Below are 72,089 nucleotides of genomic sequence, written 5' to 3' on the forward strand. Positions count from 1 at the left end.
TAGGTCCGTCATTTGCGGCCACCAACCCCCAGAGAGAAATCCTAAGAGATCTAGAGCGTTTGTGAGGAAGAAGAGGCCATTCTTGATCCTTTTGTGGGTGTTTTTGCAAGACGGAGGTGACCAAGGCAAGAGGAGGCTGAAGGTGGAGCGATTGTGGTGATTTCTGAGTTCTTAGAGATCATATTGAGGTATTTTTCACTGACCTTCTTCAGTTTTGATGTTGATTCTTAGTGTTAGGGTTTCTAACCCTTTTAGAGGATGAATAAGTGGAGCATTTGGTCCCTTCTCAAGTCTATGTTCTGGATCTGGACCCAAAGAGGTCCAGAGACCTTAACCCTTGGAGCTTTATGAGTTATTTTGGGAGCCATGAGCTTGGGATGTCATTTTTGGGGCTAAATCACCAAGTTAGACCATTTAAATGATATATGAGTGTCAAGGTATGAACTTTACATGATTATCATGCTTGGGAAGGCCAGATCTATGAATGTATGGAACAGATCTGACCTTAGGAGGCCTATGGAGTTTGTGCATGGCATGAACTCATCGAGTCCGAAGAACAGACTCGACGAGTAGGATGAGGGTTTCCCGTAAATCACTCAGTGAGTGGACTTGCCGAGTTGGGGAATAACTCGGTGAGTCAGGGAGAGTCGGGGGGGACTGGAGTTCAAGGCGGAACTCGTCAAGTTGTTCTTGAGACTCGACGAGTTGAGTCGGGGTGGCCCCGCGATTCATGCCAGGTGGAACTCGTCGAGTCAGGGGAAGTACTCGACGTGCCAAGAGAGGGACTAAGAGAGTCAGTGGACACATGTAGACTCGCCGAGTCGCCCTAGTGCACTCGACGAGTCGGGTCAAAGTTTGACCATGGACCTTGTTGACTTTTAGGGTTGAGTACAGTTGTATTTATGAGAGTATTACTTTATGTGATTAGGCGGAGGCTAGATCACATTTCTTCCGAGTCAAATATTTACCGAGACACCGAGGTGAGTCTTCTCACTATACGTTACCTAGAGTGGTATTATGCGATGACCAGAGGGTCTTATGTGTTATGTATGAGATTATGTGCTATGTGATATATGTATGTTGTATGATGATATAGACCGGACCGGAGGGTCCAACGAGCTATGACCGGACCAGAGGGTCCAACGAGCTACGGGACTGGAGGGTCCCGCTGAGACACATCGACTGGAGGGTTGCATTATAGCCTCGAGTGGCGTATGTGTTGTATGCGGTATTTTGGGGAACTCACTAAGCAATTATGCTTACAGTTGTTGCGTTATGTGTTTCAGGTACCAGTGATGAGTGCGGGAAGGCGCCGACATGATTCGTACACACGCATTGGAGTTTATATATATTCTGATCTTGGGGTTTTGTACTGATACAATGTTGATACAATGTTTTTAAAATGAATGTGAATGATATTTTATGGTTTTCAAAGTGAAAAATTGTTTCAAATTTTTATGGTGTTACAAGTTGGTATTAGAGCCTTGGTTTGAGGGATTCGGATGCACCTTCGGGCATATCTGAACTCAAATTGAGGATTTGAGGAAAATTTTGATAATGAAGTACAATTTTAGAAAAGAGTAAAAAGAGTTTTGAGACAAACAGAGCAGAGCCGTGTGTACAATTAGCCAGCGCCCGAACGGTGAATCCCCAAAAGTACCCTTAAATTATGTGTTATGAGATATGTTATGTTACATTATGCATGCTAGAGTAGGCTAGGTATACATATTAGGACTAGAGTGGCCTGATTTGTGATGCCTTAGCCTAGGAGATTTCTGCTGCTGAGATGCTTTAAGAGCGAGTAGATAGCAGTTAGGAGCTCATGAGAGTAGAGTACTCGTAATCCAGGATCCAAGGAGGAGGACTTGGAGTGAATGCTGATGCGGTGTGGTCAGTAGTATTGGGCCCGTACTACTGAAGACACCAAATCAGTGGGCATTCCAAGTAAGAATCTTTTGGTCAACGGAGGACGAGTAGGGTTGCGTTATCGAGTATGAGTATGCTCAATCGGGTCTCTGATAATTATTGTTGTATTTCAGAGGCATCATGGTTGGGACTCGACACACACCTGAGAGCAGTGGTGTCAGCGACGAGGAGATCCGTCGATTGATTCACGAGGAGGTGGTTGCTGCCATCCGGGCTGAGATTCCTGAGATGTTTGGGGACATCAAGACCACATTGATCGAGAATTTTGAGTGGTATGCAGCGCTGACTGAGGCTGCTGCAGCTGCAGCTATTGCTGCTGTTGCTGCTGCCAGACCTCAGGGAGGTGACTCATTGTTGTTTTGGGAGTTCAGCAACACGAATCCACCAGATTTCGATGGGACGCAGGACCTGATTGCCGCTATGAGATGGATCTCTGACATCGAGGGATGTTTCTATACGTGTTCTTGTCTAGAGCACTTGAGGGTTCGGTTCACTCTGAACCAGCTCCGCTTGGGAGCGAAGGATTGGTGGAAGTTCGTGACGGCGGACTTCACTTTGGCTGAGATTTCCGAGGTGACCTAGGAGAGGTTCACCGCTATGTTCAGAGAGGAGTATGTTCCCTCGATGGAGAGGGAATGGTTGATTCAGGAGTTCTTGACCCTCAAACAGGGTACTGATTCTATGGCAGTGATCATCAGGAAGTTTCATGAGAGGGTGATGTTTTGCCCTGAGCATGTGTCATCTGACCAGGCTCGTATGAGCCGTTATCTGAGTGTGCTGAGGAGAGACATTCGGGAGTTCGTGGCGAACTCGACTTTCCGGACATTTGCTGAGCTCCAGGCAAATGCTCGGAAGAAGGAGATTGAGTTGGAGACTCAGGCCAGGGAGGAAGCCGAGTCACAGAGGGCGGATCGGCAACCGGCTCAGTCTCAGCCGGTAGCCAAGCGGGCTAGACCCGCTGATTCAAGATCTAGGGGCGCGAAGGGCCACACTTGTGGGAAGTGCGGTAAGAGTCATGAGGGGTCATGCAGGGCTAGAGTATGCTACAAGTGTGGGAAGGAGGGGCATATCGCGAGGGATTACCCCAAGGGGTTTTCGGTTTGCTTCCATTGCAACCAGACCGGCCATCGGAAGGCCGAGTGCCCTCAGCGTCTTCAGGGGTCAGCTCAGGGATCTGCACCTGCTGCTAGGGCTACCGAGGTTCGGCCGGTGAAGGCCGAGGCCCCGAAGGCTCGTGGGAAAGCATTTCAGTTGACTGCCGAGGAGGTCCGCGTGGCGCCCGATGTTGTGGCTGGTATGTATTCTCTTTTCATCTTTTATTTGAGTTGAGTTTTTATGCTTATATGATGATGTGTGTAGGTACTTTTCTTGTGAGTTCTGTGCCTGCTTTGGTATTATTTGACTCGGGTGCGAGTCGGTCGTTCGTTTCAGTAGCTTTTAGTCGGCACATTAGTATCTGTCGAGAGGCGTTGGATCAACCTCTGCGAGTTTCTATAGCTGATGAGCGAGCAGTGTATGCTTCAGATGTGATTCAAGGATGTGTCCTTGAGAACTTCGGTGTGGAGTTTCCGATAGATCTGGTTCCGATCGCGATGGGGGACGTGTGTGTTATAGTGGGTATGGATTGGTTGAGCCGATATAGAGCTGTGATAGACTGCGAGCGTCAACTGTTGACGATTCGAGACCCTAGTGGGGGAGTTCTTACGGTGTACGGTGAGAGTACATGTACGGGTTCAGCATTTTGCTCAGCCGCCAGAGCGAGACAGAGTCTACAGCAGGGTTGTAAGGGATTTGTGGCGTATGTGATGGATGCGAGGGTTGATTCAGAGAGACCGAAGTCAGTTGATGAGGTCCCGATAGTGCGTGAGTTTCCGGATGTGTTTCCAGAGGAATTGCCGGGTATGCCTCTGGAGAGGCAGGTAGAGTTCGGTATTGAATTGGTTCCGGGAGCTGCACCTATCGCCAAGGCGCCTTATCGCCTTGCGCCTCCGGAGATGCAAGAGTTATCCTCGCAGCTCCAGGAGCTGCTGGGGAAGGGGTTTATCAGGACGAGCAGTTCGCCGTGGGGGCGCCTATTCTTTTGTCAAAAAGAAGGATGGTTCGCACCGGATGTGCATTGATTATTGGGAATTGAACAAGTTAACGGTCAAGAACCGTTACCCATTGCCGAGGATCGATGATTTGTTCGATCAGTTGCAGGGGGCATCTTGGTTCTCCAAGATCGATTTGAGGTTTGGGTATCATCAGGTGAGGGTGCGGGAGGAGGACGTCCAGAAGAGAACATTCCAGACTCGTTATGGGCATTACAAGTTCGTGGTGATGCCTTTCGGACTCACCAACGCACCGGCGGTGTTCATGGATCTCATGAACCGGGTGTGCAGACCGATGGTGGATCGCTTAGTGATCGTGTTCATTGACGACATATTGGTGTATTCGAGATCCATAGAGCAGCATGAGGAGCATTTGAGGGAGATCCTCGGAGTTCTGAGAGCGGAAAGGCTTTATGCCAAGTTCTCCAAATGTGAGTTCTGGCTACGAGAGGTTCAATTTTTGGGGCATCTCGTTAACTAGAGTGGGATATTGGTTGATCCGACCAAGATTGAGGCGATTATGAGGTGGGAGGTGTCGAGATCACCCACCGAGATCAGGAGCTTTCTGGGATTGGCCGGCTATTATCGGAGATTTATTAAGGATTTCTCCAAGATCGCTGTGCCACCCACCAAGTTGACCCGGAAGGGTGCTGCGTTTTCTTGGGGTCCGGAGCAGCAGACCTCGTTTGAGACACTTCGCCAGAAATTATGTGAGGCCCCAGTATTAGCCCTTCCGGAAGGGATGGAGGATTTTGTGGTATATTGTGATGCATCGATATCCGGATTGGGAGCGGTGCTTATGCAGAGGGGGAATGTGATAGCGTATGCATCGAGGCAACTTAAGCCTCATGAGTCGAGATATCCCACTCATGATTTGGAACTAGGAGCGGTAGTGTTCGCCCTCAAGATCTGGCGACATTATCTGTATGGGGTTCGGTGTATGATATACACGGACCACAAGAGCTTGAAGTATTCGATGGATCAGCCCAACCTGAATATGCGCCAGAGGAGGTGGTTGGACGTGGTCAAGGATTATGATTGTGAGATCCTGTACCACCCGGGTAAGGCAAATGTTGTAGCCGATGCACTGAGCCGAAGGGCGGAGGGCGCCCCATTGCGGGATGTTTGTTTGATATTGACAGTGATGACCCCGGTGTTGGATGCTATCCATGGGGCCCAGGCTGAGGCTGTGAGGCCAGAAAGCCAGAAGAGAGAGCGATTTGTCGGGCTGGTATCAGAATTCGTTACCGATAGCCGGGGGCTTATGACATTTCAGGGTCGGATATGGGTACCGTCCGTGGGCGGAACGCATACCATTTTGATGGAAGAGGCTCATCGATCGAAGTTCTCGATCCATCCCGGGGCCACTAAGATGTATTTGGATCTGAAAAAGGAATATTGGTGGCCCTGTATGAAGAGAGATGTCGCATGGTTTGTAGAGAGATGCTTGACCTGCCGCAGGGTTAAGGCCGAGCACCAGCGTCCACATGGTAAGCTGCAGCCATTAGAGATTCCCGAGTGGAAATTGGAAAAAATTACCTTGGATTTCATCACCAAATTGCCAAGGACCACGAGGGGTGTCGATGCAATTTGGGTGATTGTGGACAGGTTGACAAAGAGTGCTCACTTCCTGGCCATCAGTGAGAGCTCTTCCGCGGAAAGGTTGGCAGAATTGTACGCGAGAGAGGTGGTATCGCGGCATGGAGTGCCGATCTCGATTGTCTCAGATCGAGATGTACGTTTCACTTCCAGGTTCTGGAAGAAGTTTCACGAGGAATTGGGTACGAAGCTGCATTTTAGTACCGCATACCACCCACGGACTGACGGGCAGAGTGAGCGGACGATTCAGACGCTCGAGGACATGCTCCGAGCATGTGTGTTGGATTTCGGCGGGAGTTGGGACACGTATTTTCCCTTGGCGGAGTTTTCTTATAACAACAGCCACCATTTGAGCATTGGCATGCCGCCCTTTGAGCTATTGTATGGGAGGAGATGTCGGACCCTCATTTGCTGGGGAGAAGTAGGGCAGCATGTGAAGGGTAGTATCGAGATTGTGCTTCAGACTATAGAGCAGATCCAACAGGTCAGACAGAGGTTGTTGACCGCTCAGAGTCGTCAGAAGAGTTATGCGGACAGACGCCGGTCTGAGCTCGAGTTTCAGGTCGGCGACTTCGTGCTCCTGAAGGTCTCTCCTTGGAAAGGAGTGATTCGCTTCAGGAAGAGGGGAAAGTTGGGGCCCCAATATATTGGTCCTTTCAGGGTGATCGCGAGGGTAGGCAGGGTAGCCTACCGTTTGGAGTTACCAGCAGAGTTGGGTCAGATTCATGACACTTTCCACATGTCGCAGCTGCGAAAGTGTATAGCCGACGAGGCGACAGTGGTGCCATTAGAAGATATTCAGGTGGATGCGAGCCTGAATTATGTTGAGAGACCGGTAGCGATTTGGGATCGGAAGGTCAAGGTTTTGAGGAACAAAGAGGTGCCTCTGGCTCAGGTCCAGTAACAGCATCGGAAAGGGTCAGAGTTGAATTGGGAACCGGAGCGTGAGATGCGGGAGCAGCATCCAGAGTAGTTCGCAGAGTGAGACTTCGAGGGCGAAGTCTGATTCTAGTGGGGGAGAATTGTAACATCCAGATACCCAGGTATCCTATTTTGTTCTTTTATTTTTGGGGATTGTGAGGAGACTCGGCGAGTTGGCGTCTAAACTCGCCGAGTATGGTCGCGGATTCGTATGTGAGTTCACAGTTAGACTCGGCGAGTTCATGAGTGGACTCGGCGAGTCCACGCTGTTTAATGAAACCCTAATTTCCAGGGTTTGAGACCTATTTAAAGGCCCTTAGGGTCGTCATTTGCGGCCACCAACCCCCAGAGAGAAATCCTAAGAGATCTAGAGCGTTTGTGAGGAGGAAGAGGCCATTCTTGATCCTTTTGTGGGTGTTTTTGCAAGAAGGAGGTGACCAAGGCAAGAGGAGGCTGAAGGAGGAGCGATTGTGGTGATTTCTGAGTTCTTAGAGATCATATTGAGGTATTTTGCTCTGACCTTCTTCAGTTTTGATGTTGATTCTTAGTGTTAGGGTTTTCTAACCATTTTAGAGGATGAATAAGTGGAGCATTTGGTCCCTTCTCGAGTCTATGTTCTGGATCTGGACCCAAAGAGGTCCAGAGACCTTAACCCTTGGAGCTTTATGAGTTATTTTGGGAGCCATGAGCTTGGGATGTCATTTTTGGGGCTAAATCACCAAGTAAGGCCATTTAGATGATACATGAGTCTCAAGGTATGAACTTTACGTGATTATCATGCTTGGGAAGGCCAGATCTATGAATGTATGGAATAGATCTGACCTCAGGAGGCCTATGGAGTTTGTGCATGGCATGAACTCGACGAGTCCGAAGAACAGACTCGATGAGTAGGATGAGGGTTTCCCGTAAATCACTCAGTGAGTGGACTTGCCGAGTTGGGGAATAACTCGGTGAGTCAGGGAGAGTCAGGGGGACTGGAGTTCAAGGCGGAACTCGCCGAGTTGTTCTTGAGACTCGGCGAGTTGAGTCGGGGTGGCCCCGCGATTCTTGTCAGGTGGAACTTGTCGAGTCAGGGGAAGTACTCGACGTGCCAAGAGAGGGACTAAGAGAGTCAGTGGACACGTGTAGACTCGCCGAGTCGCCCTAGTGCACTCGACGAGTCGGGTCAAAGTTTGACCATGGACCTTGTTGACTTTTAGGGTTGAGTACAGTTGTATTTATGAGAGTATTACTTTATGTGATTAGGCGGAGGCTAGATCACATTTCTTCCGAGTCAGATATTTACCGAGACACCGAGGTGAGTCTTCTCACTATACGTTACCTAGAGTGGTATTATGCGATGACCAGGGGGTCTTATGTGTTATGTATGAGATTATGTGCTATGTGATATATGTATGTTGTATGATGATATAGACCGGACCGGAGGGTCCAACGAGCTATGACCGGACCAGAGGGTCCAACGAGCTACGGGACTGGAGGGTCCCGCTGAGACACATCGACCGGAGGGTCATATTATAGCCTCGAGTGGCGCCGGCATGATTCGTACACACACATTGGAGTTTATATATATTATGATCTTGGGGTTTTGTACTGATACAATGTTGATACAATGTTTTTAAAATGAATGTGAATGATATTTTATGGTTTTCAAAGTGAAAAATTGTTTCAGATTTTTATGGTGTTACACACACATTCAAGAAAGAAGGAAGGGTGTAACTGTCATGTCTAGTACCCAAATCAGAATTTCAAGTGCCAAAACGAAGAAATCTCAAGAAATTCCAAAAATAAAGATTGAAGAATCCACGTTCAAAACAAAGTACAAATCAAAGTTCAATCAAATCAAAAGCCAATTCAAAGTCAAATATGGCGAATGAAGAACTGTGTGATATGATACTTGTGGCTCTCGAAAAAGTGAAAGCATAGGAGCTGGGCCCCTTCGGGTGGGCTCACTGTTTTAGCGAAAGCTGATTCGCCATGACGGTTTCTTAAGGATGCGTCGATTCTGATTCTTGGCCATCTAGTATTAAGGTCATGAGATCCGGACTATGTTATTTTCGCCCATAAAGCTTAGTAAGGTATAACGTTTTAATAAAACTAGGGTTGGATTATTGGGTTGCACCGTTTCGGGTCTTCCTCACTTTGGGAGTCTGTGATACATGGATGTAAGCAGTATGGTTGCCTAGGTATTAATGATTGGAGCAATATTGATGTAAAGTCTGATCGTACTTGTATAGATTATTTACTTATGCCTTAAATTTTTTTTGATACATTTTGTTTCTTTAAGTGCTTCTGTACATAATTTTTCTTTCCCTTTTTCATTGTTTTCATTGCATGCATTCATCCCTAGTCCTTAGAACCTTTCTGTCCCCTTTTGTTTTAAGTTTCTTTCTGTCATCTAGAAATCGTCCTGTTTTGTCTGTTTCTTGTTCTTTCTTGAGGACAAGAAAGGTATAAGCTTGGGGAGATTTGTTAGGTGCATTTTGTGCACCTTTTTGCACAACCTTTAGCCCTTTGTATGTATGTTTTTAGCCTAATTGTTCTTTGCTTTTATTGCATTTCATCATATTTAGGTTAATTTCTGGAACAACCTTATTTGCACTCTTTAATGACATTTTCAGGTAAACCGGAGGTTGGAGCGCGCTTTTGGAGGTGTCGGGGGGAATTGGTGAAGATTGCGGGATAATTGGGCCTAAAACAGAAGAACTGAGAAAATCAAGTTTGGGCTCGGAGTCAGAGGGCAACATGGGGTGTGTTGGGTTTGGACCAGAAATCCAACACGGGGCGTGTTTGACCATCCCAGGCAGTTTGACCTCACTGAACACGCCCGTGTTCATTTACTCTATATTGACACGGGGCGTGTTGGTTCAGTTGAACATTTTTAGCATCATACTTTTGAGTTGAAATCGAAGTTGAAGGGTGTGTTTTCACTTAACACGACCCGTGTTGATTTACTCTATATCGACACGGGCCGTGTTCGACTTAAAAACTGCTTTTTAGCAGTTTTTCCCTTTTTCCTTATGTCGAGATTTGGGTCATTTTTAGAGGTAGGAGAACACATCAGAGCACCATTGGAGAGGAGAATTCGAAGGTTTTTGCAAGGGTTTGTCCGTTAATAATTTGGAAACATTAATTCTCGTTTTTGTAAGTTGTAATTACACTTAATTTCATCTTTTAGACTTGTGATCTTGTTCTAGCCATGTGTGGCTAGAACCCTAGTTTCTCCAATTTCATGTTTTGACTTTTTGGTTGTGAATCAAATCATATGACTTGATGTTTGTGTTCAATTTATATCTAGTGAAACTGATTTTACTTCAATCGAATGTTTGATTCTAATAATGATTCTTATTGGCCATTTGAATTAGGGTTAGGTCCTTCAAGTTATTCATTTTGCAAAATCCGTAATTGTTTTGTGAATTGAACTAAGTAACAAGCATTAAATTGGTTTTTTTTTATGAATGAATTTAGTGTAAATCTTGTCACACATTCTTACGCTCCCGAGCTTGTGAGGAGTATTGGGTGTTGTTACATTCACAATAAGCTTAATGCAATCTTTTAATCTACTTCTAAGAGCTTGTTTAGATTAGGTTAGTAAAGTTAGGATTAATCAAAGAGCTTGTTTTGATTGATTAATGTGGTGAATGGAAAGTGTTAGAGCTTGTTAAAACTTTCAAGTACCAACCTAGATAAAATAAAACAAATGTCTTGTCATCTTTGATTCACATTGCTAGATTGTCATACATGGAATTGGAGTCCTTACAAAATCTGAACTTAATTTATTAGTTTAGTTGTTTACTCATGTTTTAAATTGGTTTGTTACATCATTACACTCACCCCCCCCCCTATTTAATCTTTTGTGAACAAATACCTTACGCAAAACAGGTATAGACTGAGTGTCTCTGTGGATCGACCTTACTTGCCTTGTACTACCTTTCTAGTGCAATATAGTGGGATTATTTTGGAGTATATCGTACCCCTATTATTGGTTGGGTCTAACACGCCTAACACTTACAATAACAATAGTTAAAAATAACTCAATATAAATGATTATATTGTTACCTTTAAAATTAAAAAATATTGTTTAATGTTTTAAATAATTATAATGATAGAAATTAAAACATTATGCAAATAAATTTTTAAAAAATAATTAAAAACAACAACAATAAATAACATTAAACCATATATTATATTTAATTTTATTCATGTGTAACTTGAGGGTGGAAGTCATTCAAACGATTGAGATTATGAAGTTATAATAGATGTATATATTATCATATAATTCAAAATAATCAATATATTATATCAATTTAGTATACAAATTATTATATCAAATTTAACAACGATGTTATTGTTATATTTAAAAAAAAACATATTTTTGTAAAGACTTTAACTATATAGGTGTTTATGCACATTATAATGTCAAATTAAATATAAATTTCAGTTCCACTTAAAAAACCAAAGAATAATTTGTAAATAGCTCAAAGCAGGGATGAGATTTAAAACCGGAAAACCGGACTGGAACCGGAATCGGAACAGTTAAAACCAGAATATATAGAACCGGTTCCGGTTTCGGGTTTAAAAAATGGCTTTATCCGGGTTCCGGGTAATCTAGGTTTGGGTCCATTAGGTCCGGGCAAACTGGGTCTAAGAACCGGAATCGGTGTTAGGAACCGGAACCACTTTTAGGGGCTGAAACCGGTTTTTGTGAAACGTTTAAAACATGTATATCTCATTTGTTTCAAGTCGGATTGACATGTGGTTTTTTTTCCAACGTGTAGTTTAGAGTTTGTACATTATTTTAGAGTATATGTTTGTCATTTTTAGTTTTATATTCATTGACTTACAGTCCCCCAAAGTTGAGATATCAAAGCTAAAAACTTTTACTTTTTTAGTTTTTTTGTATTCTGTGAAAGTTTTTAAAACATGCATATCTAATTCGTTTGAAGTCGGATTGACACGAAGTTTTTTCCAACTAGTAGTTTAGAGTTTGTACTTGATTTTAGACTATGTTTTTTTCATTTTTGGTTTAATATTCAAGGACTTATCGCCCCCTAAAGTCGGGATATCAAAGCTGAAAATTTTCAACTTTTCAACTATTTATTTTTGTACTTTGAATTCTGTGAAAATGTTAACACATGCATATCTCATTCGTTTAAATTCGGATTGACATGTGGTTTTTTCCAGAGTGTAGTTTAGAGTTTGTACAAGATTTTAGACTATAATTTTGTCAATTTTGGTTTCATATTCAATGACTTACAGTCCCCCAAAGTCGGGATGTTAATATGAAAATTTTTAAAGTTCAACCCACTAAATATTGAGTAATTACCAAAAATTTCCGGGTTTTTCGAGTTTTCCGGTTCTAGACCCACTTTACCTGGTACCGTACCCGAAACCGAACCAGAATCAGTTCTTATATATCCGTCCGGTTTTCGGTTCTATAAAATCCCGTTAACCGGTTCCGGGTTCATCTGGTCCGGATTTGGATCCACTTTCATCCCTAGTTCAAAGTGATAAATTATAGTGATAAATGCAAAAACTAAATTGTAATCTCAATTTAACTAAAATATTTCTTAAATATATTTTTATAATTGTTAAAAGTTTTCAAATAAGTAGCTTAAAGTAACTTACAACAAGGTTGTAAAAATCGTTTGACGGTAGCTCGACGGTCGACTGGTGTTAAGGGATTAATCGGTCTTGGTGGGAATTAATCGAGGATTGATCGGGAACCATAGATTATTAATAAAATATTAAAATTAATTAAATATTAATATATCTTAAGAAAAATAAGTACTTCAAAATTAGAAAATAAGACAAATTGTAATTTGAAAATTTGAAAATACGAAAATATGAACATTTTGGTATAATATTTGAAATTTTGAAAATTTTAAAATTTCAAAAAAAGAAAGTTGGTTTTTTGAATTTTTTTTAAATTTTTTGACCTTCTTTTGACTTTTTTCGACTTTTTTGACTTTTGTTGACCGGTTAATCCCGCCAAGGCCGATTAATCCTGTCAAACCCGATTAATCCTCAATTTCCGATTAATGCCCTAATCATCGACGGTTGGAGAACGCCAAACGATTAATCCACGATTAATCCCGATTTCTGCAACCATGACTTACAATAACAATAGTTAAAAATAACTTTATATAAATGATTATATTGTTACTTTTAATATCAAAAAGTAATGTTTGATATTTTAAATAATAATAATGTTAGAAATTAAAACATTAAACAAATAAATTTTAAAAAACTAATTAAAAATAACAACAACTATAAATGGCAATAAACCATTTTTTATATTTAATTTTACTCACGTGTAACTCGCAGGTAGAAGTCATTCAAAAGATTGAGATTATGTAGTTATAGTAGATGTACATATTATTATATAATTCAAAATAATCAATATATTATATCAATCCAGTATATAAATTATTATATCAAATTTAACAACAACGTTATTCTTATATTTAAAAAAACATATATTTATACAGACTTCAACTATATAGATGTTTCTGCGCAACGCGTGAGCATTCGCCTTGTCTAATATATATATATATATATATATATATATATATATATATATATATATATATATATATATATATATATATATATATCAAGGTTGTAAAAAGCACTTGACGGTAGCTCGACGGTCGACTGGTGTTAAGGGATTAATCGATCTTGGTGGGGATTAATCGACGATTAATCGGGGACCATAGATTATGAATAAAATATTAATTTATCTTAAGAAAAATAAGTACTTCAAAATTAGAAAATAAGAAAAATTGTAATTTGGAAATACGAAAATATGAATATTTTGGTATAATATTTGAAATTTTGTAAATTTGAAAATTTTGAAGTAAAAAAAGAAAGTTAGTTTTTTGAATTTTTAAAATTTTTTTGACATTTTTTTGACTTTTTTCGACTTTTGTTGACTTTTGTTGACCGGTTAATCCCACCAAGGCCGATTAATCCCGTCAAACCCGATTAATCCTAAATTTCCGATTAATGCCCTAATCCTCGACGGTTGGAGAACGCCAAACGATTAATCGCCGATTAATCCCGATTTCTGCAACCATGATATATATATATATATATATATATATATATATATATATATATATATATATATATATATATATATATATATAATAGACATCTTTTGGCGCTAAGCTTAAGTAATATTTAATAGCAACTAGGTGGGGAACCCCTGCGTTGTAGAGGTCGGATGCAACCCACATATTTAATATCAATATTAAGTGGTAATACATAAATACACGTGTTTGGTTAGATAAAACTTTGTTTGATGATTTCGCAAGCAATCCATTTCATCTATATCAGCAACTTCAACTTTTGATCCACATGTTAATCTCACCTGTTGAGAAAATATGATATGTTGAAAGGGGCAATTTTTTAATTTTGTAATTAATTAAAAAAGATTAAAATATTGAGGTATGTCAAGGTAAGCTTCTTTGAGGTCCATTTCAGCATTTGTCACCATTTGAGAAGAGCATGACTCTCTATGACTCATCAAAACATTTGAGAAATTTAATACACAAGTTTCAGTGAAAATCAATAAATAAAAAAAATAAAAAAACACATACCCTAAAGTAGTTGTGGTATGACCCTCCAGTTGACTGACATCCTAAAAGGGACAAACTTTGTAAACATACCTCAAGTTGTTTAAAAAAAATTCCAAATTTAAACAAAGATAAATATAAGCTTTACAATAATAATAAAAAGAGTAAAGTTAATAACCTATTCTCTTTGATCTCAAAACAGCGACCATATAATGAGTAAAACTCCTTCTTTGGTCCTGTAATGTCAAAGAAAGATAGAATGAAACCTACATGAATCAAGAAAGAAATTTGAAAGTCTGTATTACGAATCAGTGACCAATCAACCAATAGGAACCTGCAATGTAAAGTGATTTCCCGTTTGTTCTGAATGGTTAATTAGAGTCTAAACCCTATAAAATGAATAAAAAAAATTGAGAAACATACGAATTCCAGAGTCATAAGTTGCTTACAATTTGTTAACACTCGTCCTATATTCGTGGTTCACCGTCTTGATCTCCACATCTGTTTATGACCATATGCAGGGGCATTTTTAACAAAAACTGTTAAAATCATTATTTCTTTTATAAAAATAAAAGTATGTAGGGAAATAGAAAGGAGACTAACTTGGTTTTAATATCTATAACTACCATTTCGTCAATAGAAATAGCCTTTTTTCAGATGTTCCTGCATTAAACAATTTTATAAAAAAAAACCAAGTATTAGCCTTTTGTTGATAAATTTTTTTTATAATATACGAAAATGATGTCCCAGGAACTTCCAATCTGCCTGTAAGCAACACATTCTAACGTGAACATCCCAAGAACTCCCAATCTTCCTGGATTGAGCCTAATAAAAGGAATGGAAGTCACTAATCTATAATTCATCAAAAATTAGAAAGTGCAGATAACATATTTGATTCTAGAATCAACAAATATGCATATGAATGATTATGCTGATGACATACCATGTGTGTATGAGGTAATTTGATGTGCAAGAACCCAAATTTCCACATGTAGACAACAAAACCCAAGTAATTTTAGAATTTATACTTAGGGTTTACAACTTACCTGTCAAAAGCTTGTCCAGCAGAACGACAGACTTGAAGGAATTAGGGCTGAACAATACTGAGACAGCGACACAGGGCTGCTGGCTACCTGATGGTCGTACCTATTTAAACAACAGATGCATTTATACCACCGAAAGCAGTTCTTACACAAGGAAAGCGCACTTGGTCTGGATGATGCGTCTGCCATAGTCAAGAAAAATAAAAGTTCATTCTAAAACCCAAAAGAATGATATTGTCGAAATTACAAAATTACCTTTTTGAGAGGAGTAAGTGACGAAAAGGTCTGAATAGGGTTCCGAATTGGGATAGAAGGGTGCCATCAATGGCGTTTCGATGAGGAAAGCGTCTGGTGGCAGCGTTTGAGAAGCAAGCGAAAAGGGGTTAGAAGCTCCAGTTGGCGGTGACTGCTGGGTTGCTGTCGGTGGCACAAATAAGGACTCAGCCCCGTTGTGAGAACCTAAATCGCAGCCTGATCGATGGCCATCTGCATCGTGACCACTTCAACCTTTAGGATGCGTCGATTTCATACATCGATGGTGGAAGTGTCGAATTCACATACCGACTGTGGAAGCATCAAAGAAATTCGAGGATTTGAAGAGCTCAACAGAACGTATCCGATCCCAGTCCCGTTGTGAGAACGTAAATCGGAGTCCGGTCGATGGTCATCTGCGTCGTCCCGTCTGTAGCTTGGTGAAATCCGAATATGAGTGACGAGAAAGCGGTGGGGGGGGGGGGAAGATAAGGCAGAACCGGTGAGGGGAGACGCGAGAATGACACGTAAATACCCACCGAAACTCCTAAGCACCACAACTGAAGTGAGAGGAGGCAGTGGAGGTCAGAATGGAACCAAGGATGTGACATCCCCAAAATCACGGCCAGAAAAGACCGATTTTGTTTATGCTTTATAAAAATCAGAGTACTTCATTTTATAAAAAGGTTGCGGAATTTGTTCTCAGAAAAACATGGTAAATACGTTATTAAAACATTTTCGAAGAAACGTATTTATTTCATTTTAAAATGTTTGGGATGTCATCGTTAATACCGAAATATAAGCATAAACAGAACTTACAATGATTTACACTAGTGATCTACATCTCTTTTAAATCTCTCAGTGTAATGTCACTTCACTTCGTCACCTGTGATATACATAAACTGAGTGGGTCAGGTTGGGAAACCTGGTGAGTACATAGGGTTTTCAACCCATAATAATATAATTATTATGTTCAATCAAATGATCAACCCAATTACCCATCCCCATTATCTTCTTTACTCTTTAAGGATTTAACCTAAGAGTCATCTATCCTGCATTCGTTTATTCCGAAGTCCCTTACTTCCAGGGTTATAGGACTGGCACTAAATCCATAGCTGCCAATGTTCGTTCATAAATCACTAATTTCATAGCTGCTATAGTCTATTCATCGGGTACTAAATCCATAGCTACTAGTCTTTATCTAATAGGTACTAAGTCCATAGCTACCAATGTTCAACATGTACTAAGTCTATAGCTACCAATTCCTACAGGTACTAAATCCTTAGCTACTAGCATCTAACTAATAGGTACTAAGTCCATAGCTACCAATTCCCAACAGGTACTAAATCCATAGCTACCAACGTCTAAAAGGTACTAAGTCCATAGCTACCGGTGTTTGTCCCATAGGCACTAAGTTTATAGCTGCCAATGTATACTCACGTCATCTTCTATCTCTCATCATTCATCTACCCATCTCATACCCAACATTTTCGTATATATAAAATACGTATATAGTTTAAGTCCTTTAAAACATGTATAAAACGTTCAACCAGCATAGACAACAAGTATTCAGATAATGTGCACACATAGCACGTAGTTTATATAAAATACTTCATATCTATGTGTAAGATGAAAGGGACTATGCACTTACCTGAAAGGTGGTGAGTCGGCACTCGGACAGCACTTCGTTACTCTTAAAACAATTATCCCTTGACGAAACCTAGTATCATTACCACTAGAGTTTAGTCTAACGCTTGACGAGACTAATTTATTAGTCTAGCTATTATTACTATTATATAAGTGTTAAATAACACTCAATATAACTCATAATAATAGCCCAAATAATTATTTTAAGGTCCTAACAATGTTACTATAATTAAATAAAATCTATATTAAATATACTATAGGCGTAGCACACTTACAGCAGGTTTTTATTAAAAACCGGGCTTCGCTGGAGCAGTGTTTCCGAGCCGAAAGCTTTTCTTCTCGGAGCCGTCGGGCGCTCCGGGGTTTTCTTCTCGTGATAGGGAGGTTCCCTAGACTTGGGAGGGGTTTAGGGAGGTTAGAGAGAAGTTAGAGAGAGAAAGAAAGGCTTATGGTGTGAAGAAAATATGAGGAGTTCACCCTTGTATTTATAGGAAGTGTATAGTAAAGTAGTCTCCAAGCTTCGTCCGTAACTTTTGCATACGAGCTCCGTTTTTGTTTGTCCTTTTACTGTTGAGTTCCTATTAATGAGATCTTCAACTTTCATTTAGACCTCGTTAGCTAATTCTCATTCTATCTCGGATTTACAAAACTGTATCGAATTCGCCGCGCTCGAAAAGTAGAGACTAAGCTTCGTCCATAACTTTCGCATACGAGTTCTGTTTTTGTCTGTCTTTTTACTGTTGAGTTCCTATTAATGAGATCTTAAACTCTCATTTAGACCTCGTTAGCTAATTCTCATTTTATCTCGGATTTACAAAACTGTATCGAATTCGCCGCGCTCGAAAAGTAGGGACTAAGCTTCGTCCATATCTTTCGCATACGAGCTCTATTATCGACATTCTTTATATCCACGCGTTGGTATTTATGAGTACTACAACTTTCATTTAGATCCCGTCGGCTAAAAATCGACCGATCTAAAATTCAGATTTCGGGCTGTGCACTGCTATGCTAAATCTTAGAAAAATCATAACTTCCTCATACGAAGTCAGATTTGGGCGTTCTTTTTATTGATGTTCTTAGTTTAACATATTCTACGACTTTCGTTTAGATCGCTAAGGCTAAATCTCGCGCTATCGTAAATTCACTATTTACGTTTCCCGGTATCGTGCCGGTTCCGTCGCGAAACTTCAACGGGTCATAACTTCTTCGTTATAACTCGGATTTCGGCGTTCTTTATATGTACGAAAACCTTGTAACATACTCTACAACTTGGTTAAGATTATTTATTCTAAATAATCTTTTGTCGAAAAGTCGTTTTCGACCCTTATTGCCTCTAATTTGACTAGCCCGGATTTGCGGGCGTTACAAGGGAAAACACACCTGTGCCATCAAATCCATGACAACCATTGAAGGCACCGTAGTAGAAGGAGCAAAATAGATCGGTGGGGTGGGGGTGGTTTTAGGGCTTCTAGACGATTTTGATGGGAGAAGATAAGAACAAAGAAACCGAAGGACCGATATTCCTTACCATGGTCGAGGAGCCAACCAGATGAACAGAACCCTAGTTAGTACCTTGGTTAGGAACTATTCCTAAGAAGTGCTCCCCTTTATATATATATATATATATATATATATATATATATATATATATATATATATATATATATATATATATATATATATATATATAAATAAAAGAATATCATCCAGTTTGATAAAATATATGATCGTCTTTTCATTTAATTTAGAACAAATATTTAATTTATAAAATCAGGAAAATGAGATATTCTCATCAAGTTTGAACTTTAATAGAATTACCTCAAATGCTATATTATTTTCTCAAATATTTTTTAAGCATCAAGAAAACACTTAATGTAAAAAAAAAAAAAAGACAATGCTAGATATTAATGTTACTTTGATTCATAAACAATATAGTGTTAAGTTTTCAAAATCAAAAGTTATATTTTACAGAAGTAAATGTTAAAGGAATAATCTCATTTGTCACGAAATTTGTTAAAGATTTAATTCAACAACAGTGGAATGATAACAATTTCTTTGTGGTTGTTTTGTTTGCCTCACGGCACCTCTTTATTTAAAACTAGGCGAATGCCCGCGCGTTGTGCAGAAGTATCTATATAACTGAAATCTTTACAAATATATGTTTTTTTAAATATAAAAATAATGTCGTTGTTAAATTTGATATAATAATTCGTATACTTAGTTGATATAGTATATTGATTATTTTGAATTATATGATAATATATATACATTTATTAAAACTGCATAATCTCAATCTTTTGAATGTCATCTACTTGCGGGTTATTCATGAATAAAATTAAATATAATATATGGTTTAATATTATTTATAGTTGTTGTTATTGTTAATTCATTTTTAAAATTTATTTGTTAACGTTTTAATTTTTATCGGTTTAATTATTTAAAACATAAAACATTTTTTTTTATTTTAAAGATAACAATATAATCATTTATATAGAGTTAGTTTTAACTATTGTTATTGATGGGTTTTAGCCATAAGAACTTTCCTATGTGCGCATGCAAAACCCTAATGTTTGGATCTAGGCTTTCTAATAAACATGCTTTGAATCCAAGACTTCTAATTACTAATTAGGTTAAATAACAACATTGAAACAGATCTAGAATCATACCTTTGAGTTCCTTGTTGATCTTGAGGTCTTGGAGCTTCTAGAGTCACAAATGTCACTCCTCTAATGGCTTACAAATACCAAAGCAAGGAGGATGATTTGGGAGAGAGGAGAGGGGAGGAATTCGACCAGAAGTTCCTTACTTTAGGCTTAGTCACGAATTCCCTATGCCATGGGGTCTATTTATACTTGTAGACTCCTTAAGGATTACAGATAAGTCCCTATCAGATAATCTTCTCTTAAGGCTATCCAAATCCATTCCTAGATAACTCTAATGGACGATTTTAGCTATCCTAATCCTCTTAGAATCCGTCCATAGTATATCCAAATGGATTTACAGTCTAAAGTTTAACTATCAAACAATTGACAGTTTATACCCCTTTATTTAATTAATCTCTTTAAGTCACCAAATTAATTCTAATTAATTCTATGACTTATATTAATCAAATAACAATATATTATTCATTATATTATTCCCATAATATATTAATAATATTTACTCTCTCTTATAAAATCATCCTATCAAGTTGCTATGGTGAAGGCAACCCAAAAGGACCATGCACAACCGGATATAGTTACAGCCTTAGACACTATTCCAACAGTCTCCCACTTGGATAAGTCTAGTAACTATACAAGTACAATTCGGTTTGCAATCGTAGCTCTCAAAGACGCTGTCAACTCTGATCTAATCAATCTTGTCCTTTAGATAAGGGAACGTACAGTCCTCTGTTAGATATCATGCTGACAATCCTATGGAATGGTTAGTCAAGCATTTAGGTTTCTCGATCTCTGATTTATTTGACATAGAACTTAATCGAACACATCAATTCAGTTCTGACCGGGCCCGACACATAAGTCAAATCAAATCATCGAGTGGCCGAGATATCGCTTTTACCTTCTTAGATAAAAGTTACAGATAAACTTCGACTTATATGCATTTACTTATCCATTTACCAACTATACACAACAATACGTTTTATAACACCAAGTTACTGATGCGTTTTCGTATAATCAATGTACAATCAATTAACAAATAATAAACCATATATCTAGGTTTTAAGACTATATGATATTATCGTCTTGCGATCACCTTTTATATCTTATTCCATAAGGTGATTCCAGCAAGCGCGGGTTTATTCCAATGCTCAAAACTAGTTCATAAGCACTCATGAACGTTGCAGCAATCCTTTGCTATGTCTAACACCATTTAGACATTCTACACACCAATTCATGACAATCTTCTTTCATATCTACTTCCAACATATGAACGATTGTGGACCATTTGAATAATTCGATTATTCCTAATAACCTCAATTATTCTGGAAGTCAAAACATGCAAAGTGAAACAATAGCTAAACAATTAACATAAGATAGTAACATTACTCATAAATAAAACTCCTTTATTTAATCATCAAAATGTCAATTACATTTATCTATTACACGTTTCTAATACTATCTAATCTATGCTAATATCATCCTTCAGCCCAATACTCCTAGCATGCTGCAAGTGCTTAACCCTACTCAGTCCCTTCGTAAGCGGATCTGCTGGGTTATCTTCTGATGATATCCTCTTAACTACGAGTTGTCCTTCTTCTACACGATGTCTAATGAAGTGATACTTTCTGTCGATATGTCTTGATCTACCATGATCCCTCGGTTCCTTGGTTAAGGCAACCGCACCTTCGTTATCACAGAAAATCTCCATTGGCTCCTTTATGGCAGGTACGACTCCAAGATCACCGATGAAGTTCTTTAGCCATATTGCCTCCTTCGACGCTTCGCTCGCTGCAATGTACTCTGATTCGCACGTTGAATCAGCTACGGTTTCTTTCTTGGAACTTTTCCATGTCACTGCTCCTCCATTTAGGGTAAAGACCCAGCCCGACTGCGAACGGTAGTTGTCCCTGTCGGTTTGAAAACTGGCGTCACTATACCCTCGCACCTTCAAGTCATCACTTCCTCCGAGGACTAAGAACCATTCCTTCGTCCTCCGAAGGTACTTAAGGATATTCTTCACCGCAATCCAATGTGCTTTGCCAGGATTCCCTTGATATCTGCTAACCATGCTCAAAGCGAAGGCTACATCAGGGCGAGTACAAGTCATAGCGTACATGATTGAGCCAACTGCGGAAGCGTATGGTACTCGGCTCATTTCTGCTATCTCAGCTTCGGTACTCGGACTTTGAGTCTTACTCAATTTGGCATTACTTTGTATCGGTAGTTCTCCCTTCTTTGAGTTTTCCATACTAAAACGTTTTAGTACCTTCTCTAAGTAAGTATTCTGACTAAGTCCAATTAGTCTCTTACTTCTTTCTCTTACTATCCTTATTCCCAAAATGTAAGAAGCCTCTCCGAGATCCTTCATAGCGAAGCACTTCCCGAGCCAGGACTTTACCTCCTGCAGAGTCGGGATGTCGTTTCCTATGAGTAATATGTCATCGACATATAGAACGAGGAAGCTTACTATACTCCCACTGGCTTTGACATATACACAAGATTCGTCTTCGCTTCGTACAAATCCAAACTCTTTGACTTTCTCATCGAAACAAAGATTCCATCTACGAGATGCTTGCTTAAGTCCATAAATGGACTTCTCAAGCTTACACACTCTATCCGGATGCTTCGGATCCACAAACCCCTCTGGCTGAGCCATGTAAACATCCTCAGCCAACTTTCCGTTAAGGAAAGCGGTCTTGACATCCATTTGCCAAATCTCATAATCATGAAATGCGGCAATTGCTAACATCACTCTAATAGATTTAATCTTCGCAACTGGTGAGAAGGTCTCATCATAGTCAACTCCGGGAGTTTGAGTAAAGCCCTTCGCGACCAATCGCGCTTTATATGTGTGTACGTTCCCATCCACGTCGGTCTTCTTCTTGAAGATCCATTTGCACCCAACGGTCTTACGTCCGGGCACGTAATCAACCAAATTCCAAACTTGGTTATCATACATGGATTGGATCTCGCTATCCATTGCCTCTTTCCACTTTACAGACTCCGGGCCTGCCATGGCTTCCTTATAGCTATTAGGTTCATCAAGATTTACTAGTGTACCATCACTAATATACGTGTCCCCTTCGGTAGTAATATGAAAGCCATAAAACTAGGGATGAACTCTAATTCTATCGGAACGTCTAAGAGGTAAGGATTCGTCAATTGGTTCAACCGGAGTTTCCTCCTCGGGTTGAGTGCCAGCGGTAGAGGTTCCTTCATCTATCGATTCTTGAATCTCTTCAAGTTCGATTTGCCTCCCACTGTCTCCTTGGCTTATGAGTTCTCGCTCTCGGAAAACTCCTCTCCTCGCAACGAAGACAACATTGTCCTTCGGTCTATAGAAGAGATATCCAAAGGATGTCTGCGAGTAGCCGATGAAAATACATCGCTCACTTCGAGGTTCAAGCTTGTCGTGAGTATCTCGTCTTACGAAAGCCTCGCAACCCCAAACCTTGATATGTGCCAACGAGGGAGCTTTCCCTGTCCACATCTCGTGAGGTGTTTTGGCAACCTTCTTAGTAGGGACTCGGTGAAGGATATGGGCGGCAGTCTCTAAGGCATACCCCCAAAAAGAGATAGGTAGTGAAGCACGACTCATCATTGAGCGAACCATATCCAATAAGGTTCGATTATGCCTTTCTGCCACACCATTCAACTGCGGTGTCCTAGGAGGCGTCAATTGCGAAACTATTCCACACTCTTTGAGATAATCGTGGAATTCAAGACTTAGGTACTCTCCTCCTCGATCGGATCGAAGCATCTTGATTTTCCTGCCCAATTGATTTTCCACTTCATTCTTGAACTCTTTGAACTTTTCAAAGGTGTCTGACTTTTGCTTGATTAAGTAGATATACCCATATCTACTATAGTCATCGGTAAAAGTCACATAGAAGCGGTTCCCATCCTTCGTGGTTGATCTAAACGGTCCACATACATCGGTATGTATTAGGTCCAATAGACCCTCGCCCCTTTCACAAGTACTCGTGAAGGGCGACTTAGTCATCTTTCCAAGCAAACAAGACTCGCATGTGTCATCTTCCCTAAGGTCGAATGACTCCAACACTCCATCCTTTTGGAGTTGGGCTATGCGTTTCTTGTTGACATGTCCAAGACGACAATGCCACAAGGATGCTTTATCCATACTAGTGGAAGAATCAATATTCAAAACATCATTTCCAAAGTTATCAACAATCATAACAGTTTCATATATTCCATTACATGGTATAGCTTCAAAGTAAAAGACACCATTTAGATAAGCCAAAATAGAACCATTCTCATTATTAAAAGAAAATCTAAATCCTTGTCTATATAAACCATGAAATGAAATGATGTTTCTTGCCATTTCTGGCGAATAGCAACAATTGTTCAAATCTAAAACTAAACTATTCCTAAGCACTAAGGAATACACTCCAATCTTGGTCACAGGCGACGATCTTCTGTTCCCCATGATTAGATTGATCCTTCCTTGCTCCATATCCCTACTTCTTCTTAGTCCCTGCACATTAGAACAAATGTGATAACCACAACTGGTATCAAGAACCCAAGAAATAGCATGATTAGAATCGTTAGATTTGATTGTATATATACCTGCGAAAGATGGCTTGATCTTTCCTTCTTTGATCGCTTGCAGGTAATCTGGGCAGCTTCTTTTCCAATGTCCTATCTTGTGGCAGTGGTGGCACTCTGCCTCCTTCGGGTTAGAGCAGGGCTTGGCGGGATCAACTTTGGTCCCACTAGAAGAGGCACCATCTCGGGCTTTCACCTTGCGATAGTTCTTCGATGAAGCTTTCCTCTTCTTTCCCTTCCCTTGTCCAATAGCCAAGACAAGAGCAGCGGGCGGATTGGGAGTAGGTGCAACAGACTTGTCTTTGAAGTTGCTCTCAGCAACCCTCAAGAGACCTTGGAGCTTACTTAGGGTGACCTCTTCTTTATTCATGTGGTAGGTCATCCTAAATTGATTGTACATCGGAGGCAAAGAGTGAAGCACCATGTCGATCGCCAAATCCTCACCGAAGTCAACATTTAACTTGCGAAGGCGGTCGACATACCTTTGCATCTTTTGCAAGTGCACGGTAAGAGATTCTCCATGACCCATCTTCGCAGAAATCATGTTAGTGAAAATCTCGTACCTCTCTTGTCTCGCGTTTTGGTGGTACCTCTCCAATAAGTCTTGGTGCATCTCGTACGGGTACATGTCCTCGTAGGACTTTTGGAATTCGGAGTTCATGGTGGCGATCATGATGCAATGTACCTTCGTTGCATCTCGCTCATGAGTTTCAAAGGCGGTGATTTCGGCTGGAGTAGCGATTTCGGTGTTGATTTTCTCGAGCTTCTCATCAAGGACATACTCTTTGTCCTCATAGCGAGCAATGGTGCGAATGTATCTTATCCATTCGCTAAAGTTCGTTCCATCGAAGGTGACCTTTTGGCAAAGGCTCATCAACGTGAAAGAACTAGCAGCAGCGTTATTTGCGTTCGACATCTATAATTAGAAAAGGACAAAGATAGATTAGAATATGAATCCCTAATTATCACCCAATAAGAAAAATTAGGGCTAGGATCCAACAATGACATTTACATATTAGAAAAGGGATGCCGTAATCTAACATGCAAATACATTGAAGGTAAGTGAATGACGATTCACTAATTCTCCATCACAAAAACCTAAACTATTAGTCCTAAGTGTTTTTGAGAATTCCTTGGTTCGGATGAGATTCATTGAAACTATTCAATGGCATGTTTAAATCTCGATATGCCCCTCTTGTTTGTGACTGGGATACTGAGGATCACAAAGCGGGTGTGAATAACCATGCAAATTCACATGGTGCCTTCATTGTAACGATCACCTATTCGATGTGCCGGTAAACCACACACGCTCCATCGAACTATGATATACAACGAATCACCCTTTGCCACCTTCGCTTAGAACCAATTAGTGTGCCGGTAAACCACACACGCTCCACTAACATCTTAGCAAGGTGCAAAGTGTAATTTCATGGGATTGCATCAATTCACTTTTCCTAAAGTAACTAGGATTGGGAAATTTTAAAATATGTGTAGTTACTTTGTATTTCTTATTATACTTTTAATGAGAGGATGAGGTTGCCCTATCCTACCCGTTCGGCTAACGACCCTCCACCAATCAAGCAAGCGGTGGGTGTGAGTGTACACCCATTAAGCGCCATTTTATAGGCCGCAACCTTATACCCACCTTATAGATCGGCTTCGTGAATGAGGCCTACTAACGGTAAGACTAGCATTTAGTTATACATATATATATATTATTCTAGTAATATCATATTAGTATAGGGTTGTATTTTAAAACTTTTAAAATCTAGGGCTTGAAATTTAAGTTGTCTAAATTAAAGCTTTTAATCACAAAAGTAAATTTCAAAACATGAGGGTAGGTTTTAAACATTTAAAACATGGAGGATCAAATAATAAATAATTCCAATTAACAATTAATATCCTAATTATCTATATTTGATTTATTCAAGATTTCTTTTTAAGATAATTACCAAAATAATCAAAATAATCAATTAATTATCATATAAGGAAATTAAATATTTAATTAGTTGATAATTACCTTTAACTAGATCAAGATAATAGTTATATTTATCAGAAAAACGAATTAATATTGATCTAATTAGTTTATGGTAAGTTAAGATAAGATAAACACAAAGAAATCCCAAATCTGGCCATTCCTGACGCCTGGACTCGCCGAGTGCACAAAGGGACTCGCCGAGTCAGGCCTACTCGCCGAGTCCACTTTGAGACTCGCCGAGTCCATGACTCAGAAACCAAAAAATCGAATTTTGCAGGTTTGTTTCAGTTAATCAAGCAACAATTTACAGAAAACCAAACTAGGCTCTGATACCACTGATGGGTTTTAGACATAAGAACTTTCCTATGTGCGCATGCAAAACCCTAATGCTTGGATCTAGGCTTTCTAATAAACATGCTTTGAATCCAAGACTTCTAATTACTAATTAGGTTAAATAACAACATTGAAACAGATCTAGAATCATACCTTTGAGTTCCTTGTTGATCTTGAGGTCTTGGAGCTTCTAGAGTCACAAATGTCACTCCTCTAATGGCTTACAAATACCAAAGCAAGGAGGATGATTTGGGAGAAAGGAGAGGGGAGGAATTCGACCAGAAGTTCCTTACTTTAGGCTTAGTCACGGATTCCCTATGCCATGGGGTCTATTTATACTTGTAGACTCCTTAAGGATTACAGATAAGTCCCTATCAGATAATCTTCTCTTAAGGCTATCCAAATCCATTCCTAGATAACTCTAATGGACGATTTTAGCTATCCTAATCCTCTTAGAATCCGTCCATAGTATATCCAAATGGATTTACAGTCTAAAGTTTAACTATCAAACAATTGACAGTTTATACCCCTTTATTTAATTAATCTCTTTAAGTCACCAAATTAATTCTAATTAATTCTATGACTTATATTAATCAAATAACAATATATTATTCATTATATTATTCCCATAATATATTAATAATATTTACTCTCTCTTATTAAATCATCCTATCAAGTTGTTATGGTGAAGGCAACCCAAAAGGACCATGCACAACTGGATATAGTTACAGCCTTAGACACTATTCCAACAGTTATTATAAGTTATTTTAAGCTACTTATTTCAAAAGTTTTAACGATTATAAAAATATCTTTAGGAAATATTTTAGTGAATTGATATTACAATTTAGTTTCTGCATTTAGAACTAAAATTTATCACTTTCACTATTCACAAAATATTCTTTGAGTTTTTTTTAATGGAACTGAAATTTATATTGAAGTTGACCCTGTAATGTTATATTTAAATTAACAATTTAAGTATTTTGTCTATACAGTTCAAAAGTTTTAGTTTTAAACTGATAATGGTTTACATACAACAACATATCAAATCTAATAAATTAACTATAATATGTTTAAAGTTAAAGAGATAACTTTATAAGTAGAAGTAAAAATATTATTTTAATATTGAAATTTAGTTTATTTTTTATTACACTTTAGGTTTGATACTTATTTATCCTTATTAACCAATTTATAATCATTATTAGAAAGACACTATAATTTATCACTTTTAACTATTTACAAAATATTTTTTGGGTTGTTTAATTTGAACTAAATTTTATATTTAAGTTGATCATATAAGGTTAGATTTAAATTAACAATTTAAGTATTTTATACAAATTGATCAAAAGTTGTAGCTTTAAAATGATAATGGTTTACATATAACATATTAAACCTAATAAATTAAGTACAATATGTTAAAAGTTAAAAACAAACTTTATAAGTAGAAGAAAATATATGTTTTTAATATTGTAATTTAGTTTATATATGATTACACTTTAGGTTTGATATTTATTTAACCTTATTAACCAACTTATAATAATTATTAGAAAGAAATTGAAAAGTCATGGGAGTTTCAAATGAATGTGGTGAAAGGAAAAAATACATGAGAGTTTCAAATGAATGTGGTTCAAGAAAAAATGCAAGTTTTATAAGTATATAATGATAACAAACACAGTAGTTAGAAATTACATCTTTTACACCAAAATTATATTGCATACTTTGAAAAACAATTATATGACATTTCACACCAATATATTGTCTTTTACAACATCTAGAAATATGAAAGTTTGAACAATTATGCATTGAAAATCTCAAAATCATAGAAATAATTTCATTAAATAAGCCTAACAAAAATTGAACAATTCCATGGTCATTTAGTTATTTTCTGATATAATGTTTATAATGTGAAATCTATGAAAAATGATCACTTAATACAATAATAAAAATATGTTATATGTTTTTACATAACACCTTTTCATTATGCAGCTTATTAGGACAAAGGCCGAGTCCTTTTCCAATCCCAACACTCTAAACTAGGCCCCTACATGATTTAAATAGACATATATGTATATTCCAGAATCCATGATACCTTTTACCTTTTATTTTCTTGGAATGCTACTACTACACTATTATTATAAACACGTCATCCTCACAGTTTTTCCTCTTTTTAGAATGGTTTGTTACTGCTTCTCTTGGCATTGTCTATCCTCGTGAGCTAATCAGCCCGTATCAGAAAGGCATCACCGACGACGACAACGTTTCCTGCCTTCTTTCCACCGAGTTTCTCGTTTTTTCTGGTAGGAATCTTCTTCTTCTTCAGTCTCAAATCTCAATATGTATGTCTATATCTGTATCTAAGCATTTGATTATTGTGTTTATGTTGTGCTGTTGGATTTGGTATTTTGATCAGGAAGAACGGAAGTGATTGGTGTATAAGAAGGTACATTTTAAGAGATTGATCGAGATGACGGAGAGGAGTGAGAACGATGATGCTGACAGGAAGATCACGATTGGCGTTTGCGTTATGGAAAAGAAGGTGAAATGCGGCCTGGAGGTTCTTCCTTTTGCTCGAGTTTTAAATACATCTCGTGGTTCTTTTAACGGCGATATTCTCTGTTTTCGATGAATCTGTATACGGCGATAGTGTTTTCTCACTTGATTAGTTTTCTTCGATTTAGTGTTTGCTTTTATTTATTTCATTTTCTGTTTCTATTTCTCTCTTTGTGTGTTGGCGTCGGCATTAGGTTTTCTCGGCGCCAATGGGGCAAATTTTGGAAAGGTTGCAAGCTTTTGGTGAATTTGAGGTAATCGCTATTTCATTTTGCTCATTTCCAATTCAGTTTCGTTTGTTGAATGGAATAATAGCAGATATAGATGTATGAATATAAAATGAGATTCTAAGTGAAGAATCTAGATCAAACATCCCATTATTTGTTTGCTTAATTAACATGCAAGTAATCTATATATTTGCTGAAGGTTTTACTCATTACATCTCGTTGTCGTATGCTTCTGTAGATCATCCATTTCGGGGACAGAGTTATCCTAGAGGAACCAGTAGAGAGGTATGGTTTATATTAGTAGTTCTTAAACACTTTGTAAATTCATAGTATTAATTTGTGCCTTATTTCTTTAATTGTTATTCAGGTATGTAGTATTTTGATGGATCTGTTATGACAGTGAACATTATGAGTAGTGCTGCATTTTAATTTCTTTTCTTCTTGAACTATAGATGTTTAACAGATTTGTCTACCTGAAAAGCCGAGGTTCTGTCTTTTTTAATATACATTTTGGGTCATTCTTTAGGAAACTATGAAGTAGAAACTGGACCTGAGCACTTTCTTGTTAAATAAAGTTTTATTTAAAAAAATTACATCATTGAAAAAGTGGATTCTGAATTTTACCTTTAAGTCTTAAACTTCTTTAGCTCAGCATCAATGTAAAATTAATTATCGATAGATAAAATGCTAGTTTACGAGGCATGGTATTTACATGAAACTATATTGCAATACAATATACATAAAATTTGTAGCTAAAAGAACATCAATGTATAATCTCTTTCAAGTATTGATTGTACAACATGGATGATGGAAGAGAATGATTCTTGTATGTTCAACTTGTCTCTGTTAATAGTAGCAAGCAATGTATTTAAACATGTAATAGTATTATTATTATAATTATCATTTGGAGTTCTTGCACTAACTTTAGCATTTCAGGTGGCCAATTTGTGATTGTTTGATTGCTTTCCATTCTTCTGGGTATCCGCTTGAAAAAGCTGAAGCTTATGCTGCATTAAGGAAGTATGTCTCATCTTATTTAAATCATTTTAAGATACCCTTTTCTCTTCAGCTTAGCAAATAAATACTTTACATTCTCCTTTTCAGGCCTTTCCTTGTTAATGAACTTGAACAACAGCATCTTCTTCATGACAGGAGGAAAGTATATGAGGTATGACTGAAAAATCCATCATCTTATGTGCATTCATTCTTTATTATCATTCACAAATTCATGCTTACTGATGGATTTTTTTTTTTTTTTTTTTTTTTTTTGTTTTGAAATTGAAAGTGTCTTGAATCATATGGAATTCCTGTTCCTCGATATGCACTTGTAAATAGAGAAAAACCATATCAAGATTTGGATTATTTTGTTGAGGAAGAAGATTTTGTTGAGGTTCATGGACAGAGATTTGGGAAGCCTTTTGTAGAGAAGCCCATACATGGTATTACCTATAAGTTCCTTTTTGTAATATTTATTTTTTCAGATTAAATATTTTCTTTTTCTTTAAATTTAGGTGACGATCATCGTATAATGATTTACTACCCCAGTTCAGCAGGAGGTGGCATGAAAGAATTGTTCCGAAAGGTCAACTCTTCAACTTTGACCTTTCTGTGGAATTCAGAGCTTCAGAAACTTATATGTAACTTCAATATGTTTAATAGTAAAAATATAAAATAGTAACTTAAATTTTATATTTCTTACAGGTTGGAAATAGATCAAGTGAGTTTCATTCAGAGGTTAGAAGAGTGAGGCGTGAGAGTTCTTACATATATGAAGAATTTATGCCAACTGGAGGAACAGATGTTAAGGTTGTATTTTATTTTATTATATTTATATTTAATATGTTATTCATGTCATCTTATATTTTTTGTATCTGATAGGTGTATACAGTTGGTCCAGAATATGCACATGCTGAAGCCAGGAAATCTCCTGTTGTTGATGGTGTTGTTATGAGAAACCCTGATGGAAAAGAAGTAAGTAATTATTCACCTTATTGAAGATTTTCATTTTCATAAATGGATATGAATTTGATACTAATTTAAATTTATTATATTTGGTAGGTTAGGTATCCTGTGTTGCTTACACCAAATGAGAAGCAAATGGCAAGAGAAGTCTGCATTGCATTTAGACAAGGGGTACAAATACAATTATTATCTCTCTCTTAAGTTCTATCTAGATGAATTGGTTTAACATGAGTAAATGACCATTTTACCCTTATATGACAGGTGTGCGGTTTTGATCTCTTACGATGCGAAGGTCGTTCATATGTTTGTGATGTGAACGGGTGGAGCTTTGTCAAGAACTCATACAAGTAATAACTGTTTAATATATTGATGAACCAACATCAACATGAGTTATTAATTTTCTCTTGTTTATTTATTTAACCATGTTTATGATAATTACAGATATTATGATGATGCTGCTTGTGTGTTGAGAAAGATGTTTCTAGATGCAAAAGCTCCCCATCTTTCAACAGCAATTCCACCAATTCTTCCATGGAAAGTCAACGAGCCAGCTCAGCCTTCTGAAGGACTAACACGTCAAGGGAGTGGAATCATTGGCTCATTTGGTCAAGCTGAAGAGCTTCGTTGTGTAATTGCCATTGTTCGTCAGTAAGAATTATATCATTTTTTTTAATAAATTAGGGCAAGTTTCAAGAAATAGAAACATAATTTCACTTGTTTCATTAATATAGGCAATGCATTACACAAAATCTCTGTTTTTATGTTGCAGTGGTGATAGGACTCCAAAGCAAAAGGTGAAGTTGAAGGTCACTGAGGAAAAGTTGTTGAATATAATGCTAAAATACAATGGGGGAAGACCTAGAGCTGAGGTGCTTCTTATATTTCTTTTTTTTTTTTTTTTACTTTTTTATTCCTTTTGATCCCAACATAATTATTAAATACAGTAATTATCTTTTGTTTTGTTCAACAAACAGACAAAACTCAAAAGTGCAGTCCAGTTGCAGGACTTGTTAGATGCTACACGTATACTGGTACCTCACACCAGGTATTTTGCTTGGTTTATTGTTTATATTGAAGATTCATTAATTGCATACTAAAGGGGTATTTTGGTCTTTTCTTGACCGGGTCTTGAAAGTGACAGTGAAGCAGAATACATCGAACACGCAGAAAAACTGCGTCAAGTTAAAGCAGTTCTGGAAGAGGTTTTCATCTTACCTTACTTACAACACCAATAATAAGAAAGCAAATTGCATAAAATAGCAACATACTTACATTTCATTACCAATTAATAAGTGTAACATATATTGCTATTATAGGTAAAAAGTAAAGTACATTGAGTATATTAGTAAAACGAGTGAAGTAAGTTGCTATTTCTTGCAATTTTTCCCTAAAAGAAAAGATGTAATAAATAGGCTCTTGTTATTTTAAATAACAAAGTATTGCTTTTTCCAGGGTGGCCATTTCTCTGGTATTTATAGAAAAGTACAACTGAAGCCACTTAAATGGGTTAAAGTATTAAAAGGGGACACTGAAGAGGAACGCCCAATTGAAGCATTAATGGTTCTTAAATACGGAGGTGTTTTAACACATGCTGGCCGAAAACAGGTGATTATTTCTAAATATTACAGTGGGAAAATTACATTTTTGGTCCCCAGGTTTAGCTGAGTTTTTCAAGTTTGGTCCCAAAAGTCCTTATTTGAGGTCCTTGTAATTTTTTGGTCCTTGTTCCAAGTAAAATGACTATTTTGTTCCCTGTGTATTAGCTGATTTTTGCAATTTTGATCTCAGAAATATAGTCATTCTACTTGGAACAATGACCAAAAACAGGACAAAAAGTCAAAAACCTTAATTGAGGACCAAAATTGCAAGAGAAATCCTTTCGGGGACCAAAATTGAAAAAATCAACTATACTCTTGAACCAAAAATTTAATTTACTTTTCCTTTTTATAATGTATAAATTTGCTGTTTCTTTTGTATTTTCAGGCTGAAGAACTTGGTAGATATTTTCGAAACAACATGTATCCAGGTTAAGATAATATACTTTTACTTTCTAGCTATAACTTACAATATGATTAATTGAATATTAATATATTTTAAAAAAAAAGTAGATTTAATTAAGAAGATGAATTTATGTCTCAGGTGAAGGCACAGGACTACTTCGCCTCCACAGTACATACCGACATGATCTCAAAATTTACAGCTCAGATGAAGGCCGTGTGCAGGTATCACTTTGACTTTTGTTGACTTCCTTTCCAACAATACTTTTGTTTTTGACTTCTTTAAAAAAAAAAACTGACAGATGTCAGCTGCTGCATTTGCCAAGGGGCTTCTAGACTTGGAAGGACAATTAACACCAATCCTGGTTTGTTTACCTTGTACTTCAACACTTTGACTTTGACTTTGACTAACAAAATCAAACTCCTTTTGAAGGTTTCACTTGTTAGCAAGGACTCTTCCATGTTAGATGGACTCGATAATGCAAGCATCAAGATGGAAGAAGCCAAAGTAATACTATATGATTCTAATTTTTCGATTTTTTTAGTTTCATAATAACTTATATAGTTTTTTTCTATTATATTTCAGGCTCGATTAAAGGAGTTGATAACCTCTCGAGCAAAACTAGTTCAAACTAACGGATCATCAAAAAAACCATGGATGATCGATGGAGCTGGAATTCCTCCAAATGCTTCTGAACTTCTACCTAAACTGGTAACTTCTGACCATTTTACCCTTACATTTCAAAAAACAAATTAGTACCCCTCCCTATACTGAGTGTATAGTTTGATAGGTGAAACTGACGAAAAAGGTAACTGAACAAGTGAGACTACTTGCAAAAGATGAAGATGAAAAGCTTACAGAAACAACTTCATACGATGTGATTCCTCCATATGATCAAGCAAAAGCACTTGGGAAAACAAATATAGATGTCGATCGTATTGCTGCTGGATTACCTTGTGGGAGTGAAGGCTTTCTTCTAATGTATGCACGATGGAGGAAACTTGAAAGAGACTTGTATAATGAACGCAAAGAGTAAGCTTTTCATAAACAACTCAAATTAGTAATTTCTCGTTTCTTATTTGTCACTTTTAATAATAATATATGTTTTCCTTGAGCAGACGATATGATATAACACAAATTCCAGATGTTTATGACTCATGCAAGTATGATCTCTTACACAATGCACATCTTAATATAGAAGGATTAGATGAGCTATTCAAAGTCGCCCAGTTATTAGCAGATGGTGTTATTCCTAATGAGTATGGCATCAATCCAAAGCAAAAGTTGAAGATAGGCTCAAAGGTAGTACCTTAAGTAAGTCAATAGTCGAGATACGAAATTACAAATATAACCTTTGGAGTTTGATTCTAGATTGCACGTCGTTTATTGGGGAAAATATTGATTGATTTGAGGAATACGCGAGAAGAAGCGATTAATGTTGCGGATTTGAAAAGTCAGTGTCAAGACACATCTTCTATTGCGGTTGTTAAAGAACATAGAGATCATCGCCAAAAGAATGAAGATTCAAGAAGGACAGGCGAAAAGTCAAAGGATCCGGATGATGATGAAGACAAAGAAATTAAATATCGGTTGGATCCAAAGTGAGTGGATTTGAATTATTTTAATCCATTTTGAAAATTGAAAATAACGATATTTTATGTTTTTTTGTAGATATGCTAATGTTCGGACACCGGAAAGACACGTCCGAACTCGCCTTTACTTTACATCGGTATGTAAAATAATTAAAATTTTCGTCATAACTAAGGATTAGTAAATTATTATTATATGGTGATGGTGATGGTGATACGTATTTTTGGTTTTTAATGTTAGGAATCTCATATTCATTCCTTGATGAATGTTCTTCGTTACTGTAACTTGGATGGATCTCTTAAAGGGGAAGCTAGCCTTGTTTGTGATAGTGCTTTGGAACGTCTATTGAAAACCAAGGAACTTGACTACATGAGCTATATTGTCTTGAGGATGTTTGAGAATACAGATGTTAGTAATTCTTTCACTCAAGTTTTTTTTAAAAAAAAAAATATATATATATATATATATATAAAACGACCATTGTTTCCCTAGATTTGTTATATCAAGATTTAATTCTGTAGGTGAATTTGGAAGATCCAAAGAGGTATCGTATAGAGATGACTTTTAGCCGTGGTGCTGACTTGTCGCCCTTAGAGGTAAACAGTTGCACTTTTTTGCATTTTCTTCTTAGGGAAAATTGCAAAAAATAGCAATTTACTTTACTCTTTTTTTTATTCAATATAAGCAATGTACTTTAATTTCAGCGAAAGGTAAGTATGTTGCTATTATGGGTAAAAAAATGTTATTATGTTTCTATTAGTGGACTTGAATATTTATTCAGAAATGAAATGATTGATATTTTCCCCCAGAAAAACGACCTTGAGGCATCTTCATTACATCAAGAGCACACATTACCAATAATGGGGCCGGAAAGGCTACAAGAAGTGGGGTCATATCTGACCTTAGAAAAAATGGAAAAAATGATTCGGCCATTTGCTATGCCAGCAGAAGATTTCCCCCCACCAACAATCCCACAAGGATTCTCCGGTTACTTTAAAAGTACAGGAGTTTTAGAGCGACTGGTAAATCTTTGGCCCTTCCATAAACATGGATATTCTCACCTCAAATAAACACTCTCTTTTTTTACCACACATTTTTTACGGGTGTTTGATTCGATATAAAGCAAAGAGACAATTCTGAAAGTGTTATCGTTGTGTAGGGAGATCGAAATTGTTCGATGGTACATGCAACTACTACTACTACTAGTCATAGCTTTTTGTCCGTCTCCCGAGATTCCTTTGTATAAAATAACTACATTGCCATTGGTAAGAAAATTTTTATATACAAAAAATAAAAATCAACTTTGGTTTGGTGTTCTTTTCTATGTACTACCTTTTGTTTTATAATAATAATAACTATATAATATAATATTCTCTTCTTTAAGGCCAAAATCGTCTTTTACCATCAAACTATACTTTGGGATCTTTGTTGACACAACATGTGTCATGTGGGGGGGTGCAGTAATGAGTAAACCGAGGAAACCACACCACATAGATCCAGATTAAATTATATAAAGTTGATATTCTCGTACTTTTAAGATACCGGAAAAATTCAAATTTTAATGTTTCTTGGTTCATTTATCAAAAAGCCGATTTGGTTGGTTGTTGGTAGACATCTCTTATGTGAGCCTGGATGGATCTTTCATGTGACTTGTTACTTTTAACGTGGGTTAAGTCGAGTTGAATTGAAATGTCCAACATTTTCTTTTCCAATTTTATAAGAAAATCATAAACAAAATGTACGGTGGAACCTTTATAATTTAAAACTCGATAAATTAATAACTTCGATAAAATTAATAATTTGTCCGTAACCAACTTAGGACTAATACAAAATTGGACCCCAATTGATAAAATAATAAAATAATATTTTTATTTGAAATCCCAATGTATATATATTGGTCCCAACGGAACTATAAATTAATAATTACTAAAATATTTCAAAAATCTAGAACTTCAAATCTATATTGAGTTCATCTTTAAATCTTCCAATTGTACTTAAGAGTTGAGGCATGTATTTTCGTATTGCAACAAAAAGTTGTGAAGAGTTGATGTAGCTTGTAATGCTTCTTGCCGAGTGACCGGTTCAAAAGATAATGAATCATCATCAACCGAATTTTGAACGGTATCCGTGATAATTTCTTCAATGCTTTAAACCTCGTAACATTCATTATTATTTTCTCCTGGATAATCCAACAACTCGTCGACATCCATTTGGATGCATTAATTTGAGAGTTGCTCACATATATAAGCCAACTCTTTAAATTAATAATCTATTAATTTATCAATATAATAATATGTTGCTAAATTAATAAAATATCTCAATCCCAACATTATTAGTTTATAGTGGTTTTACTTATCATATAAAAGAATTCAATAATGTTTAATAAAACAATATCTACGAAGTTTTAAGAATCTTAGAGCATGTTCGGCAAAACTAACTGGAAGTTGGTAGCTATAGCGTATATGAATGTTCGGCAAAAGTAGTTAGAAACTTTTAAAACATGTAACACTACATAAAAATTTTTATCAAAAACACGTCATTGATTTTAAAAAATATATAATTAAGTCAATTTGTAAAGTTATAAAAGTATTTTTGTTAAAGGCTACTTAAAACAGTTGACACATTTTGAGTGTTTTTTTTTTTTTTAATAGTTAAAAATAGAAGCTCCTATTGCCGAACAAACTTTTTTGTTTCTAGTTTTATCTTAAAATCTAAAATATAGAAGCTCTTTAAAAATGCATGCCCAACACATCTTTAATTTTGTATGAATTTTAATTCGTTCAAGTCACCTAATTGTGATTATTTGTACTTGGGTTTCTAGATTTTAGCTATTTAGACCATGTAATTTTAAAAAAAAAAATCATGTAGGATGTTATAAGAATTTTAATTCGTTCAAGTCACCTAATTGTGATTATTTGTACTTGGGTTTCTAGATTTTAGCTATTTAGACCATGTAATTTAAAAAAAAAAAAAAATCATGTAGGATGTTATAAGAATTTTAATTCGTTCAACATTATTAATTTTACTTAAGTCCCTTATTTTAGCCATTTAGCGCATGTGATCCAAATCAATAAAGTGATGAGAATCATTATCAATAATTCAATATGCATAATTGGTCTTGGTCCTACACTTACAGGTTACAGGCTTACAGCCAAACTCAAGAGCGATGCCCCAACCAAACGTTGTACTGATGTTTTATCACTTTATGTGGCAAGCTTTAGCTCTCAAGTGAAAACAAAAATTTGACCTGCAAATCCACAATGGCCATAAGTATGCACTCTATGTTAGGTTTAGTTGTGTATAATTAGGTACTAATCCTTAAATATACAATATATTTGTTTAATTTCAACTTAGCATTTATATTGGGATAGAAAACAAATGGGCAACTATTTGAGATCTTTTCTTAAAGAAGCATTGTAATAACAATGATTAAATACAAGGTTACATGGGCCCCATGGGCTAGGTAACTGCTGGGTTAAATACAAATACACGCTATCTAAATATACAATACAATAATACATTAATACGTTTGAGCGGGAGATCTAGAGCAAACACTCAAACTGATCCGAAAATCTGTAAACAAAGAAGATGGAAGTCCTTTGGTGAAGATATGTGCATACGGAAGGCTGGAAGGAACATGTAGAACTCTGACTTGACCAATTGCAACCTTGCCACGCACAAAATGAATATCCATCTCTATGTGTTTGGTGCGTTGATGTTGAACATGATTTGTAGACAAATAAACAGCACTGACATTATCACAGTAAACAACGGTTGCCTTAGAAAGAGGAGTGTGTAGCTCACGAAGAAGATTTCGTAACCAACAGGTTTCGGCTACTGCATTGGCCACGCCACGGTATTCGTCTTCTGCACTTGAACGTGAAACGGTCTGTTGGCATTTAGAGGACCAAGATAAAAGATTATCACCCAAAAATACACAGTAGCTGCTGGTGGATCGACATGTGTCAGGGCAACCCCCCAATCAGCATCAAAATAGGCTATGAGATTTGTTGTGGGAGAGTGATGAAGTTGAAGCCCGTAGTCTAACGTCCCGCGAACATATCGTAATATACGTTTAAGAGCATGAAAGTGAGGTTCGCGGGATTGTGCATGAATAGATAAATCTGTTGCAAGGCATATGATAGGTCTGGGCGAGTAAAGGTGAGATACTGGAGACCACCTGCGAGGCTTCGGTATAGGGTCGGATCAGTGATAGGATTGCCTGAAGAATCTAGTTTGGACTGAGTATCAGCAGGTGTGCGACACGGGTTACAGGTTAACATGTTCGCGTGCTCCAAGATTTCCAACACATAATTGCGTTGGGAAAGGAATATACCATTAGAGTCCCGTGTAACAGCAATGCCTAGAAAGTAAGATAGATCACCAAGATCCTTCATAGCAAATTCCGATGCTAGAAGTGAGATGATACGCTGTAGGAGATCCGTAGAGGAGGCTGCCAAAATGATGTCATCAATATATAACAATAAATAAGCCATCTCCGTACCCCTGCAAAATATAAACAATGAAGAATCACGAGTACGTGTAAAACCGATCCTGGTGATATATGATGCAAATCGTTGAAACCAAGCGCATGGAACTTGTTTAAGCCCATATAGAGATTTCTGCAATAGGCAGACATGGTCAGGATGTGTGATGTCTCTAAACCCGGGAGGTTGGTGCATGTAAACCGTTTCATTCAGTTGACCATGTAAGAATGCATTTTTAACGTCTAACTGATGAATCGACCATTTTCGAGAAGTGGCAAGACTGAGAACCATACGAATCGTAGCCGGTTTGACAGCCGGACTAAATGTCTCATCACAGTCGATGCCGAGGCGTTGGCTTTTACCATTCGCTACCAAGCGAGCTTTGTGTCGCTCAAGTGTACCATCTGCATTATATTTCTTTCTAAATAACCACATTGAGTGCATAATGTTAGCATCTGTAGGTCTCGGAACAAGGACCCATGTACCGTTAGAAATAAGAGCACGATATTCATCCTTCGTGGAAATGGTCCAATTGGGGTCCCGAAGTGCTTGAAGGTGAGACTTAGGAAGAGGAGACTCGGTGGTTGTGTGTAGATTGAGACGAGAGACAGGTTTGAATATACCTGCACGAACATGGGTGACCATAGGGTGAGTTGGTTGAGGAGATGGTGGAGAGTTAGTGGGTGGTGTTAAGTGGCTGTGAGAAAAAGAAGAAGGTGGAGTGATAGGGCTATTGACAGCTGAGTCAGCCGAGTGGTTGTCGTTGGCAGAAATATGGCTGCCAGACTCATTGCCAATTTCGGTGGTGGTTGTGGTGGGAAATTCAGACAATCGAAAAGCCTTGGATGTGGGATTTATGTCACATTGTTCGTCATGAAAAGAATAAGAAGTTGCTTTGTTGGGTGTCATGGCTTTATATGGAAAGACGTTTTCTTGAAAAACAACGTGACGAGAGATGATTATTTTTCCGGTTTCAAGGTCAAAAAAACGAAAGCCTCGATGTTGGTTAGGATAACCAAGAAAGATACATGGTCTAGATCTTGGGGCAAGTTTGTGAGGGGTGGGAAGGTGAGGATAACATAGGCATCCATACACACGAAGATGGAGGAAGGATGGTGGTTTTTTATATAGTTTGGAGAAAGGTATGTCGTTGTTTATTGATGATGGGGGTGTGATGTTAATGAGATGGGCTGCCATATGAAGAGCTTCAACCCAAAAGGTGGGCGGAAGATGGGCTTGAAAAAGAAGAGTGCGAATAACATTATTTATAGACCGGATCATACGTTCTGACTTTCCATATTGTTGGGAAGTGCGGGGACATGAGAAACGGAATCGGATACCGTGTTGATTAAAAAGATTGTGAAACTTTTTGTTGTCAAATTCGCCACCATGATCACATTGGAATTGTTTAATTTCGGTTTGAAATTGATTATTGACAAAAGCACGAAAGTGAAGAAACTTGGAAAAAACATCAGACTTTTTGCGTAATGGGTAGACCCAAAGAAAGTGAGAGAAATGGTCAAGGAAAATAATGTAGTATTTAATACCACTATAGCTAGTAATAGGGGATTCCCACAAATTTGAATGAACGATATCAAAGCAACTAGAAACAATGGAATTAGAACTATAAAAAGGAAGTTTCACATGTTTTCCAAGTTGACATGCTTGGAAATTATCCGAACTAAAAGTTTTATTACAAGAAATAAATCGACGAGAAATTAAATGATTAAAAACACGAGCGTCGGGATGTCCGAGACGTTGATGCCACAAGCTAGAGCTACCGGAAACAAGAGCAACAGATGAGTGGAATGAGGATGGTGCGGGATAGAGATCACCCGAGCTGTCACACACAAGCAGGACCTAAAGAGTTTCCAAATCCTTCATAGTAAAACCAACGGGGTCAAATTCAATAGACACTTGATTGTCAGTTGTAAAACGACGCACACATATAGGATTTTTGATAATATTAGGGGTGACAAGAATGTTATGAAGATGTAAAGGATGATTAACAAAAAAAAGTTTGGAGTGACCGATATGAGTAACGGGAATAGATGAACCATTGCCAACAAGAACATATTTAATGTGTCTCTTATTGCTAAAAGATGTGAGTATACCTGTATCGGAGGCAAGGTGTGATGTGACCCCGGTGTCCATATACCAATTAGCATCCGCACCGTCAGTAACATTCAAGGAGTTGAAGGCTTGAGTGAGGTCGGTAGGCTGATCTTGAGATATTGAAGGGAACCACTGCCATGGAGGCCGAAGAGTCAGAGTGGTGGTGGTGTGATACGCAGCTGCTGTAGCGGAAGGTGGGGCACCAAGAATGACCTGTTGAACTGATTGGGCTAGTGAGTTGGGCCTACGTTGCTGGGCTGCTGAATTGGGTCTATAGCCAGGCTAAGAAGGTGGATACCCCCAAGGAAAAGTCTGCCACGGTAAGGTGAATGGGTTCCAAGGAACCGGTTGGGGATGCTGCATATGACCAGACCTAGAAGTATTCGGGCGACGAGAGTCAGAGTTGCCGCCTCCACGACGGTTCTGATTAGGACGACGGCCACTGCGGTTAGAGGATGATAGTGCGTGGCTACTGTTGGCAGCATACAAGACCGAAGGTTGTTAGGGTATAAATGTTGTAATAAGTCGAAGTGTTAGTTTTGTTACGAAGAATCTTTAGTCTTCGTAAGTTGAGTCTTCGGATGTAATGTTATATTTACTAAGGCATTTTAATGAAGTATTATGTCTAGTCCTTAGTATTTTGTTATGCTTTTGTACGCCTATAAATAGGAGTCTGTACTGAGTGAGAACTAAACTTTTCACGTACTCTTTACAGAGAATTCATTTGTACTCTGTAAAATCAAAAGCATAATATGAGTTGATCAAAGATTATATTTACTCTCGTGTTCATCGTGTTTCTTCTTTCTTAATTCTTACATGATTTGATCTTTAAATTCGATTACAATTCATATCAATTGGTATCAAAGCAGGAATCCTTTCTGTGATCTGATTCTCATTCGATCAAAAAGGTTTTTGAATCTACTGTTTGATTCAAAAAGTTTCCGTCCTTTTTGAATTTGAAAATTTCATCTAGATCTCAATCTAGGATTTGATTCTGCAAAAATAGTTGTTAATCGAGTGTTCGTTGTGTAATTCTAAAGTGAATTATACAATTTGATTTTCAAAATACTCAAAAGTTTAGTATCATCTTGAAGTTTTTGTCCGTACAACAATGGCGTCATTCAATCTAAATTCGATGACATCATTTTCTCATTTGCTTGGATCATCCACAAAAATTCCAATGCTCATTCCAGAATATTATGATCGGTGGGCAGATCGTATGGAAGATTACTTGAACGGATTGGATGAAGAATTATGGAAATGCATCTCAGGAGAAATCAATCAACCTGCACAAGTTCAGCCAATCGGTATATCTTCATGCAGTTCAGAAGTTGATAATCAAACCGAACGTTTAAAACGTCTGGAGAAGAGATGTATGAGGGAATTAAGAGGTGCGTTGCCTCCTGTTGTGTACAATTATGTCAGAACATGCAAAACAGCTAAAGAAATCTGGAACAATCTCAAAGACAAATTTCAAGGGAGTGAAAAGACGAAGATCACATCTGTGAAACAATGCCTGGTAGAACTCAAAGATTTCAGACAGAAAGAAAATGAGTCTATTGAAGCATACTATGATAGGTTCAACGAGTTAATCTATCGTTGTAATCGTTATAGTATAATAAGGTCACCAATGGAGTACAATTTGATATTTGTAATGGGACTTCGAAAGGAGTGGAGAAGTGTGAGCATGGTGGTGAAAAATCAACAAAGTTTTGATACTTCAACTTTGAATGACTTGTACAATCAATTGAAATCTCATGAAAATGAAGTTAATGAAATAGCTGAAGAAGCTATAGCAAGTCTTGGTGGTCCTTTGGCTCTAGTATCGAAGGTTTCAGAAAGAGAAAGTGAAAAATTGAAGTCTGATGAAGAAGAAGGTTTTTTGATGAATTCTGATGATGAGGCTGTTGCTTTTTACTCAAAGAATAGAGTAAAGAAATTTTTTAGGAAACCTTTTAATCCAAAGAAGTGAGCAGATTCGAAGGGTAGCTTTGAGAATAAAAACAAACTGGAGGAAAAGAAGAATGAAATGAAGACAGATTCGAAGAATGAGATGGAACAAATGAAGATGCTATTGAAAGGTGATACAGGGATCAATTGTCATTATTGCTATGGAGCAAATCATTTGGCAGTAGATTGTTTGTTGAGGAAGAAGGAAGAAAAGAAGAATAAAACAAAGGATGAAGCTTACTATACTGAGAAACTGGAGGAAGTAAAGAAGAAAGCGAAGAATTTGTCATTGGTGGCTCATGGTGAAATTGAATCGGATGGAACATATCAAATATGGTCTTCGGGTTCAGATGATGAAGAGATGAAAAATCCAACTCATGGAGCCATGTATGCAAAAATGGAAGAGGATTCAGATGATGAACAGACTGTCGAAGTGTGTGGGCAATGCTTCGTTTCGAAGTCTACTGATAAGTCGCCCATGACTACCAAGGTACGTAACATTCTTGAATCTTTTAACATTCCAGTTTCTGCTTATAATTCTGAGCTAGTATCTTTTGATGAAACTGTTACTTACTTTGATTCAATCATTGTGTCTGCTAGCAATGAAGCGAAAAAGTTAAGTGATCAATTACTAGAGACGAGAAAAATGTTGGATTCAAAAGTCACTAGGATTGATTACTTAGAATTGCAAGTTTCAAATATCATGGAGGATAGAGAAAAATTAGGAAAAGAAATAAATTTGTTGTTAGCTCAAAGAAATATTTTTTGTAATTCAGCAAAAAGATTGTATGTAAAATTAACTGAGTTACATCATTCATGTGAAATTAGTAAGGAACAACATAGAAAATTACTTCCTTTTTTAGCTTATGATAGAGCTAAGGTTGATAGTATTTCATATGATTGTGAAAAAGAAATTTCTGATTTTAACAAAGTTCCAGATGATAGGTTTAGATATGGAATAGCAAAAGTCGAAGATTATCTTGATGCTAATGATTTAGTAAAAAATTTAAATGAAACCTTAACTAAATCAGAACAACTTCGAATTTTGAAAAAGACTGAGAATTCTACATCTAATAGTGAAACTAATATTGCTGATATTGAAGATAATTCTGATAATATTAGTGAAATTAGTGATTTAGAAGATGTAGATTGTTCACAGTTGTCTGTCATAAATGTTGCAAATTCATTTAAAGGGAAAGAAAAATGTGAAGATTTATTAATGAAAATTGAAACTGATAAACCCTCAACTTCGAAAGTTTGTGATATGGAATATGTGGAAATACATGAGAGTCAAACGGATGATAGTGACAATGAGGAAGAAAATTCAAATACGAAGCCAATTAAAAAGTCGAAAGAAATTGAAATTCCTCGAGTGGTTGTTGATCAAGTCTATTTGGATACACAAGAATTTGAGAAGATTCTTAGTGAAAAAGGTGCTCATTTTCTTGAATCGAACACTGTTGTTTATCCAATCTTCAAATGCACTGATGATATTGTGTTCCCAAATCAAGTCTTCGTAACAACAGGTAATGTTGAAAATATAAAACGTGAATTCAAAAAGATGGTTGAGGAAGACAATAAGCAAACATCAAATGAAGGATTCTTTTCAAATCAAAGTACAGTTGAAAATAATCTTACAAAGAATTCATATAAATTTCAACATCATAAACCAAAAAGAGTATGGATTGAAAAATCAAAAGGTGAAAAGAAGGAAGTTGTCCCAACTGCAAATGTGGTTACAAAGCACGAAGATGTTAAAAGTGATGTTAAAACAATTAACAAAGTGATAAAATTAAATTCAAAAGAATTTAAAGCTCAAGTTGAAAATTTTTCAAAGGAAAATAATATTTCGAAACGTCAAGCAAGGAAAACAATTTTTTGGCAAACTGTTGAACCATAAAAAATGAGATCAACAAATTTTTCAAAAAGAGGAAAAGTGTTTAAAGAAAAATCAAAATCTCAAATTTTTGAAGAGAAAAGTGCTTCGTTTTCAAATAAACATTCAAAAGTTTCAACTGAAATAAAATCTACAATACCAAGAAATTTTTTTTAGAAAAAGGTTGGAAATCAAACTTCAAAGTTTCAAAACAAGACATCTTATCATGAATCATATCTTTCAAAACCAAAAGTTGATTATGTTCCAAATTCAGCAAAATGTTATAATCCTTTGAAGAAACAAGCTGACAAAGTCTCATATGCAAAGGGAATAACAACAAAGAGAAATATTGATCATTGGTTGGAAGGAAAAGGAAAGATATACCAATCAAGTATGTTTTCGAAAGAACAGATACATGAGGCGTATGACAAATATGCTAATCCTTCAACGAATGGTAGTTCATCATCCAAAGAGTCAAATATATCAATTAAAGGTTGGCAGCCAGTCACAAGAGCAAAAAGTGAAAAATCACAAACTCAAGATGCGAAGGGTGAAATTAGTGAAAATTTGAAAATAATAAAAACTCATATATCTGACCCTTCGAATGAAAATGTTAGATTTATTGACAGTTTCAAAACCAAAGTATATGATTGGGTTAATGGTTGTACTTTACAATTGAATCATAAATCTAATTTGAATGGACCCAACAAAGCTTGGGTACCTAAATTTTTCCAATGATTGCAGGTACTTTGTGACAAGCAATATGATAACAAGTGGTATATTGATAGTGGTTGTTCACGTCACATGACTGGGAAGAAGGAAAACTTGCGTGATTTTCGAAGCCTAGAAAATGGAGGAGTGGTTAAGTTTGGTAATAATCACAAATGCAAAGTCAAGGGTTATGGGAAGATAACGAATGGAAATTTCACTATCAACAGAGTTGCATTTGTTGAAGGTTTACAACACAACTTATTGTGGGCACTGGCAATCAAGTTCTTTTTAATGAAGAAGGGAGTGTCATTTCGAATGTCCAGACTAAGGAAGTTTTACTTAAGTCAAAAAGAAAAGGTGATATGTTTACATTGGATATTGTTCCTATTGTAGGCAAACCTGCTGTGTGTCTACTTTCGAAGGCTGCTGCTGATGTTAGCTGGTTATGGCACAGGAGATTATCACATCTCAATTTTCGAAACATCAACAAACTTGTCATACAAGATCTGGTAAGAGGTTTACCCATTCTTAAATATGATAATGACAGTTTGTGTGCAGCTTGCGAAGTAGGGAAACAACACAAACAAGGTCATCCAATCACAATAGATTCGAAGATTATTGAACCTCTTGAACTCCTGCATATAGATTTATGTGGTCCTTCAACAGTTGCTACTCTTAACAAGAAAAGGTACATTTTGGTAATAGTAGATGATTTTTCAAGATTCACGTGGGTTTATTTTCTCAGGTTAAAATCCGAAGTTACTCAAATGATGATTGATTTTATCAAAAAGATGGAAGCTTCATTAAAGAAGACAGTTCGAAAAATTAAAAGTGATCATGGAACTGAATTCAAAAATCATGTCTTCGATACATTTCTGGTGGAAAAAGGAATTTCACATAATTTTTCATCTCCTTATACACCACAACAAAATGGTGTAGTTGAGAGAAGAAATCGATCATTATGTGAAGTTGCAAGAACAATGTTGGCATTTTCGAATTTACCTCAATATCTTTGGGTTGAAGCTGTTTCAACTGCGTGTTTTACTCAAAATCAATCATTTATTCATAGACGGTTTAATGTTACTCCTTATGAAATCATCAATAATCGTAAACCTAATGTCAAATTTTTCCATGTTTTTGGATGCAGATGTTTCATAATGAATCTCAAGGATAATCTTTCGAAGTTTCAAACAAAAGCAGATGAAGGAATTTTCTTGGGATATTCACACAATTCAGTTGCTTATAGAGTGTTAAATAAGCGAACTCGCAAAGTGGAAGAAACTTTTAATTTGATATTTGATGATCATTACATTAAAAAGTCTAATCATAAATTTGTGAATTATCCTATTTTGCAAAATTCTTCACATATAGATGATTCAATTGAAATGAATGATATTGATTATGATTCGATTTTCGGTATTTCAGATCAAGCAATCGATGCAGAAAGAAATGCAATTGATAATCAAACATCAGAAAATTAGAAGTATAACAATGATTCAACTTCGAATTTGAATCAAAACCCAAATGAACAAGCTGATGATCCAGTGGAGGGGGAGCACTTGGATTCAAATACTTTTGTTGAGGGGGAGCATTATAGTGAAAGAGATAACATGTCAACAAATGTTAGTGTCGAAGAGGAGCAAATTCTTGAAGAATAACCGATCAATGAACCAGAGCAAAATATAGAACCGGAGTCAATCATCGAGGGGGAGCTCATACTAGAGAATGATACAATTCTTGAAGAAGAACATTTTAATGATGCTGATGATTCAAATTCCATAAATGGATCAGAAACAGATGTTATGTTCGAAGATGCACTTTTGGATTTTGATCCTAATTATCCACCAATGGATAAATGGACAAGAAATCATCCAAAAGATCAAATTCTTGGTGATCCACAAGCAGGAATTATGACAAGAGCACAACTTCATGCATGAAATGAGGTACTGAACAATCATCAAGAATTCTGCATGTTTCATGTTTTTATTTCCAAAATTGAACCAAAGACAGTTAAGATTGCAATGGAACACTCTGATTGGGTTGTTGCAATGCAAGCTGAATTGTCTGAATTCGAAAGAAACAAAGTTTGGAGATTAATTCCAAAACCTAATGATGTGTCAGTTGTTGGACTTAAATGGATTTATAAAAACAAAACTGACAAAGATGGAAACATTATTCGAAATAAGGCCAGACTTGTTGTTAAAGGATATTCTCAACAAGAAAGAATTGATTACGAAGAAACATTTTCCCCTGTCGCAAGACTCGAGGCTGTTCATATTTTTCTGGCTTTTGCAGCTCATAAAGATTTTGATGTCTATCAAATGGATGTCAAATGTGCATTCTTAAATGGAGAACTCGAAGAAACGGTATATGTTGAACAACCTCCAGGTTTTATAAACTCAGAGCATCCTGATAATGTTTATATTTTAGATAAAGCTGTATATGGGTTAAAACAAGCACCAAGAGCATGGTATGCAACTCTAACATCATTTTTGAAACAATCTAAATTTAAACAAGGTTCAGTTGATCCCACTTTATTTCGAAAGAAAATTGGAAATCATCTGATGCTTGTTCAAATTTATGTTGATGATATAATTTTTGGCTCAACTGACCCTGCATTATCTAAAGAATTCGAAGATTTGATGAAAAGCAAATTTGAAATGAGTATGATGGGAAAAATTAATAACTTTTTGGGTTTGAATATTAGACAAAACAGGGAAGACATATTCATCAATCAAGAGAAATATACGAAGAATTTGTTGGAAAAGTTTGGAATGACAAATAGCACAAGGTTACGAATACCAATGGCAACGGGTATAAAGCTAACTCCTTCGTTAGATAAATCTGCTGTTGATATTTCTTTATATCGAAGCATGATTGGGTCTTTATTGTATTTAACTGCAAGTAGACCTGACATTATGTATTCTGTTTGTAATTGTGCAAGGTATCAATCAAATCCACGTGAACCACATCTCACAGCAGTAAAGAATATTTTCCGATATTTGAAAGGCACTACTTCGTTAGGATTGTGGTATCCTTCGAAAACAGGGTTCTTTGTACAAGCTTATTCGGATGCGGATCTTGGAGGATGCAGTCTTGATTGTAAAAGAACAACTGGTGGGTGTCAATTGCTAGATGGAAAGCTGGTCAGCTGGCAATCGAAGAAGCAAACATGTGTTTCAATATCAACCGCTGAAGCTGAATATGTTGCTGCAGCTGCGTGTACATCACAAATAATTTGGATTCAAAGTCAATTAAGAGATTATGCAATTAATATGAAAAAGATTCCTTTATATTGTGATTCACAAAGTGCAATAAGAATTTGTCATAATCCTGTGCAGCATTCGAAGACCAAGCACATTGCTCTTCGATATCATTTCATTAAAGATCATGTTGAAGAAGGAAATATTGAAGTTCATTTTGTAAAAACAACGGACCAATTGGCAGATATTTTTACAAAGGCTTTGGATGAAAAATTGTTTCTTCGGATCTTAGATAGATTGGGAATGATTGATGGAAATTCTATTCAAACTGATAAAAGCGAAGAGTGATGGGTCTGAATCATTTGGTGTATGGACGGAAAGAATGATTCAATGTTCAGAGGTTACTGTTCATGGTCAACGCTTCGAACGCTTCGCATTCGGAAGTTTTGAAATAAATAATCAGAGGTTACTGTTCAAGTCAACGCTTCGAACGCTTCGCATTCGGAAGTTTTGAAAAAGATAATCAGAGGTTACTGTTCAAGTCAACGGTTCGAATGCTTCGTATTTGTACACATTTCAACTAAGGTTAGATTTTTATTTTGTTAATTTTTTTTTGAAAAACCTGAAAAATCAAAAATACTTTCTTTTATTGAAAAATTAAAAATCCAAAAAGATTTTGTTTCAGTTTGTCTTTATTTTTTTTTTTTGAAAAATTACAAAAATACCAAAAATATTTTTCATTTTTTAGTTTTAACATGTGTATTGTGAGTATTGTCAAGTCTCAAATACGAAGGATTCATGCGTTTGGATTTGAAGGAAAGGTATGATCTCTATATATTTTGGATTAGTTAGAATGTCCCTAGAAGCATGCTGCTGCATGTTGTCTCAAGCCTCGAATGATTCTATGTGTGAGAGATGAAAGCCTTGATGAAATTATCTCATGAAAAGTTCCTACCCATCAAGGCTTGTATTTGCATAAATCAACAAGAGCTACCTTACTCTTCTCAAATGAGTTAAGAGTTTTCTGTTTTGTCAAAATATAACAGAGGTACCTTTCGATTCTTAACCAATCTTTTTAAACCAAACAATTCTTACATTCCAAATATTCGAAGATTTGTCCTTGAGGTTTTTGATCAAACCAATCAAAACCTAGACAAATTAAAAATCTGTGTTTATGATCTAATATCATGAGTCCGTGATAGTAGTGAAACCCAAAATACCATAAACATTAAGGAATTGACGGGGAACCATGTTCCAGATCTTACGGAGCTTTTGCTTCAGTACCTTTTATACTCCAAATCGTATTCATTTCTTTTGAGTGATCTTAATCAAACATTCGAAAACAACGATGTTTGTTCCCAAAAAGATCCAGCATAATTTTTTTTTATGAATATGATTTATGTGTGAGTATATTTTCAAAATCCTAGTTACTTTGAATATCATTCGCAACCAAGTTGTCACTGACTACACTGGTCATACAACTAATTTTGTTTACAATTACTCACCTTATTTTAAGGTTGATATGTAACAAAATTTTCGAAGCTACCCCATGTATCCAATAAAAGAAACCCTTCGAAACTTCTTTACAAGTTATCGATTGTAATTCACGGGAACCCACACAAGCTGTTAATTATCTCTCTTGATAATTTTCGAAGATATCTTTGCCTGGGATAAAATTGTTTTTGTGTCACAAAGAAATTGTTGACATCACAAATTTTCAAAAGTTTTTTTTATTTTGTTTCTCATCTAATTTCTTTTGGAACACAGCACACACAAAATCCTTGAGGCTTGAGTAAAACCAACTTAAACTGATGATTTCGAAATTCTGGCAAATGACTTCGCTTTTTCAACCCCAAAGTGAAAGAGCCTGACCTCAATTCCGAAGGCATCCGACGGTTACAATTCTTTTGGGGAATACCAAACAGTCCTATCTCTTGATGACGTATGGTGTATGATAAACGTGTAAGGCGTGTTGACAGTTACGATTGTTACTTTTTGATGAGTACATTCCGGGTTTCAAGGTGCCATGTCAGCAAGCATTTAATGCATCCCGCTCCAAATTCAAATTCTAGGGTTACATATAAAAGGGCAAATCAGAACTCTATAACACTTTACGCGATCAAACTCTCAGAAAAACAAAAACTCTATGTGCAATACATCTTCTTCACCAGTTCTTTTCTCAAAATCATCTACAATGGCGACTACTTCATCACCAACAACAGACGAGATCATCAGTGTTCCAATTTTGAAGATCCAGGGTTCAAACTATCATGTTAAATCGGATTTGTCCAAATATCCGGAAGAACTACAAATGCTGGTGGTTGCTTTACAGAATTTTGTTCTGTCTAAAGCAATGTTCGAATCATTTGCTGCTCCGATGTCCTGGTTGTCAAAGGCAGTTTCTACAGCTTCATACAACAAAGAGACTGGGTGTGTGGAATTCACCATGGTTACAGATACGAGAATTAGGGTTTCCAAGAGATTGTTTTGCAAGATTTTAGGAATTCCAAATTCTGGCCCGTATGATGAACTCACGTCTTCGCAAGTGGTGTACGTGTTCAATGAGATGGGTCACCAACCTCCATTGACACGTATTAGTGACTTCAAGAAGTCAGGGTTACCAACGATTTGGAATTTTTTGTTTGGCATCTTTCTTTGATGTCTTACTGGAAGAACGGTGGGGTTGGATAAAGGAAGGATGGAGGTTTACGCAATGGTCGCTGGGCTATACTACGATTTGCAGGTGGATTATTCTGAGCAGTTATGGACAGAGTTCATCACCAGTATTTCGAAGACCAGTGCTAAGCAAGGAATTTCTTGTGCAAGATATTGGAGTCTGATAGTACAATATATCTATCAGAAGGAGAAGATCGAGGTTCCGGAATACGAAGAGAAAGTTGTTTTTCATATGTACGGGAGTCCGAAGGAAGTACATGATGATCCGGCCATTTTTACCTCAGTTGCTCGCATTCCGGATGCTATGCTAAAGAAGGTGGATCCCACGAATAACGTGTTGGTGTCATACTTACAATCCATTGACACAACTGTTGTGACTGGGATGTTACAACAAGAAGCAAAGAAGAAGTCGAAGAAGTCAAAGAAGACAGAGGGTGACTCTTCGGAAAAAGGGGTGAAAGACGAACAACAGAATCAGGCACTAATCGTTACTTCTCAAACTATCGAAGAGGTGTCTCCGGTCTTAACCTCAGTGGATGATACACCGGTTATCGAAGCCTCTCCATCTAAGGAAACGATTCCTTCGAAGACGGCGGTTTTTCGAAGAATCAAGATCAAGCGAAAATCTCAATTGGTGAAGAAAACTCAGGTTACTCATCAAGGGGTTACCGTTCGAGAAGTTCCAGCTCCGGTGTCTCCATCTTCGAAAAAGAGAAGGGCTAAAGATATGACCAAATTTTTGAAGAAAACCAAACGTGTCGAAGAAGTGGAACATGTGCCTGAGACTCCTGAAGATGATATTCCAAAAGAAGTCGAAATCTTTCAGTCTACTGAGATTTCGAAGCCTGCTGACATCAAGATTTTTGAATCAACGACTATACCACAGGTTACTTCAACCACTGATTCTCCTACATTCCAATCAATAATGGATCAACCTTTCACCACCATCTTCTCAACACAATCAACTGATCCACCAAATCCATCATCACCTGTTGCTAAAACAATGACGATTGATGAGGAAACAGACAACGAAGGGTTTGGAGGAACTTTCGAAGCTCTTTCCTTTGATAAAGCAGAAGAGGATTTTCCGGACCATATGCTGATGACGATGAAGCAGTTCAAGATATTGAATTCAAAATTGAATTCTATCTTGCAATCTCAAGCGGATGTCGGAAGTGCTGGAATCAATCTCTTGGAAGTTGATTCTCTTCTGAAGGAAATGGAAAACAGGGTGACGTCGAAGACTTCAGGGCTCATACGTGATTCAGAAAGCCGTATTCTTGAGAAGACTGATCAGTCTGATAGTTCTACAGAGAATAGAATCAATTCTCTGAGATCTGATTTCCTGAAGGAGGTGAAAGATTTAAAGATGGTTACGAAGGAGCGTCATGTGCTCTTCGTACAGGAAGTGAAGAAGGTTAGAGAAGACGTGAATATGCAGATTCGAGAACTTCATGAAAAAATGACGAAGGAAGTTCAACATATTCAACAGGGATATGAATCAGCACATCAGAAGATCGATATCATTTGTGATGCGGTTGTTCAGTGTGTCAAGTGATGCTTTAAAAACTAAGTTGAAGATCGATTAGATCTTATAACAGGTAAAATAAAGAATACGAAAATAGTAAACAACTCAAGTATGGATCGAAGAATGTCGAATGATTAATCAACAATCCTCAGCAGAGCTCGATAAAGAACTTCTACTGTAGAGGATTAAGGGTTTACAAGAACGATAAAGAAAATAATCTGTGATCTATTGTGATCGCTATCAATCGTTTTTCTAATATGCATGCAAGCACATTAATTTATATTAAAACCCTAATAGCTCACGGTTGGACAGGCCCAAACCGGAGTAACAAAACTTGGACTATAAACCGAGCCCAATAGACGCAATACATCAAAACTGCTATGCTATGCTACCCAACAATCTCCCCCTTTGCGTCAAATTGGAGCGAGATCACTACTTCTTGCTTGGGCCAGCCGTAGGAACCTTCTTCTTTACAGTTTCAAACAGACGTGAGATAAGCGCGAGGATCGTCTGTCTGAACCGGATGTACCACTGAATCATATCATCAAAATACTTGATATCATCTGCTGTATTTTCCTTGCAACTGTGGATGATCCCCAGCACATGCTCTAGACAAGTAGTGGTATAAAGATGTTTATCCGCTAAGGCAAAGAGACATTTTTGTCCTTCACTCCTAGTGAACATGACCGAGTTTCGCCTGGGGTCAATTTTTCCCATCTTCATCTGGTTTAGATCACTGGCTGAGCCAATAGGAGAGATCTTCGGTTTCTTCTTGAAGACAGTTGCAATCTCCTGATCCATCAGTGCAACCTCCATGATGTAGCACACCAACATCCTTTTAAGATGGTCGATGATCGGAACATATTCAGCTTCATTAGTCAGAAGGATGTTGTGCAGAACAATCCAATCATGAGGATTGAGGTTCGGTAGATCTGCTAAAGAGATGGCATGTTCGGTTTTTGCAGATCCCCTGAGCACCTTGAACCGAACATTGATAAACTTCCCAACAGTGTACGGTTTCAGGACCCAAACGTTGATGATCTTCTGAGCGCTCCAGGTTTGATACTGAGGTTGAGCAGCCTTCAGATAGAACTCAATCAATTCCCGATCAACCTCTGGATGGGGATGAGGGAACTCGGCAACGTTGGCGAAGGCGTGAAAGATGAACGCCTTTCGGGTAAGTGGCATGTCGAACTGAGAGTCGACAAAATTATAACAGTCAAACGAGATGACTGGTTCAAGCCACAAGATGCTCGGGGTGTCGATTGCCTCCTTTATCATCCTCTCTCGAGTCCAAGCAGGAAAAAGAGTTTTCCTACTCTCGAGGAGGTCATGGGCTTCTTTCTTTTTGCATTCAGCTTCTTCAGCTTCTCTTGCCACACGAACATTATCATCTTCATCATTGCGTCGACTTTTGCGTTTCAACAAGTCGGCAATGGTTTCGTTGTCTTCTTCCTCTTCTTCCTCAACAATTTTCTTGCCTTTATCCTTCACACCCGAACCAGAGGCTTGGCCTGCAGGAGGAGGTTCGGTGGTGTGTGTTGCTTTTGAGGAATGAGGTGGTTGTGATCCAGACTCCTTTTCTCCCCCTTGTTTCGGAGTGGACACGAAATCGGGTAGCCCTTCAATTTTACTTAACAGATCCAGGGCAGGAGCGAGCTTTTCTGCAAGGGTACGCCTCACAGAATGATTAAGGATCGGATCATGTGCTTCAAGGATGTTAGATATTGCTGAGTGGACATCCGAAACACACGTCTTGATGACCTCCTATTCGGACCGAAGAATGTCAAGTTGTTGTTGAGAATTGGAGAGTTGAGCACTCTTGACCTTTAGGGCAGTGGTCTTCTTTGCCAGAACATCCATCAATGAGTTCTCAGCAGCTAGGTCCTCTTGGAGTTTAGAGAGGCGCTCGTCAATAGAGGCACGAAGGGCAGAGTTGTCGTCTGTCATAGATTGACGAAGTGTGGCAAAGGACTTCAACTCTGTAGAGACAAACGTGGCCAACTGTTGAACAATTGGTTCCAACGTAGTCTTTGTGGCATCTGCACTCTCCTGTAAGGACTTTAACAGGGCAGAGGCATCAGAGAATAGTTTATCGACTTTTTCGGTCGCTGCCTCACAGGCTTTCGTTGAGGCATCAATGGCGGCGGTTGCAGAAGCGACCGAATCTTGCTGAGCCCTTGAGAAGGCATCAACAATCTTCTGAAGAGCGGCTTCAGAGAGGGATGATTGAGAGGTGGAAGAAGAAGCAATGAGCAAGTCGACCTTGTCATGTAGCTCCTTAAGATGCTTCTTTGTGACCGGAGCGTCTTCGTCATCGTCACTCTGCACTTGAAACGGACTGTAATAGACCGAATCAAAGGTCATGTTTTCCCCGCCAAGGAAAGGGTTATCTCCGTCAGAGGCATGACCGAGAGATGGTGGTGGTGGTGAAGCTGGGGGTGTAGTGGTATGGGTAGGTTCAGGTTGTGTGGTTTTGGGTGTAGGTGTAGGTGTAGGTTCGGTTTGTTTTTGAGTAGGGGTAGGTTCGGGTGCTGTTTGGGTTTCGGTTGTGTGAATGGATTCGGTTACTGGTGGTGGTTCGGTTGCATCGGTATGAACCCCCGTATCAGATACGTTGATTGTAACCTTTGCAGTGGATGTTGTTGTAGCATCAGTGAAGATAGGTGGTGGCATTTGGAATGAAGGTTTTGGAATATGGGTAGAGGGGTTTATGGTGGGAATGGAAGTGGGAATTGTTTGAGTAGGAGAGGGAATTGGAGAAGTATGGATTTGCATGTCAGGAGTAGGTGATCTAGGTGGTGTGTTGCCCCTTGGAGGTGTGTTGCCTCTTGGAGAGTCGTCAGAATCCAAACTCTCTCCCTCTGACTCACTGGAAGAGGAAGCGATAATCAGCTTTCGCTTCGGTTGTGTCTTTCGTCTCTTCTGTTGCGGTGACGGAGCAACTTTGGTGGCCTTCCTCTTTTTAGGAGAAGGGCCTTTAGCTCCTTTTGCCACTTGCTTCCCTTTGTCTGCCTTTTTGCCTCTCGGAGCAGGCTTGTCGGCATCGTGAATGGATTTGAGCATTTCCGGCGTGAGATCCCTTGGACCAGACCTCTTGAACTCCTTGTAGGTCCGGATGAGCCGGCTGTCAGCTGGAACATCAGCGTACATAGTTTCCGGAATGGAACCATTGAAAGGGAATTTTGAAGCATCTTAAACGATGATCTTCGTGGTATGAAAGGTACCAATCGAAAACATCGGTGCGCCAGCAACAATGGGGACATTGTTCTTATCCATCGCCCACGTGGTGATCAAGGTCCAAAACCTGGCATACGACACCTCTGAATGCCGTGAAGAAGAAGATAAACTTTGGATGAGTTGTTGCCAGAGAACAAACCCATAGTCGACGTTAATACCGTTGTAGACACCGTACAGGATGGACAGGAATAGTCGACTGGAGCCATCTGAACCAGAGCTTCTTTCTGAGAGACCCTTGAATAGCACAGTGAACATCCCGTTCCACTGTGGCGGTAAACAGGACTTTCTTAAACTTTGCGACGGAGGTAAGCACCTCCGTGTACCCCATATTGTAGAACATGTTGAAAAGGTGCCCCATTGGAATAGTCTCTGGATTAACCCTCGTTGGGTTAGCTTCAAACCCTAGTAGAGAACAAAAGCGTTGCTTGGAGATGGACGCTTTGTGATGAGAAACTTCGAAGAAGATCCTATCGACCACTTTATCGTAATGTGCAGTCGCATAGATCTGCGATAAGAACTCCATGGGCACTGATTCCACCCTAGAAAGTGCAGGTGCAATCGGCGAATACTTCAAGCACTCGATGATTAGGAACATGTAGGAGTCATAGACATGAGGGGTTAAATCGATTACGAGACACTATTGAGGGCGAATGGGAAGAATGTGGGAAGTGGCATGCACAGAGGATGAATCGGCCATTGTTGAAGAGAGTGAAGAAGATGATGAACAGTTAGGGTTCAGGGAATTCTTACTCTCTTGGGAATTTTGATTGCAGTAAAGAGGTAAATGGGAGAGGATGTCGCCTTTTATAGTGGGTTAAAGGAGAGAGAAAGATCTGCCCATATCTTCTATCGAAATACCAAGAGTTTTCCGGAGGTGACTGATGCGTGACAGTTGGGGAACCGATGATCACGCATGAGAGAGAGTGTCAGATTCCGAAGAACACGCCTCCCATCAAGCGTCGTTTCTAATAAACCGTTTCAAATTCACACGCGCCCTTTCTGTGCCAGAGATGAACCGTTTCAAATTCGCACATGCGTCTGCGACGTCAGTTAGAGATTAGACGTTTCGCTTGAGTCAGCAACTCTTCATCTTATCCCTTTAAAGTATAACGACATCTTTTGAATAATACGCCCACGAGGATTAAAGTTGACCTCAGCTTTTAATCAACCACCAATCCAAAGAAAAAGCCTGTAATTATTAGAACCAGAATTTTGGAAAATCAAAGATTTTCGTGCTAAGGGTGTAAAAGATAAGAAATAAAGCAATTCGTTTGAGGAAAAATTGTGATGTCAATAAAGACACAAAACAAAGGATCCCGGGCACGAATCTCTTCCTTCAAAGTCAAGAGAGACCTTAAAGTGTTAGTGTGGTTTCCCGTTGAATAACGATCAAACACTTATTAAGAAGTGATGAAAGGCTTCTTTTAATTAAGCTTTGTAGGGTGGTTTTTGCTTTGATTCAACAGTCCTAATCTTGAAATAAGATAGAAAGTGAACAAAGTACTTGTGAGACTGGTGTAGTCTGTTGAACAAGTAGGTGTGAAATAATTTAAAAGTGGCTAGTAAATATAAAATCTCAACAAAAATTAAAAACTGGATCCTAAGGAAAGAAATGTGATGGTGTTTAACAATTTCATAGGAATCACACAAAATAAAAGTTTGAGATTCATAAAGATACGTCCGTCAATTCATTGTTGAAAACTTGAGCAATTTAATTGTTCACCGTCAATTCAGATTGGGTATTGAATTTTGGGTTTCACTCAGCTCGTAGTGGCACGAAACTAAGATCATAAACATAGTTTTTGAGTAACCATAAACCACAGTGGTAATGTCTGAGAGTCTCAAGGGTTACGATTGTGAAACGAAGTTAAATGGAGAAATACAATAGAGATGGTGAAAGAATATAACGTACCTCTGCTGTGAAAAGAAGGACCAAGCAGAAAACTCTTATCTCATGTGAGAAGAGTGTTAGGCAGCTCACGATTAGAATAAATGTGATAGCCTAATTGGGAAGACAAGGTTTGTGTATACCAAGTCATTAAGGCTATTATTCAGAATCTGATGAGGCTTTGGGCACATACAGCAGCATGCTTCTAGGGACACTTAACTATTTCAACAATTTCCCCATAGATGAACGAACTCACAAATAAAATTAAAGACAAAAAGTAAATAAAGAATAAAATATATTTTTGGAGTTTTTGATATTAAAAAAAATAATGAGAAGTAAAAAAAATAAAAAATAAGACTGAGAAAGAAAAGAAAGGATATATGAAAAAAAAAACTTTGAAACCGAACTCGAGCGTTCGGTTGAATTCGGTTGAGAAAAATTTTGAAAAACAGAACCTGAGCGTTCAGTTGATTTCGGTTTTGAAAATTTTTGAAATACCGAACCCGAGCGTTCGGTTGATTTCGGTTTTGAAAAATTTTGAAAAACCGAACTCGAGCGTTCGGTTGATTTCGGTTTTGAAAAATTTTGAAAAACCGAACCCGAGCGTTCGGTTGATTTCGGTTTTGAAAATTTTTGAAAAACCAATGAACTTAGACTTTCAAAAAGGAAATGATTTTGACAATAAGATAAACAAGTTTGTAAAACAATTGTACATGAAATTTACAGCCAAGAAAACTACCTTTAATTGATGAGCGAAAGGCAGGTGATCCAACCGAACCCGAATGTTCGGTCTATTTCGCTTCTTACGATTGAAGTTGAGAGGTAGTTTGTGGTACTGACTCTAATTCCATCATACCGAGCCCTTGTAGAATTTTATTGAACGACGCTTCAGGAAGGGCTTTGGTGAAGATATCAGCCAGTTGATCAGTGGTTCTAACAAAGTGAATTTCAACGTTTCCATCTTCCACATGATCTTTAATGAAGTGATACCTCAGTGCTATGTGCTTAGTCTTTGAGTGTTGCACTGGGTTATGACAGATCCTAATTGCACTTTCAGAGTCACAATATAGTCGGATCTTTTTCATATTGAGTCCATAGTCTCTGAGTTGACTCTGGATCCAAATCACTTGAGAGGTACATGATGCAGCTGCAATGTATTCTGCTTCAGCTGTAGACAAAGATACATACGTTTGTTTCTTTGATTGCCAGCTAACTAACTTCCCGTCAAGGAATTGGCAGCCGCCTGTGGTGCTTTTCCTGTCTAATCCACAAACTCCAAGGTCTGCATCTGAGTAGGCCTGAACGAAGAAGCCCGAGTTGGATGGATACCATAGATCTAAAGAGGTAGTTCGCTTGAGATATCATATAATGTTCTTTACTGCAAGCATGTGAGGTTCGCGCGGGTTCACCTGAAATCTAGCACAGTAACAAACAGAGAACATTATGTCAGGCCTGCTAGCAGTAAGATACATCAGAGAACCGATCATCTGGCGATAAAGCGTAATATCAACTGCCGGTTTATCCAAGGATGGAGTGAGCTTGGTGCCGAACGCCATTGGAACTTTGACCTTTGAATCTCCCATCATGCCAAATTTTTCTAGAAGAGTCTTCGTGTAAGCTTCCTGATTGATAAAGATGCCTTCGGATCCCTGTCTAATATTTAAACCAAGGAAAAAGTTAATTGGACCCATTGAGCTCATTTCAAATTTAGTCTCCATCAGCTTTCTGAAATCAGCCGTTAAGCTGGGATTCGTAGAGCCAAAGATGATATCATCGACGTAAATTTGAACAATCATAAGGTGGTTACCTTCCTTCTTACGAAAGAAGGTTGGGTCAACCGAACCTTGTTTGAATTTCGACATCTTTAAAAACTTTGTCAGCGTTTCATACCAGGCCCTCGGAGCTTGTTTCAGTCCATACACGGCTTTGTCCAAAATATAACAATGATTAGGATACCTTTCATTTACGAAGCCAGGAGGTTGCTCCACGTACAATGTTTCTTCGTGTTCACCATTGAGAAATGCACATTTGACATCCATTTGGTAGAATTCAAAGTTTTTGTGTGCAACATAGGCGAGAAAGATTCTAACGGATTCCAGCCTAGCTACAGGAGCGAAAGTCTCTTCATAGTCAATTCCTTCCTCCTAACAGTATCCTTTCACTACCAGACGAGCTTTGTTTCGAATCACGTTCCCTTCTTTGTCCATTTTATTCCTGAAGACCCATTTGAGACCAACAACCGAGGCATCTGGAGGAGTTGGAATTAGTCGCCAAACTTTGTTCCTTTCGAATTCATTCAGTTCGTCTTGCATAGCTTGAACCCAATCGGAGTGATCAAGAGCAGTGTTAACTGTCTTTGGTTCAATTTTTGAGACGAAGGAGTTAAACATATAGAATTCTACTTGAGAAAACAAGGAAGTTTGTTTTGCCTTGAGTTGTGATCGGGTCAGAACCTTTTCAGATACATCCCCAACGACTTGAGTGACAGGATGATCTCTGGTCCATTTGACGAGAGGAGGGTAGTTTGGATCAAAGGATGGATCCAATTCAGCGTTTATCATCTCTTCTGGTTCGGATGGACTTTCATCGTCATAAAGCATATCGACATGCTCCCCCTCGATAGATAAGCTTTCAGGAACGTCTTGAGTATCTTGAGCTACAGAGGTTTCTGGTGGTGCTGAGCTTTCGGGTGTTGAACCACCTTCGGGTGGTGAGGTACTTTCGGTTGAAAATTTTCGTTCGGGATCAGTTTGAGACCTCAGCTCCCCCTCAACATGTGAGCTCGGCTGAGATGATGATGGCGGATCCTCCCCCTCGACTGAAGCATTGTGTTGTGGAGGGTCTTCAGAACCTGATTCTCCTTCATTCATTCTCCTTGCAGCATCGTCGACAAGTTGCTTTAAGTGATCTACCCTGTTGTCAGCTGCGCTGGCTTCTGAGAGAGTGGCCTTCTCTGGTTCATCAAATAGCTCAACAAACTTCTCAAATAGATTAGCGATTGAGGCTGTGACCTGGCCAGTTTGAGGAAAGATTTTTCTAGCTGTGTCCTCGTTGGCCTTCAGCTTTTTGACATAGTTGTCATCAAAAGTCACATAGTAGGTTTCTTCTATTTTCCTCGAACTCTTGTTTAATACTCTGTACGCTTTAGAAGTAAGAGAATATCCCAGAAATATCCCCTCGTCGGCTTTGACATCAAACTTGTTGCGGTGTTCTTTGGAATTGAAAATGAAACACCGTGAACCGAACACATGGAAGAATTTGACATTCGGCTTCCTGTTGTTGATGATCTCATAAGGAGTGAGAGTGAAGCGATTGTTGAGATATGACCTGTTCTGTGTAAAACAAGCAGCAGAAATAGCATCAGCCCAAAAATATAAAGGTAAGTAAGCGAAACTTAGCATGGTTCGGGCTGCTTCACACAAAGATCGGTTTCGTCTTTCGACAATCCTGTTTTGTTGAGGAGTGTAGGGAGCTGAGAAGTTGTGACTAATTCCCTTTTCTGCCAGGAATTCTTCAAATTCTTTATTTTTGAACTCCAGCCCATTATCGCTCCTGATATTGCGAACGACTTTCTTCAACTGTACTTCAGTCTGCTTGATGAACACCTTTAGCTTATGGGTCGCTTCAGATTTAAGCTTCAGAAAGAACACCCATGTAAAACGTGAAAAGTCATCAACAATAACAAGAATGTACTTGCTACCACCGATACTTTCGATAGATGATGGACCACACAAATCAATATGAAGTAATTCTAGTGGTTCAACAACTTTAGTGTTTATTATAGATGGATGACTTTGACGACTCTGCTTCCCCATTTCACAAGCAGCACACAAATGTTCTCTAACGTACTTGAGCAACGGAAGACCTCAAACATGACCTCCAGTGACAAGCTTATTGATATCCTTAAAGTTAAGATGAGAGAGCCTTCGGTGCCACAACCAGCTTTCGTCAGATTGTGCTTTTGATAACAGGCAAATAGCTGGGTTTCCTTTGATGGGTTTGAGGTTTAAGGGAAACATTTCACCTTTACGCTCTGATTTGAGAATAACTCTTTTCGTCTTCTTCTCAATTATTTCTGAACCCTCATCGTCGAATGAAACTTTGAGACCGGTACCCCCAACAAGTTGAGATAGACTGATGAGGTTGTGTTGTAATCCTTCCACGTATGCAACCTTTCGTATAGTGAAATCACCGTTTGTAATCATTCCGTAGCCTTTTATGGTGCCGAAGGAGTTGTTCCCGAACTTGACATTTCCACCGTTTGAAAGAGACCTGTATTCTCTTAGCTCTTCCTTCCTTCCTGTCATGTGACGCGAGCAGCCACTGTCAATGTACCATTCTTCGTCAAACTGCTCGTCACTGATAACCTGCAAAAATTAAGCAGATTTAGGAACCCAAAGTTTCTTGGGTCCACGTGAGTCTTTCACAGGAACAGGGATAGTAAGAGAGATGTCAACAAGATATGTTCTTTTTGTTAGTGTTGTTTCATCTTTCTTTTTGATGGTGAAAACTTTAATTTTATTAGGATTTGTTGCTTTTGGTTTGGATTCTGGTTTAATTGATGAAACCTTAGATTTTCCTTTCGGTTCAGTTAATGATTGAGGTTTTTGAGAGTGAATAGAATGGAATTTAGACTGAGGTGGAGAGAAATTAGAAGAGTTTGAAGAATTAGAAGAGTTAGAGTGTGAGAGCTTAAAAGGAGAGGACTTCTTGGCTGGAGATTCTAGGTGACCCTTTTTCTTTTGATCATTAATGGGACCGACCCTAGAATTTTGATCTCTTTTGTTCTCAGAACCGAACCTCTGCTTTCGGTTGAAGTCATTCTCTGAACCGAACCTTTGCTTTCGGTTGATGTTTTTCTCTGAACCGAACTTCTGCTTTCGGTTGAAGTCATTTTCTGAACCGAACCTCTGCTTTCGGTTGTTATTGCTCTCTTGTGATTCAACAGGACTTTTCTCTGACTTTAAGTTCCTATCTTGATGTGAGAAATAGGCATTCTGAGATTGCTAAAACTGTTTTCTTTCAGAGAGATTCTTCTTGTATCTCTGATTTCTTTTTTGTTTTTGATTTCTCATTTGCTTCGGTTGATGATGGATATTAGCTTTCGGTTTTTGTTTTTCTTTAGCTGGTTCACTCTGAACTGATGAAGTTTCACTTGAAGGAGTGACTTCCTTTGCATAAATTCCTTTTTCTTGAGGAATATCCTTTGTACCACTAGTACTTGGCACATCGAAGCTATCAGGCTTATTCAAGGGTTCTGGCACATATCTGCCTTTGCTTTTCCATGAGGTCCTTTCAAATAGACCAACCGTTTCATCAGCATTATCAATGGGAGCTGACCAGAAGAACTCGTCACAGCCATCAGCATTGTCTTTGTTTACAATTGATGTGAGTTTAGCAGTCTGATGTTCGGTTACACCTGTGACCTTATACACCTGATTTGGAGTAGTTCTGACCTTTTGATATACTACTGCCTTCTCTGCAAGAATCGAAGACTTTTGTTGGGACATACGAGCTAATTCTACTGAATTTTCCGAAATGAGATTCTTGTGGTTTTCGGGTTCACTCTTCACAAATTCTGAACAGTCAACTGTGTCCTCTACAGAAATTTCACTCATATTATCGTCCTCATTAAGCTTAGATGCATTTTCAACTTCAATTTTGTTTTCTGAGCTCAAGTTGGCATTTAAAGAGTCAAATTTTTGTATGGTTTCGGTTCTCAGTTTCAGTTTATCATTTTCATCCAAAAGGTTTTTAAGCATGTCCTTATGATCCTTGGACTTAATAAAAGATTCAATTTTGTCCGGTCCATACATATACGTCGGATTAACTTCTTCAGATGAAATAACACTTTCACAATTATACGCTTCAACATCAATTTCATCCTCCTTAAACTCAAGGAAGGGTAAAATCATGCGATGAATCTTTTGTCCTATTTCACAATTCAGATGAAGCTGAGTGATATTAGTGTAAAGACGTTTAGCAATCAAACAAAAAACATTTCGCTGTTTTAAAAGCTTTAAATTGTCTCTTTGCAAATAAATGTTTTCATCTTTTGTTTTAATTAACTCCGACTCCTTCAGTTCGATCCACATCTTGCGTTCCTCATTCTTCGAAGACACCCTGCTTATTTGGTCAGTTAGGTTAGAATTAGTGACTCGAGTTTGAGTTAAACTACTGTCTAGATGAGAGATTCTTGAATTAACACTTTTTAATTCTTTTTCATATGAGCATTGTGGAACTTTGAATGAAACAAAAACGAATTGTACCTTCTTGATCAGTTCATCAAGCTCGTTGAACTGTATGCTGAGCGGTTTTGCAGTGAAGCACAAGTCCTGTCGCTCCTTTGCGTCTTCAATCCCCCCTTCCGTGTTGTATCCCCTTATCTGAGAAACGTCGGACACCATCAAGCATTTTCCACCACTGCTCTCTTCTTTCGCCACATAAGCCTTTCCATGAGAAGGCTTCCTTACTTCATCATCTTCAGAGTTGGTTGACCAGACCTCCACGCCACCGAACTCATCATCTGCTACCGAACCCTGCACAATTAAAGCGTTCATAGAAGGGTTAGCAGTAGATCTCTTCTTTCTGATGTCATCCAACTTTTTCTGTAACAAAGCTTCTTCATCCTTTTCCTCATCCTTTTCTGCCATTTTCTTGAGGACGGAATCCTTTGCATAGTGATTCTTTTCTCCACAGTAATAGCAGCTTACTCCCGAATCTCCTTCAGCTTTCGGTTCCTTCCTTGATTCTGCTGCCTTCGGTTCATCTTTAACCTTTTCAGAACTATAACTCCCCTGCCAATTTCGGTTCTTGTTTGTGGGGAATCTCTTCTTGATGAACCTCTTGGGGTTGGACACCATCATATCATAGTCTTCAGAAGTGAGGTCATAGTCCTCCAAGTTGAGGTCTTCTTCTTCCATCACTGCTTTGCTTTTGGACAGGAGGGCCAACGAACCCAGGCTTGAAACCACATTTTTCTCTTGTAACACGATCTTTTCTTGGGATTTTAGGATGCCCACTAGTTTCGCCAAAGAATAGGATTTAAATTGCTCATGGGCTTTAACTGTGGACACTACAGCTCTCCACTCAGATCTGAGACCGTTCAAAAACGTAACCTTCTGCTCAATTAGCTTCCTTTCAATGTCATGTTTAATCATCTTGCTAAGAAGATGATTGAAGCGATCGAACGTTTGCGTCACAGTCTCTTCGGCTCCCTGCTTGAATTCACCAAACTCAGACAAGAGTAAGGTTTGAATGGAGTGTTCAAGATCTTCGTCTGTAGAGTATAATTCTCGTAGCCTGTCCCATATTTCTTTTGCAGTCGTGCACGAACTCACCAGTCTGAACGTATCGGATTGAAGAGCGAATCTGATTAATCTCAATGCTTTGATATTGCACTGAAATTTATCTTTTTCGTCTTGAGCAATATCTTTAACGTCTTTCAGAAGATCATTATACTCCTTTTGAGTTTTAATAATCCTTGAAGTTGCTGAATGAGAAAAGGGTCCAGAGATGATTGCTTCCCAGATGAGGTATCCATTATCCTCAGATCCTATAACATAATCTTCAAAGTGATGTGCCCAGACTTCATAATCGTGGGTGTATAGGATGGGAATCTTCGTTGTTGATCCAATGCTGTTCGAAATATTAATGGGATTGGATTGCGACTCGTCCATGCTTGATCGAATAACCTGTTAAAAGATCAGACTTGTAATGTAATAAATTAGGGCAAAACAATAAATATCGAGTTACGTCAATTATGGGATGACGGCTCAATAAATATCAGTAAATGCGGAATAACCCTAATCGAAACCTTTTTCACAGAAAAGAAGTGTATGATTTACACAGCCTCCTACTCTGATACCAATTGATGAGTTAAAAACTAACTTGAAGATCGATTAGATCTTATAACAGGTAAAATAAAGAATACGAAAACAGTAAACAACTCAAGTATGGATCGAAGAATGTCGAATGATTAATCAACAATCCTCAGCAGAGCTCGATAAAGAACTTCTACTGTAGAGGATTAAGGGTTTACAAGAATGATAAAGAAAATAATCTGTGATCTATTGTGATCGCTATCAATCGTTTTTCTAATATGCATGCAAGCACATTAATTTATATTAAAACCTTAACAGCTCACGGTTGGACAGGCCCAAACCGGAGTAACAAAACTTGGACTATAAACCGAGCCCAATAGACGCAATACATCAAAACTGCTACGTTATGCTACCCAACATCAAGATGTTCGAACAAGTCAATCCTCAAATGATCTCTCTTTCAGCCACCGAAGTACAACATTTTGGAGAGTTGGTGAACCTGCTGAAGGAACTCAAAGAAATCTCTTCGAAATCCTCTTCTCCGATTATCTCTCATGAATTTCTTTCTCAGAAATTTCTTCATTTCAAAGCCATTCTTCAAAAACATCTTACTCCGTTACTTCGAATCTCAAGCCTTTTGCCGAATGTATCAGATGCCCCACCTGCTGTCACAGGGGTGCAAGGGGGGAGAAAAGGGTGTTCAAGCAAAGGCTGGGGAACATGAGAAGAAAACAAAAGATTCGAAGGTGGTGGGAAAAGTTTATCCTTCGAAAGCTGTGGTCAAACCAACAATAGTTTCAGCTGCTCCAGTCATTTCGACTGTGACTACAACTGTTCCGATTTCAAGACCTAGTACAAAAGGTATTGTAATTGGGAATGTTGTTTCTTCGAATGTTTCTTCATCAAAAAGTGCAGCTCCTTCGAATGTGAAAGACAAAGGAAAAGGAGTCATGATTGAGAAGACTAACAAAGAAATAAAAGCTGAGGTGGCAGCAGAAGTTGAAAGGATGAGGCATGTGGAAAGCATTATGCGACAAAGAGCTCTCGAAGGTTCAAATGTTGATAAAGGAGATCCTTCGAAACTGTTCAACTATGAAACTATTGAGTCAAGGGTGATGTTCGATCACATGTACTCATTTGAAAAAGATTCCAAGGAAGAGTTTTGTGGTAACAAATACGGATTATGGTCACTTGATTTTCCGATCAATGAGATGATGTTCGTCATGCCACAGTTTAAAACAGAAACAAAGTCCATGGATACCGAAGAAGGAAAGAAGATGAAAATTCGATTCCATGCTGTATTAGCAAAGGCTCAAGAAGAAGTTTGGTACTTGGAGAAGATCAAGAAGGTGATATCCATAAAAAGGGATGTCATTTTCGAAAGAAGGTTTCAGAACTTGAAGTATGTTGTGACAAGGGCAAGTGGAAAGATTCAAGAGTTCACTGTAGCGGACTTTCCATTGATGAACACTTACGATCTCATCAATATTGCTCTGATTCTCAAAGACAAGTCCTTTTCTTTCCTCCAAGAAACAGAACCTGATGTCTTCAGTCTTGGGTGTAGGCATATAAAAATTTTCTTGGAGAATTATTTCGAATGCCTTGCTCAAACTGATGTCGAGCTTGCTACTGTTAAAGGCATCGACATTACAGCACCAATGGCTCCTACAAAGAAGCAGGTTGAGTTGAAGAAGTACGAAGACGGAGAAATCTGTTTAAAGCCTTTGGGGATAGTCTTCGCAGGAAAAGATAAAGCTGGAAGAGCCAAGAGATTCTTGTTTCAAACCTCTGAAGTGGAAAGATATACAACAATAGTTTCAGCTGTGGTCAAACCAACAATAGTTTCAGCTGCTCCAGTCATTTCGACTGTGACTACAACTGTTCCGATTTCAAGACCTAGTACAAAAGGTATTGTAATTGGGAATGTTGTTTCTTCGAATGTTTCTTCATCAAAAAGTGCAGCTCCTTCGAATGTGAAAGACAAAGGAAAAGGAGTCATGATTGAGAAGACTAACAAAGAAATAAAAGCTGAGGTGGCAGCAGAAGTTGAAAGGATGAGGCATGTGGAAAGCATTATGCGACAAAGAGCTCTCGAAGGTTCAAATGTTGATAAAGGAGATCCTTCGAAACTGTTCAACTATGAAACTATTGAGTCAAGGGTGATGTTCGATCACATGTACTCATTTGAAAAAGATTCCAAGGAAGAGTTTTGTGGTAACAAATACGGATTATGGTCACTTGATTTTCCGATCAATGAGATGATGTTCGTCATGCCACAGTTTAAAACAGAAACAAAGTCCATGGATACCGAAGAAGGAAAGAAGATGAAAATTCGATTCCATGCTGTATTAGCAAAGGCTCAAGAAGAAGTTTGGTACTTGGAGAAGATCAAGAAGGTGATATCCATAAAAAGGGATGTCATTTTCGAAAGAAGGTTTCAGAACTTGAAGTATGTTGTGACAAGGGCAAGTGGAAAGATTCAAGAGTTCACTGTAGCGGACTTTCCATTGATGAACACTTACGATCTCATCAATATTGCTCTGATTCTCAAAGACAAGTCCTTTTCTTTCCTCCAAGAAACAGAACCTGATGTCTTCAGTCTTGGGTGTAGGCATATAAAAATTTTCTTGGAGAATTATTTCGAATGCCTTGCTCAAACTGATGTCGAGCTTGCTACTGTTAAAGGCATCGACATTACAGCACCAATGGCTCCTACAAAGAAGCAGGTTGAGTTGAAGAAGTACGAAGACGGAGAAATCTGTTTAAAGCCTTTGGGGATAGTCTTCGCAGGAAAAGATAAAGCTGGAAGAGCCAAGAGATTCTTGTTTCAAACCTCTGAAGTGGAAAGATATACAAACTCGCAATATACGAACTTAATTGTTCGTATGAATCATTGCAAGAAGAATTCAGAAGGAGACAAGAAGGAGATAAAGAAAGTTATCTCTTGGTACATGGAAATCCGAAGAGTGCTGATGTATGCTGTTCAACTACTTACTTCATGAAGACTTCGACCTTTATTCCAAAGGGGGAGATTGTTAAGGTATAAATGTTGTAATAAGTCGAAGTGTTAGTTTTGTTACGAAGAATCTTTAGTCTTTGTAAGTTGAGTCTTCGGATGTAATGTTATATTTACTAAGGCATTTTAATGAAGTATTATGTCTAGTCCTTAGTATTTTGTTATGCTTTTGTACGCCTATAAATAGGAGTCTGTACTGAGTGAGAACTAAACTTTTCACGTACTCTTTACAGAGAATTCATTTGTACTCTGTAAAATCAAAAGCATAATATGAGCTGATCAAAGATTATATTTACTCTCGTGTTCATCGTGTTTCTTCTTTCTTAATTCTTACATGATTTGATCTTTAAATTCGATTACAATTCATATCAAAGGTGCAGAGGAGTGATCCGAGTGTGAAGGTGGTGTTGGGCGGTTTGATTTTAGTCTGCTTTCTTCAACCAGAAGCTTGGAGTGGACCATATTATAGGTTGGAAACGGGTCCCTATGGCGAAGAAGCATGGATATGTTTTCGAACTGTGGGGATAGTCCATTCAACAGATGTGCAATAAATGACTTTTCAGGGATAGGGTTCTCGATATTGGCCAAAAGATCATTGATGGCCTTCATTTTTTGACAATAATGGGCAATTGAAAGTTCACCTTGTGTCATGAATCATAGTTCATTTTCAAGTTCAATGGCCCGGGTATCTTTATTTTCACGAAACAAGTCTTCAAGGCTTTGCCATATGGAATGAGCGGTAGAGTTTTTCTTGACTATGGATGTGAAGAGAGGCTGAGTGAGAGTGACATAGATCCATGACTTGACAATGAAGTCAAGGGTATACCATTCTTCATCCTTATCAGACTTTGGAAGTGAAGTCCCGTCGAGAAATCCAAGCGCCCAATATCCCCTACAGTGAGTTTCAAACAATCTACGCCAGCCATCATAGTTTAATTCATTGAAGTCGAGAATAATATGAACATGAGTTTTGATGTTAACAACACCATATGGCTTCTGATTGGTAGAGGTTTTGGAACCTGAGGATTCATCACCAGGCATGGCTGATTATAGAGAGTAGATGGAGAGAGGTGAAGAAGAAAGAAGAAAATAAAACAGGAGAGAGTAGAAGGGTGATCAACGGCACAGTTGGTGCACATCAACAAGAGGATCGTGAAAAGGAAATTAGGGTAGATAGGTTTAGTCTGATACCATATTTGAGATCTTTTCTCAATAGAGAAGCATTGTAATAACAATGATTAAATACAAGATTACATGGGCCCCATGGGCTAGGTAACTGTTGGGCTAAATACAAATAGATGCTATCTAAATGTACAATACAATAATACATTAATAGCAACAAGCTGCAACAATAAATATTTATAGATGATAAGACTATTATATATATATATATATATATATATATATATATATATATATATATATATATATATATATATATAGGGTTAGATTATTTGGTTTTTGCTAAGTATTATGTGCATGTGTAAATGATCCTAGACCAATCATTTGTGTTAAATTAAGAAAGTGATTTTCTTTTAAAATTAAACAGAAAAAAATAATAGGATTTCTTTAAATGACTGGACATGAAAGGGTAGTATCGTACATTAACTTCGTCATTTTAATAGGAAAAGTTCGTTTAGATTCACTCAATCATCCCAAATATCTCGCAAATGATCAAAATCAAAAACCCATTTCTATCGGAGATCAAAACAAATTCTGATTTTGTATAATCCATCTTCACAATCGAAAGATTATGTGAAGGTATTTAATATAAATATCAACATTAAACCCTAGAAGACGGAGAAGGCATTGGGGGTTTTCTGTTAACTGTATTCTTGAAGAATGAGGAGTACAAGATCGACTTCATTCAAGTCCAAGTTCAAGAAAACAACAGAGACGATGTTGAATCTTGATGATGACGATGATGATTTCTGTTCGAAACCTGAAGGTATTGATTTTTTTTTATTGAAGTGAATGTTTATTGAGTTTAAATATGTATTCTACTGTAATAAATGTAGTTAAACTGATTTATGCATGTATGATTGGTGTTTTGCAACTAGAAGGTGTGATTTTGGTTTAATTTAGGGATGAGTTTTAGAACCGGAAAACCGGACCGGAACCGGAACCATTAGAACCGGAATATATAGAACCGATTCCGGTTCCGGGTTTAAAAATTGGCTTTATCCGGGTTTTGGGTAATCCGGGTTTGGGTCCATCGGGTCCGGGTAAATCGGGTCAAAAAACTAGAACCGATGTTAGGAACCGGAACCACTTTTAGGGCCAGAACCGGTTTTTGTGAAACGTTTAAAAGATGCATATCTCATTCGTTTCAACTCCGATTGACATATGGTTTTTTCCAAAGTGTAGTTTAGAGTTTGTACGTGATTTTAGACTATAAATTTGCCATTTTTAGTTTTATATATTCATTGACTTACAGTCCCCCAAAGTCGATATATCAAAGCTGAAAGTTTTTAGTTTTTCAGTTTTTTTGTATTCTGTGAATGTTTTAAAACATGCATATCTAACTCGTTTGAAGTCGGATTGACATGTGGTTTTCTACAACTTCTAGTTTACAGTTTGTACATGAGTTTAAACTATAATTTTGTCATTTTTGGTTTAATATTCAATGATTTACAATCCACCGAATTTGGGATATCAAA

General features: G+C 37.9%; 2 protein-coding genes across 2 annotated transcripts; one reads left to right on the forward strand and one right to left on the reverse strand.

Moving 5' to 3' along the window:
- The first annotated feature begins 28,700 nt into the window (after positions 1 to 28,700).
- LOC145097835 (inositol hexakisphosphate and diphosphoinositol-pentakisphosphate kinase VIP2-like) lies at positions 28,701 to 36,284 on the forward strand. Its single transcript, XM_079035487.1, has 30 exons — positions 28,701 to 28,886; positions 29,000 to 29,143; positions 29,334 to 29,393; positions 29,605 to 29,651; positions 30,303 to 30,386; positions 30,471 to 30,534; positions 30,652 to 30,805; positions 30,878 to 30,948; positions 31,068 to 31,172; positions 31,245 to 31,337; positions 31,425 to 31,499; positions 31,590 to 31,675; positions 31,770 to 31,976; positions 32,098 to 32,197; positions 32,303 to 32,373; positions 32,470 to 32,530; positions 32,781 to 32,933; positions 33,312 to 33,354; positions 33,468 to 33,550; positions 33,628 to 33,690; positions 33,759 to 33,833; positions 33,912 to 34,037; positions 34,117 to 34,358; positions 34,445 to 34,628; positions 34,698 to 34,927; positions 34,998 to 35,055; positions 35,157 to 35,324; positions 35,438 to 35,512; positions 35,726 to 35,938; positions 36,076 to 36,284. The coding sequence occupies exons 2-30, from the start codon at positions 29,054 to 29,056 to the stop codon at positions 36,160 to 36,162; spliced, it is 3,168 nt and encodes a 1,055-aa protein (XP_078891613.1). The 5' UTR covers positions 28,701 to 28,886; positions 29,000 to 29,053; the 3' UTR covers positions 36,163 to 36,284.
- Positions 36,285 to 70,083: 33,799 nt separating this feature from the next.
- Positions 70,084 to 70,470, reverse strand: LOC145099850 (uncharacterized). Its single transcript, XM_079037353.1, has one exon. It carries the CDS (start codon positions 70,468 to 70,470, stop codon positions 70,084 to 70,086), a length of 387 nt encoding a protein of 128 aa, XP_078893479.1.
- Positions 70,471 to 72,089: the final 1,619 nt, after the last annotated feature.

Source organism: Lactuca serriola, chromosome 4 (genome assembly GCF_051521515.1).
Source record: "Lactuca serriola cultivar US96UC23 chromosome 4, Lser_US96UC23_V15, whole genome shotgun sequence".
Classification (NCBI taxonomy): Eukaryota; Viridiplantae; Streptophyta; class Magnoliopsida; order Asterales; family Asteraceae; genus Lactuca; species Lactuca serriola.

Excerpts from the sequence above, each read along its gene's own strand:
- LOC145099850 (XM_079037353.1), bottom strand. The coding sequence starts at position 70,470 with ATGCCTGGTGATGAATCCTCAGGTTCCAAAACCTCTACCAATCAGAAG.
- LOC145097835 (XM_079035487.1), top strand. The coding sequence starts at position 29,054 with ATGACGGAGAGGAGTGAGAACGATGATGCTGACAGGAAGATCACGATT. Across the intron at positions 31,338-31,424 it reads GAAACCCTGATGGAAAAGAA|GTTAGGTATCCTGTGTTGCT; the intron begins GTAAGTAATTAT and ends TATATTTGGTAG. Across the intron at positions 32,374-32,469 it reads ATACTGGTACCTCACACCAG|TGAAGCAGAATACATCGAAC; the intron begins GTATTTTGCTTG and ends TGAAAGTGACAG.